This window comes from Nicotiana tomentosiformis, chromosome 1 (genome assembly GCF_000390325.3).
Source record: "Nicotiana tomentosiformis chromosome 1, ASM39032v3, whole genome shotgun sequence".
Taxonomy (NCBI): domain Eukaryota; kingdom Viridiplantae; phylum Streptophyta; class Magnoliopsida; order Solanales; family Solanaceae; genus Nicotiana; species Nicotiana tomentosiformis.
The window spans coordinates 16148664-16220752 of NC_090812.1; the positions used below are offsets into that span (position 1 = coordinate 16148664).

At 37.5% G+C, this 72089-nt stretch overlaps 3 protein-coding genes and 1 non-coding gene across 4 annotated transcripts; 1 reads left to right on the forward strand and 3 right to left on the reverse strand.

Moving 5' to 3' along the window:
• Nucleotides 1-25412: 25412 nt before the first annotated feature.
• Nucleotides 25413-28090, reverse strand: LOC104088187 (probable WRKY transcription factor 9). The gene is made up of 5 exons (XM_009592829.4): nt 27802-28090; nt 27444-27581; nt 26811-27185; nt 26594-26707; nt 25413-26298 (listed from the first exon to the last, which is right to left on the reverse strand). The coding sequence occupies exons 1-5, from the start codon at nt 27985-27987 to the stop codon at nt 25585-25587; spliced, it is 1527 nt and encodes a 508-aa protein (XP_009591124.1). The 5' UTR covers nt 27988-28090; the 3' UTR covers nt 25413-25584.
• Nucleotides 27581-27685, forward strand: LOC117274642 (U6 spliceosomal RNA). Its single transcript, XR_004504783.1, has one exon. It is a non-coding gene; the product is annotated as a U6 spliceosomal RNA (small nuclear RNA).
• Nucleotides 28091-48444: 20354 nt separating the features above from the next.
• Nucleotides 48445-51915, reverse strand: LOC138902415 (uncharacterized). The gene is made up of 7 exons (XM_070190294.1): nt 51718-51915; nt 51562-51642; nt 51011-51445; nt 50569-50871; nt 50256-50408; nt 48824-49330; nt 48445-48711 (listed from the first exon to the last, which is right to left on the reverse strand). Exons 1-7 carry the CDS (start codon nt 51913-51915, stop codon nt 48445-48447), a joined length of 1944 nt encoding a protein of 647 aa, XP_070046395.1.
• A 10991-nt stretch (nt 51916-62906) lies between these two features.
• LOC104106321 (uncharacterized) lies at nt 62907-70778 on the reverse strand. The gene is made up of 6 exons (XM_009614843.4): nt 69503-70778; nt 68668-69416; nt 68499-68588; nt 63892-64596; nt 63499-63589; nt 62907-63143 (listed from the first exon to the last, which is right to left on the reverse strand). Exons 1-6 carry the CDS (start codon nt 69594-69596, stop codon nt 63031-63033), a joined length of 1842 nt encoding a protein of 613 aa, XP_009613138.1. The 5' UTR covers nt 69597-70778; the 3' UTR covers nt 62907-63030.
• Between the last annotated feature and the right edge of the window lie 1311 nt (nt 70779-72089).

Consider the following 72089-nt stretch of genomic DNA (forward strand, 5'->3'; position numbering starts at 1 on the left):
AGCGACAGTATGATGATCCTCATTTACTTGTCCTTAAAGACACGGTGCATGCCAAACAGGTTGATGTGGGGGAAGATGGAGTTCTGCGAATGCAGGGTCGTATTTGTGTGCCTAATGTGGATGGGCTTCGTAAATTAATTTTGGAAGAGGCCCACAGTTCCAGATATTCTATTCATCCAGGTGCCGCCAAAATGTATCAATATTTACGGCAACATTATTGGTGGAGGAGAATGAAGAAGGATATAGTTGTATATGTAGCTCAGTGTCTAAATTTTCAGCAAGTCAAGTACGAGCATCAGAGACCTGGTGGTTTGCTTCAGAAGTTAGAAATTCCTGAGTGGAAGTGGGAACGTATCACTATGGACTTTGTTGTTGGGCTCCCACATACTCAGAGAAAATTTGACGCAGTTTGGGTCATTGTGGATAGGTTGACCAAGTCAGCACATTTCATTCTAGTGGCAGTTACCTATTCTTCAGAGCGGTTAGCTGAAATTTACATTCGTGAGATTGTCCGCTTTCACGGTGTGCCCGTGTCTATTATTTCAGATCGAGGTACGCAGTTTACCTCACACTTCTGGAGATTTGTACAGCATGAATTAGGCACACGGGTTGAGTTGAGCATAATATTTCATCCGCAGACAGACGAACAGTCAGAGCACACCATTCAGATATTGGAAGATATGCTTCGCGCTTGTGTTGTAAACTTTGGAAGTTCTTGGGATCAGTTCTTGCCACTTGCGGAGTTTGCTTATAATAATAGCTACCAGTCGAGCATTCAGATAGCTCCATATGAGGCATTATACGGAAGGCGATATCGATCGCCAGTTGGCTGGTTTGAACCAGAAGAGGCTCGGTTGTTGGGTACCGATTTGGTACAGGATGCCTTGGATAAGGTCAAGGTTATTCAGGTTCGACTTCGCACAGATCAGTCTAGGCAAAAGAGTTATGCCGACCGTAAAGTTCGTGATATTGCATTTATGGTTGGAGAAAGAGTATTGCTCCGGGTTTCACCTATGAAAGGTGTGATGAGGTTTGGAAAGAATGGCACTTCGAAATTCTTGAAAGGGTGGGCGAAGTAGCCTACAAGCTTGCATTACCACCTAGTTTAGCAGCAGTTCATCCGGTGTTCCATGTGTCTATGCTCTGGAAATATCATGGTGATCTGTCCCATGTGTTATATTTCAGCTCAGTCTAATTGGACAAAGATTTGACTTATGAAGTGGAATCGGTAGCTATTCTAGCCCGGCAAGTCCGACAGTTGAGGTCTAAGAGTTATCCTTCAGTTCGGGTATAATGGAGAGGTCAGCCGGTAGAAACATCTATCTGGGAGTCCGAGTCGGACATGAGGAGTAAATATCCACACCTTTTCACCAGCTCGGGTACTTTATCTAATTCCGTTCGAGGACGAACGTTTGTTTTAGAGGTGGAAATGTGATGACCTAAAAGGTCATCTTTAAATTAAATAATTAATTATGTATTTTAAGACCACGAAAAGCACTATTCATCATTTCTGGACTTGCATGCGCAGTCCGTATAATTTTTCGGAAAGTTTTTATATGAAAAATTGATTAAAATGTGAAATAGAGCCTTAAAATTCAACTGAGTTGACTTTGTCAACATTTTGAGCAAACGGACTCAGATCAGTATTTTGACAGTTCCGGTAGGTTCGTATCGTGATTTGGGACTTAGACGTATGCCCTTAATTTAATTTGGAGGTCCCTAGCTTGAATTATCGCCAGTTGACGAAAACTAGAAGCCTAAAGGCTTAAAGATTTCAAAGTTTGACCACAAATTGATTTTTATTGATATCGGGGTTGGATTTGAGTTCTGAAAATTTTCATAGGTCTGTTATGTCATTTTTGACTTGTCTGTCGAATTTGGTGAGAAACGGAGTTGATTTGACGTGATTCGGACGTTCGGTTGTGAAAATAGAAGTTTTAAAGTTTTCTTAAAATTTTCATTTGATTTAGTGTCTGATTCGTAGTTCTAGGCATTATTTTGGTTTTTTGTTCGCGCGAGCGAGTTTGCATGAGGTTTTTGGACTTGTGTGCATATTTGGTTTGGAGCCCCGAGGGCTCGGGTGAATTTCGGATAGCCTACGGACCTTAATTCTTTGAAAAATTTGGTTTTTGGGACTTCTGCTGGTTTCTGGTGTCATGTGCTTCGTGAACGCGACGCCTTCATCGCGAACACGAAAAGGAATTTGGGACAAGGGAATTTTCTTCATCGTGAACGCGATAGCTGGGTCGCGAACGCGAAGCAATGGGGGGTAGGCTTGTGATCTAGGGAGGGAGAATTGTTGTTTCTTCTACGCAAACACGAAGGCCCGGGGGAGAAGCCTTCGCGAATGCAAAGGATGACTCGCGAACGCAAAAGCCACTCGGGTTGTTGCTCATTGCGAACACGACAGGCCCTTCACGAACGCGAAAAAGGCCTGACGCCCAGACCTTAAAACAGAACCAAAATGGGATTTTTCCCATTTTTCACAAACCCTCAATTAGAACTCGGTTTAGGGGTGATTTCAAAAAAGTTTTTCATGATTTCGAACTGGGTAAGTGTTGTTTAACATATAGTGATTATATTTCATAAATCTAAGTCTATATTCATCATTTATTTCGGATTTAAATGGGAGAAATTGGAATTTTTGTAAAACTTTTCAAAAACAAAAATTTAAGATTTAAAGGTCCATTTGACATCGGAATTTGATCATTTTTGTATGGTTGGACTCATCTCGGAACGGGTGTTCGGATTTCGTAAGTTTTTTCGAGATTCGAAACGTGGGTCCCACTGATGATTGTTTAGATAAATTTTGAATTTTAATCCGAAAAATTAGTAAGTTCATATGGAATTAATTTCTACGATTTATATTAAGTATATTGAATTGTTTATGACTAGATTTGAGGATTTCGGACACGAATTCGCGAGGCTGAGGTTTCTTGGATTCTTGAATTTGGTTGCAAAGCGAGGTAAGTATCGTGGTTAACCTTGACTTAAGGGAATAGAACCCTTAAATTATTTGTTATGTGAAATGCATGTGAATGATGTATAGGCGGGGTGATGAGTGTCTATACGTCGTCAAATTAATTGTTTGCATAATAATTTGAAAAATCATAAATCATTTTAAATCTTGAATTAATTATTATATTAATTTTTTCTCTCGTGTTCTTTGCTCAATATCATGCCTTGAATCCATGCTATAATTGCTACATGCTTATTTGATGAATGTGACTTGATTGTCATTTGACGTTTAGCATACTAATTATTAAAATGCCTATTACATCCTTAATTTCCACAATTAATTGCTACTTGTCATCACTTATTTCTAATAAATTATAATTATTGTATGCTTGTTGTCTTATAATTTTATATTAATTGTTGCATTTATTGGAGATATTTTTTTTTATAAGAATTGGTAAATGAAAGTGAATATATTGGAGGAACGAGTTTCACGCCGTAACAGAATTGATTGAAGTGAATATATTGGAGGAACGGGTTGCACGTCGCAACAGAATTGATTGAAGTGAATATATTGGAGGAACGGGTTGCACGCCGCAACAGAATTGATTGAAATGAATATATTGGAGGAGTGGGTTACACGCCGCAACAGAATTGATTGAAAATATATGTTGGAATCGGATTGCATGCCGCAACAGAATTGAATATGAATATATTGTGGGATCGGGTTGCACGCCGCAACGAAAACTAATTGAAATAATAATTGGTTATGACTGCCGAGTTGGCTTCAACTATTGAAAAAAGATACTTGTTTTATTTCTATTATTGTTGTTATTATTGTTATTGTGTACAAGTTAATGTATGTGACCTGCCTTAGCCTCGTCACTACTTCGTCGAGGTTTGGCTCGGCACTTACCAGTACATGGGGTCAGTTGTACTGATACTACACTCTGCATTTCTTGTGCAGATTTCGGAGTTGATCCCAGCGGCGTACCATAGACTTGCTCGAATTCAGCTACCAGTGGAGACTTGAGGTATAGCTGCACGACGTCCGTAGCTCTGAAGTCCCCTTCTACTTTATTTTAGTTGTATGCTTTCTTTCAGACATCTTTATTTCGTTCAGACCTTTGTTTGTATTATTCTAGAAGCTCGTGCACTTATGACTCCAAATTCTGGGATGGTATTTAGATATCGCGTCTATTATGGATTATTCACCTTATTTCAGACTTTATTTTCGCATTTGTCTTTTTTGTTATTAATTAATTTAAAATTGTGTTTAAATGGCTAATTATATTCTAACGTTGGCTTGCCTAGCAATTAAAATATTAGGCGCCATCACGGTCCCGAAGGTGGAAATTTTGGGTCGTGACAACCCCAGGCATCGTGGGGCGCTGGCGTGGGCGCTCGTTCGCTATTTTTTTTTTAAAAAACAACCCTTAACCCGAGCATTTAATACATACATTATACACACCCCACACCATTCCCGCCTATGATTTCTATAACTACAAAGAAAACAACAACAAAAAACTAGTCTACTCTGACTAAAAGAAAACAAAAAGCTAAGCTACAAAAGCATTAAAAATTGGGTTGCCTCCCAACAAGCGCCTGATTTAACGTCGCGGCATGACTCAACACGTTTTCAAGCATCGGCTAAGTCCACCGAGGTCTTGTGACATTCAATGTCACCACCCCAATAATGTTTTACTCTCTGCCCATTTATCAAGAAGGTACCACTTGAGCTCGTATCACGCAATTCTACCGCTCCATGAGGCCTCACACTTACCACAACGAAAGGAACTACCCATCAAGACTTAGACTTTCCAGGGAAAAGCTTCAACCTCGAATTAAACAAGAGAACTTCTTGATCTGCCTCAAACTCGCGATGATGGATGTGCTTGTCATGTCACCTTTTAGTCTTCTCTTTATACAATTTGGCATTTTCATATGCGTGCAACCGAAAATCATCAAGCTTGTTGAGTTGTAACAACCTCTTCTCGCCGGCTAAGTCCATATCAATATTTAGCTTTTTAATCACCCAATATTTAGCTTTTTAATCACCCAACAGGCTTTGTGTTCATGCTCGACGGGTAAGTTGCACGCTTTCCCATAAACCAACTTATACAAAGAAGTATCTATGGGGGTCTTATATACAGTTCGATATGCCCATAATGCGTCGTCAAGCTTTCCTGCCCAATCTTTCCTATTTCCACTTACCGTTTTCTCCAGAATCTGTTTCACCTCTCTGTTTGACACTTCCACTTGACCACTCGTTTGGGGGTGATAAGCGGTGGCAACCTTGTGCTTAATTCCATACTTTTCTAAAATATTATTCAACAATTTGTTACAGAAGTGAGTTCCTCTGTCACTTATCAGCAACCTTGGAGTCCCAAAGTGTGTGAAGATGTGCTTCTTTACAAAGTTTACCACTACCTTTGCGTCATTAGTAAGAAGAGCAATGGCCTCCACTCACTTAGACACATAGTCGACCGCCACCAAGATGTACCTGTGACCATTAGAGTATGGGAACGACCCATGAAATCAATCCCCCAAACATCAAAGAGCTCTACTGCTAGAATATTTCGCAAGAGCATCTTGTGCTTCTTCGTGATTGTTCCGGTCCTTTGGCACTTGTCACACTTTTTAACAAAGGCGATTGCATCCTTAAACAATTTTGGCCAATAGAAACCTGATTGCAGCACTTTTTGGGCAGTTCTGTCCCCACCATGGTGACCTCCATATGGAGAAGCATGACAGCCATGAAATATTGCATTCATCTCCTCCTCAGGGACACACCTTCGTACCAACTGATATGCGCACTGCTTATGTAGGAATGGATTATCCCACATGTAGAGTCTCACATCATGTAGAAATCTTCTTCTATTATCGGGTGTTAATTCTGGTGGTATCACCCCACTTGCAATAAAATTCACATAATCTGTATACCATAGGGCTTCATTTGAGGTGATTGCTAATAACTGATCATCAGAAAATGTTTCTTTTACCGACCCCCCTTCAGCTATATGGCTCTGATTTTCTAATCTGGACAAGTGATCAGCCACTTGATTCTCTGTTCCTTTTCGATCTTGGATCTCCAAGCCAAATTCTTGCAATAGGAGGACCCATCGAATTAGCATTGGCTTGGCGTCTCTCTTTTCAAACAAGTACCTTATAGATGAGTGATCTATGTAGACGATGACTTTTGGTTCCCATTAGATAAGATCTGAACTTGTCAAATGCCCACACCACTACAAGCAACTCTTTTTCAGTAACAATGTAGTTCATCTGGGCTGGGTTCAGAGTTTTGCTTGCGTAATAAATGGAGTGAAACTTTATCTCTCATTTGCCCCAGAACAACTCCGATTGCTATGTCACTTGCATCCCACATCAACTCAAATGGTTGCGCCTAATCCGGGGCAATGATAATTGGTGCAGTCACTAATCTTCCCTTTAGCTCCTCAAATGCTTTCAGACAGACATCATCAAACTTGAACAGGATATCTTTCTCAAGAAGCTTGCACAGAGGAGAAGAAATTTTCGAAAAATCTTTAATGAAACGACGATAAAAACCTGCATGGCCCAAGAAACTATGAATGCCCTTAACGGATGTCGGTGGGGGTAATTTTTCAATATCCTCAACCTTTGCTTTGTCCACCTGTAAAAAAAATTTGGACACCTTGTGCCCCAAGACTATACCTTTACGTACCATGAAATGACACTTGTCCCAGTTTAGCACCAAGTTTGTCTCTTCACACCTAGTAAGCACTTTATAAAGATTCATTAAAAAATTATCAAAAGACCACCCAAACACAGAAAAATCATCCATAAACACTTCTATAAATCTTCCAACCATAATAGTAAAAATAGACATTATACACCTTTGAAAAGTCGCAGGTGCATTACAGAGACCAAAGGGCATTCTCTTAAATGCATACGTGCCATAGGGACACGTAAATGTAGTTTTCTCTTGGTCCTCTAGGGATATAACAATCTAATTATACCCCGAATAGCCATCTAGGAAACAATAATATTCCTGTCCAGCTAATCTATCAAGCATTTGATCAATAAAGGGGAGGGGAAAGTGGTCCTTTGGGGTGGCATTGTTTAATTTTCTATAATCTATGCAAATTCTCCACCCAGTAACAGTTCTTGTGGGAATTAGGTTATTATTTTCATTAACTACTACAATCATCCCCCTTTTCTTAGGCACACATTGGACGGGACTTACCCATTTACTATCAGAGATTGGAAATACAATGCCTGTGTCAATCCACTTAATCACTTCTTTTCTTACCACCTCTTTCATGATTGGATTTAGACGGCGTTGTTGCTCTACACTTGGCTTGTGCCCTTCCTCCATAAGGATTTTATGCATGCAAAAAGCTTGACTAATGCCTCTAATGTCAGACATCATCCACCCAATTGCTCGCTTATGCTCACGTAGCATTCTCAACAGCTTTTCTTCCTGTAATTTAGAAAAGTCAGAAGAAACAATAACAGGTAAAGTGTCAGAACCACCCAAATAAGCATATTGAAGGTGAGTAGGCAAGGGTTTAAGTTCCAGTTTTGGAGTTTCTTCAATCGACGGCTTTGGAGGAGGACTACTTGGCCTATTTAGGGGCTCAAATGAGTTTAATCCATGCATGTAAGCACATGATGCATCTAGGATATGCATCATCTCCTCAACCTCGTCATCAATCTCCAAGCTATTGAACAACATGAGTGCTTTCTATAGAGTATCGTCTAGATATACACTCGTGTCAATAAGTTGCTCATCCACATCCACAACAGATATCATAGAGATCTCCTCATAATGGCGGGAAAGTTGGATTGCCTTGTAGACATTAAAAACTGCTTCCTCATTGTCCACTCTCATAATCATTTTTTCATCTCTCACTTTAATAATTGTATCACCTATAGCCAAGAGTGGTCGTCCCAATATGATTGGAACTTGTTCATCAGCCTCATAATCTAGGATAATGAAGTTCGCGGGGAAGATGAATCTCCCGATTTGCAGCAACATATCTTCAATCACTCCTTCATTATAGGCTATAGACCTATCAGCTAGTTGCAACATCACAGTGGTTGGTCTTGGAGCTCCCAGACCCAATTGTTTGAACAAGGACAAGGGCATCAAATTTATGCTCGCCCCCAAATCATAAAGAGCACGACCCATATCGATATTACTAATCCGCACAGGGATGGTGAAACTACCAGGATCCTTAATCTTTTGAGGAAGCTTATTTTGGACCCTTGAAGTGCACTCCTCAGTAAGTGCGACTATCTCGAATTCATTCAATCACCTATTGTGAGCCGCTATATCTTTGATGTACTTAGCATACTTTGGAATTTCGTGAAGTACATCCTCCAATGGAATATTTAATTGAACATGGCTTAACATGGAGAGAAATTTGTTGAACATGCGATCATAATTTTTCTTCTACAATTTTTGGGGGAAGGGCGGTGGCGGCCTTGCAGCATTCACTGGCTCTGAACTTGCGTCATTTTCTTTGACTCATGTGTTGCCTTAGGAATCAACTTCCCCTCAGGTATAGGCTTGTCCTTTCCCTTCTTTGGCACTTCTTTTAATTCTCTCCCGTTTCTGAGTGTAACTGCATTAACTTGAGGGTTCTTCTCTGTATCACTGGGAAGAGCACCTGCTGGCCTAGTATTTGATTTGACGCTAGCTGCCCTATTTGTCTCTCAAGATTTCTGAAATCGGTCTTGAGTTGTTGATTGTCAAGCAACAACTTCTTCAACAAGTCATTCGTACTCTCTTCTATTTGCTGGGGTGGCTTCTAAGGTTGATTAAAATTTTCTTGGGGCCCATAATGATTCTGAGTCGGCTGATTTCCACCACAGGAGAAGTTAGGATGATTCTTCCAATTTGGATTGTAAGCGTTCCCATGTTGTGCATGCTGATTTATCAGACCTCTGTTATGTTGCCCCACATAGTAGATAGATTCCGGATTCATGGGGCACATATCACTCGTGTGACTGTCACCACATAATTCGCAACAAGTCGACATCTGTTGTACATGTTGCATTTGTTGTGTTTGGTTCATTGTCATTCTATTCATTTGATTTGCCAATTTTGCTATATCTGCTCTCATAGCTGAGAAGTCATCAAGCTCAATCACACTGGCTGCTTTCTATTTAATTGCTCTTTTGATTCCCCATCTCCTTGCCAATTATGATCATTAGTAGTGAAGTTGTTTAGCATGAGCTGGATTTCACTATACGGCCTCGCCATGCAACTACCCCCACAACTTGAGTCAAGATTCATCTTTGATGTCTCGTCTAGCCATCAACGAAGCTTATTTATCTTTCCCAAGCTTGACGAAGAGTCTCGCCATCTCGTTGTTGGAACCCAAGAATCTGGTTCCTCAGCGACTTTGTCTTCTTAGTGGGGGAAAAACTTAATTAATAATTTCCTTGCTTGATCATCCAAAGTGTGGATTGAGTTCGCAGGCTCCTTTTGCAACCAGTCCTTAGCTTCCCCCAGCAGTGAAAAGGGAAACAATGTCAGCCTGACATAGCCCTTGGAAATGTTCGGATAATTGTAAGTTTCCATAATTTCTAGGAAGTTCTGAATGTGCCTCTGCGGGTCTTTATGAGATAGACCCACATATTGCCCTGTGGACTGAATCAACTGTACCATGTACTGTTTGAGTTCAAAGTGACCCGTGATATCAGGCTTCACAATAGCCTAAGTCATATTAGCAAGATTGGGCCTTGTAGCTTCTATCACCGGGCGCTCTTCATTACCTGCCATCTCTATTGGCCGTGGTTGAACTACGATGTCTAACTCTCTTTCTATTCTAGTTCTAGCTTCGACTTCCCTCCTCACTCTGTGAAGTGTTCATTCAATTTCAGGATCAAGAGGAAAGAGGTTGTTTGCGTTTCTACTCCTCCGCATTTAAGAGAAGAGCATGCGTTAACACAAACAAGATAAATTGAAAATTAAAACTTGAACAAATAACTAATAAAAGCTTAACTCAGACAAGTAGCTAATTTCTAAGTCTCCAGCAACGGCGCCAAAAGCTTGTTGCGATCAAACACACTCACGTAAGTATACATGGTTGTTAAGTAATAGAATAGTGAGTAGAGTATCGTTCCCACGAAGACTTATGCTTAACTTTTGACTAATTCAAACTCAAACAACTTATCGATTCAAGAAATTTCTCACAAAGTGTGTAAGTGTCTAATTTACTACCTAAGAAACTATGAAGCAATGAAATAACTAAAAATCAACCACAACACTTAAGCAATTTCGGTTAACAATCAGTATGAGAGGATATTCCAGGGTCATAGGCTAGCTAACTATCATGTTGCGTTCTTGGCTTACAATGACTAATTAATTTATCTGGGTTGTTGATTGACAAGGTTGATATTACTCATAAGAATCTGTCGAGTTTTTACTCGCCTATTCAAGCTAACTTAATGCCTATATGCCTATGAAATTAAGATTTACAAGAATGCATTTACACTTCCTGTATTTTAACCAAATAAAATAATTAGGTATATGTTTATCCTAATTGCGAATTCGTTCCCCGATGCCCGGGTTCAAGAACTTGCTCTATTTAATTCTATATGCAATCTAGAATTTCCATTTTCGAGTTCAACTCTAGATTCGTGAATAGTATTTCACTGTTAGCTACTCAACAAAATAATTAAGGACAAAATTAAATAAATACCCCAATATGATAAAATCAAACTCGTCAATTTAAACTTCAAACGCCAACATTCATGTAGCACTCATGACCTCAGAACAATAGGGTTCCTAGCCACTCATGTTCATACAATTATCAAAAATAATATTTTCAAACATAAAATCAATGAATACTAGAAGAAGAATGGAAGAATTGATCAAATCCGTGCTCCCGAGTGTTTTGTACTTTTGTTCTTCTCTCAAAGTCACGCCCTCCCCCTCAAAATAGGTTTAGATTAGCTTTTATATGAGTTGGGGGAGTCTTGGGGTCGAAATAACCGAGTTTTGGTCGAAATAGGACATATTCACGTTTTGAGCGTCCAGGGCAGCGTAGGGCGCTGGCCCTGGCGCTCAACTTTTCAACAGTCTGTTTTGTGCGCCACAGGTAGCTCCCCACGCTGCATGTGGCGCTCAACTGAGCCATTTCGCCTTTTCTTCCCATTTTCGCTCCAATTCGCGCACTTTCGTCCCAAATCACATCCGAATGATTCATACACATAGAAATACCACAAATTAGCACAAATCATTATATTATACATCCGGAATTACGAGACATGAGCATAATGTGAGGCAATATACATCAAAATATGCATATATTAAGCCGAATATCATCTACTATTAGGAAATCATGAGGCTAAAAACGGAGTTAAAGGGGGAAGTACACAAATAGCTATTTTAACGTTGCTATTTAGGGATTAGCCAGTACTTATTTTGTTCTGAAAGCTTGAAATAAAAATCTTAACTTTAGGACTTTATGTCGTGAAAATTTAAACTAGAAAACTAAAATTTAAGATGCACCGGCTAAATTTTAAATAGTAACGCTCTAAAATAGCTTCTTGATGTCATTTCTACAAAACTCAGAGACCAAAAGTCCAAAACCCAACTATTGACTTATAGGGTTCGAGATGAGCTGAATATTGGTTACGGGCCCAATTGGCCCAACATGGAACAGACACGTTACACTTGGCCACAAACCCAACTATATCCTTCTTCATCCTCCTCCACCAGTAGTTCTGCCTCAAGTCCTGGTACATCTTCGCAGCACCCCGATGAATGGAGTACCGCGAGCTATGGGCCTCCTCAAGAATCAACTCCCGAAGCCTATCTACATTGGGCACACAAATCCGGACCTATATCCTCATGATACCGTCATCACCAATAGTCACATCTCTGGCATCACCTCGCCGAACCCTGTCCCGAAGAACTAGAAGATGAGGATCATCATACTGGCGCTCCCTGATACGGTCATAAAGAGAAGACCGAGCAACCACACAAGCTAATGCCCGGCTAGGCTCTGAAATATCCAATCTCACCAACTGGCTCGCTAAGTCCTGAACATCCAAGGTTAGGGGCCTCTCAGCTGCCAGAAGATATGCCAAACTCCCCAAACTCTCTGCCCGGCGACTCAAGGCGTCGGACACTACATTGGCCTTCCCCGGGTGGTACAATATAGTGATATCATAGTCTTTAAGTAGCTCCAACCACCTCCGCTGATGCAAATTAAGGTCCTTCTGCCGCGACAAGTACTGCAAACTCCTGTGGTCAGTGTAAATCTCACAGGGAACACTGTACAAATAATGACGCCAGATCTTCAGGGAATGAAAAATAGCTGCTAACTCGAGATCATGAATCGGATAATTCTTCTCATGCACCTTTAACTGTCTAGATGCGTAGGCAATCACCCTACCATCCTGCATCAATACCGCTCCAAGGCCAATCCTCGAGGCATCACAATAGACAACATAGGACCCCAAACCTACAGGCAATACTAATACTGAGGCTGTAGTCAAAGATGTCTTGAGCTTCTCAAAGCTCTGCTCACACTCCTCGGTCCACCTGAACGGAGCACCCTTATGGGTTAGCCTGGTCATAGGTTCTGCAATGGATGAAAATCCCTCCACAAAGCGACAATAATACCCCGCCAAACCAAGGAAATTACGGATCTCCGTAGCTGATGACGGTCTAGGCCAACTCTGCACTGCCTCCACCTTCTTCGGATCTACCTTGATCCCATCACAAGACACTATATGGCCCAAGAATGCCACTGAATCAAGCCAGAATTCACACTTAGAAAATTTTGCATACAACCTCTTCTCCCTCAAAGTCTGAAGCACAGTCCTCAGGTGTTGCTCATGATCTTCCCGAGACCGGGAATATACCAGGATGTCATCAATAAACACAATGACGAAGGAATCAAGATAAGGCCGGAATACACTGTGCATCAAATGCATAAAGGCTGCCGGGGCATTGGTCAACCCAAATGACATGACAAGAAACTCATAGTGACCATATCTGGTCCTGAAAGCAGTCTTCGGGATATCCGGCTCCCAAATCTTCAACTGATGATAGCCAGAATGCAAGTCAATCTTGGAAAACACCCTGGCACCCTGTAACTGATCAAATAAATCATCAATGTGAGGCAAAGGATACATGTTCTTCACTGTAACCTTGTTTAACTGTCGATAATCAATACACATTCGCATAGAACCATCCTTCTTCTTCACAAATAAGACTGGAGCACCCCAAGGTGATACACTGGGCCTAATGAAGCCTTTATCAAGCAACTCCTGCAACTGCTCCTTCAACTCCTTCAACTCAGGAGGAGCCATACGGTAGGGAGGAATAGAAATAGGCTGAGTACCCGGCAACAAATCAATGCCGAAATCAATATCTCTATCGGGCGACATACCCGGAAGATCAGCTGAAAACACATCTGGAAAGTCCCTCACTACTGGAACTGACTCGACTGTAGGGGTAACAATACTGACATATCTCACATAGGCCAAATACGCATCACACCCCTTCTCAACCATTCGCTGAGCCTTAAGAAATGAAATGACCCTGCGGGGAGTATACTCTAAGGTACCTCTCCACTGTAATCTCGGCAAACCTGGCATAGCCAGCGTCACGGTCTTAGCGTGACAATCAAGAATAGCATAATGGGGCGACAACCAGACATGCCCAAGATAACATCAAAATTTACCATATTGAGTAATAACAAATCGGCTCTGGTCTCAAAACCACTAAGAGTAATCAAACACGACCGATATACGCGATCCACAATGAGAGAATCTCCCACAGGAGTAGATACATAAACAGGGGAACTCAAAGAATCCCGATATATCCCCAAGTGTGGAGCAAAATAAGAAGACACATATGAGTACGTAGAGCCTGGGTCAAATAATACCGATGCATCCCTATGACAGACATAGATGATACCTGTGATGACTGAATCTAAAGCAACAGCCTCTGATCGGGCTGGAAGGGCATAGTACCTGGCCTGGCCTCCCCCTCTAGGGCGACCTCGACCTCCCCGACCTCCACCTCGAGCTGGCTGAGGAGGTAGGGTGGCAGCTGGTGTTGGAAGAATGGCTGGAGGACTTGGTGGAGCACGTGGAGGCTGATAAGTCTGTGGAGGTGCACCCCTCCTAGCTCTGGGGAAATCTCTAACCAGGTGACGAGTGTCACCACACTCAAAACAACCTCTCGGAGGGCGCGACGGCTGAGACTGACTCGTACCTGGCCTGCTAGATTGGCCGATAATAGCACCTCGAGTAGGAGGCATACTGGATACTGGCGGTGCATAATAGGGCTCCTGAGGTCTAGGAGGAGCTGGAACACCACTGGCTACTGGAAGAGCTGAATGAACAGGGCGACTCACAAACCCCCTACCATAATGTGCTGCTGGTGCACGAGCTCCTGAATAATGACCAGTCTCTCGAGACCTCTTGGCCTCTCTCTCCTCTCTGTCCCGGGCAAACATGACCTCCACCCTCCTGGCAATGCTCACTGCCTGCTGATAAGTGATATCTATCTCCAACTCCCTGGCCATACTGGTCCGAATACTGGGGTGGAGTCCCTCAATGAAGCGACAAACCCTCTCTCTAACTATAGCAACCAGAGCTAGTGCATGGCGAGCTAACTCACTGAAACAGACTACATACTCCGACACAGTCATAGCACTCTGACGCAACTGCTCAGACTCTGCGCGCCAAGCATCCATGAGGCTCTAAGGAACATACTCACGCAAGAACATCTCTGAAAACTGAGTCCAAGTGAGTGAGGCTGCCTCATCCGGACTACTCAGCTCATAGGCATGCCACCACTGATATGCTGCTCCCCTCAGCTGGAAAGCGATGAAAGAAACCCCACTCGTCTCCACAATGCCCATATTGCGGAGAATACGATGACACTCCTCAAGAAAATCTAGAGCGTCATCTGAAGCTAGTCTGCTGAAAGTAGGTGGGTGGTACTTCTTGTACCTCTCAAGTCTGAGCTGCTCTGCCTCAGAAGCAGCTACCCTGATCTCATGCTGAACCGGAGCCACTAGGGGCATAGGAATATACTGTGGGGCCTGATCAACCTGGACTCTTTGCTCAGGAGTGCGGGCTGCGGGAGTCTGTGCCTCTCCCCTAGCCTGAGATGTAGCGGGAGCTATCGGAAATAGTCCAGCCTGAGCCAGAGTGCTGAACATGCCCAAGAACTGAGCTAAAGTCTCCTGGAGGGCTGGAGTAGCAATAGGGATCTCCGGCACTGGCCCTCCAGCTGCAGCTGTTGGGGGCTCCTCTAATGCAGCTCTCGCAGGTGCTCGGGCTGCACCACATGGTCATCCTCTATCCCGACCCCAGCCTCTGACAGCTCTGATAGGGGGCTCGGGTGCCTGATCGTCGGTCCTCCCGGTACGGGTCCTCACCATATGTGAGAAAGAATATAATAGAATCTTAGAATTTTTGATGTCAATAACTCGCACGACAAGGAAATCAAAGAAATATGATTGTTCTTAACAGTTACATAGCCTCCCGAAGATAAGTACGGATGTCTCCGCACCGATCCGCGAGACTCTAATAAACCGGCTTGTGACTCGCGACTCCTATGAACCTAGTGCTCTGATACCAACTTGTCACGACCCAAATTAACCCTCTGTAAGGTGTCGTGATGGTACCTAGTCTTTACGACTAGGTAAGCCAAATATTGCAAAAAATATAAAGAAAACACAATATTTTAAAGATAAACAACATATTATAAATATCCAACAGTAGTACCACTCGGCATATATAAAAATATTTTCCAAGACCTGGAATATCACTAAGTCACAAGCTACTATAATCTATGTAGCTCTATACAAAAGTCTGAAGATAATAAGGAAAATCTCTAGACGAGGGAGTAGAAGGGGACTCTGAAGATCTGCGGACGCAAGCAGAAGTACCTTGAAGTCTCCTAGAATCAGCAGCACGCACTAACCCCAAGGCTGATAGCTCGTACCTGGATATGCACACGAATACATGTGCAGGAAGGGCATGAGTACACCACAATGGTACCCAGTAAGTTCCAAGCCTAACCTCGGCCGAGTAGTGACGAGGTCAGTCAAGGCCCTACCAGAGTAAATATAATAAATTAAACAGTAAAAGATATAAGTGAAATTTACGATAACATAGTTAAAGAAATTCTCGAAAATTTAACAGTTAAGGTTGCCCTCGGCTCAAAACAAGGTAAACACAGTGGGAAATCTTTCGGGATACCGTCCCGTAGTTCTGAATGAATATACAGTACAGGGAAATCTCCCGGAATACGTCCGTAGTCCCAAAGTAAATATACAGTGCTGGGGGATCTCCCGGAATACGTCCGTAGTCCCAAAGTAAATATGAAGTACATGGGGATCTTCCGGAATACGTCCGTAGTCCCAAAGTAAATATGCAGTGCTGGGGGATCTCCCGGAATACGTCTGTAGTCCCAAAGTAAATATGCAGGGCTGGGGGATCTCTCGTAATACGTCTGTAGTCCCAAAATAAATATGCAACGCAAGATGAAATGGCAGGTATGGCATCGAGTTATACAGTTTATACTGAACACACATAAGGGAATAGGGATTTAACTAAGCATCGCGCACAGAATATCAAATAGGCAGTTAAAACACATAAGCATGCTTTTCTAGTCTAAACTAAACAATTAAGCATATTAGTGCAATTTAATAAGAGAAGCAATTTATGATTTAAAAAGGATAAACAGGATTTTTGCAATAACCGCATGTGTACGTACTCGTCACCTCACGTATATGGCGCCCACAAACCAAATAATATCAAGACATCCTAAGGGGAAAGTCCCTAACACAAGGTTAGGCAAGCCACTTACCTCGAACCGCTCAAATCACCTCGATAACATGTTCTTGCCACGGGTATCCGACTCCAAATGGCCCGAATCTATTCAAATAAATTGCATAATGTAAATATAACTACAAGTAACTAATTTAGCTAATTAATTCGAAGCTAAAGCGTGAAATTAGGAAAAATGCCCAAAAAGTCACCCCGGGTAAAAGTCGCAAAATACGAACACCCATTCATTCACGAGTTTACTCGTACCAAAATTGCTCAAATCCGATACCAAAATCTCGATCAAAACCCCAAAATTCGGCCTAAGAAGTTTTCTCAATTTTTCACCCCAAATCTGAAATTTAACGATGAATTCAAGCATAGATTAGTGGAATATAACCATAAAGGAGTTAAGAATCGTTACCCAATCGATATCTCTGAAAATTCCTCAATCCCTCATCCAAAATCCGAGTTCCCAACTTAAAGTTTTGATAAAAATGGCATAACCTCCATTTTTTGGAACTTTAATACTGCCCAGACGCGTCCTTCTTCGCGAACGCGGCCACACCCTCGCATTCGCGAAGTACAATTTACTTCGGCCCAAAATCCTCCATCGCGAACGCGATACACATGTAGCGAACGTGAAGACCACTCAGCTTGACCCTTCGCGAATGCGGAATCTGTATTGCGAACACGAAGCACGAAATCTCGCCTGCCTCTACTTCTTCTTCGTGAACGCGAGGACTATGTCGCTAATGCGCAGCTTCAAGGTTCCACACCTTCGCGAACGCGAGAGCTACATCGTAGACGCAAAGAGTAATTCAGCTGCCCTTCCTAGATACCTTACACGAACGCGAGGACTCCCTTGCGAACGCGATGAAGAAAATGCATGCAACAGAACACCAGAAATCTGCTATCTTCCAAAGTCCAAAAGTGACCCGTTAAGCATCCGAAACTCACCCGAGGCCCCCGGGACCTCAACCAAACATACCAACAAGTCCTAAAATACCATACGAACTTAGTCGAGCTCTCAAATCACATCAAGAAAAGCTAAAATCACAAATCACCTTCCAATTCAAACTTAAAGAACTTGAAACTTTAAAATTCTACAACTGATGCCGAAACCCATCAAACCACGTCCGATTGACCCCAAAGTTTGCACACAAGTCATATTCAATATTATGGACCTATTCCAACTTCTGGAATTGGATTCCAACCCCAATATCAAAATTTCCATTACCGGCCCAAAACTCCAAAAATTCTACTTTCGCCATTTCAAGCCTAAATGAGCTACGGACCTCCAAAACACAATCCGGACATGCTCCTAAATCCAAAATCACCTAGCGGAGCTGACAGAATTCCATTCCGAAGTTGTCTTCATACAGTTCCAACTATGATCCAAATCCTAAGGCTTAAACTCTCATTTATGGACTAAGTATCCAAAAACACTCAGAAACTCAAAACCAATCATCCTAGTAAGTCACAATAGCATAAATAGATTTGGGAAAAGTAGTTAATAGGGGATCGGGGCTATTACTCTCAAAATGACCGGTCGGGTCGTTACAGTCAGGTAAGGTAATTTTTTTATATTATTTTCGTTTGATTTGTTTGTAATTTGTTTAGATAACCCAACCCAATTACCCATATACATACACAAAATCACCCATACCCAAACCCCCAACCAAATTAAATTAACTCTAACCCAAACTCTTTTCTCTCTCCTAGTAATGCCCAACCCCCCCCCCTCTCCTATCTGATCTCTCTTTTTTTATCTCAAATTCTCAAATTTTTGTTGCTCACTTTCATCTCAAGAATCAAAGGTATGTTCTTCTTGTTATCCTTTTCCTTGTATTTTGAAATTTTTTAGTGTAATTCTAGTCATCCTTCTCCAACAACCCCCAATCCCCTAGGTCTCTTTAACATGTTTTGTTGTTATGGTGGGTGACCCTAGTGTGTACGAAATTGGGTGCAAAAATTGGTTGTGAAGTTATATTTGAAGTAGTAAACTACAATTCCCTCTACTTCATTTAAATGTGGGAGGGACACCTTGCTCCACCATTGTTTAAATAAGAGAAGAAAAATTAATGCCCACAAGGTGTTTGCTAAAATGCCTAAAAGAGTGAATTGAACACCAGTGAATTCTAAGTAGCTGAATGTAGTTATATATGATGTTGGGTGAAATGTGGGGTGTTTGGAGGTATTTTGTCTTGTTGTAAACTCTTGTAAGTAATAGTTAATGTACTATATTCGTGTAGTAAATTAGACTCTAGCATTGCTTGCTTGCACTACGATTAAGTTATGGCCCTGTTCGACTACTTGAATTGTGGCATGGGGAAGTCTTGAGTACCTATCGCCTTGTGATGAAATATTGGTTCACTTTGAACCACTATCGTGAGTAGAATATACATAGCCTTCAGTTTTAAGTGTGGGATCATCTTTGCCTCTCACGATGGCCTTGGTCGAATTTCTTGATTCATTCTCACCTTTGTGTTTGTCGTGTGTAGGTTGCTATGGCTCGTGACAGTGCCGCCAAAGGAAAACTAAGCAAGCAAGGTGAAGGTTCTTCCCGGCAGGCTAAGGGAAAGCAGGTTGCTAGCGGGTCGACGAGGCCACCACGGCCTCGGGTGTATCTAGTTCGAGAAGACGCCATCAAATGACATGATAACTTTGTGCCATATGGGAAATATGTCTCCAAAATGGGGATTAATGTGAAGGCCCTAGAAAAGAACTTCCCAGAGGTGCTTACCCGGTTGGTAGAAATCGGTTGGTAGAAATAAAGATGGAGAAACTCATAGAATGCCCGAGCCCTGCGAATCTGAGCATGTTACACGAGCTATATGCCAATTGGAATATGAACTTGTTCCAATCATGTGTCCGAGGGAAGGATATACCACTATATAGGAGATCCTTGTGTGCATTTTTGGGAGTTGATAGCCCCAATCCACAGAGGATATAAAAGTTCGTCAAAAGTCCACGCTACCGGGCAATACGTTACACACTTTGTGGCGTTGATTCTAATGCAAAGTGAACACGGACTAAGGGAAATGCCCACCTTGAGATGCTCCGTTTTTTACTTCAACAAGACGGCTAAGGTATGGCAAAACTTCGTGCATGCTATATTGATGCCCGTCGAGCATAACAGTGAATGCACTCGAGCTCGAGTGTGTGTGATCTACTTTCTGATAACCGGGTAACCCATAAATGTGGGTGACCTCATACTTGGGGAGATGGCCCACACCCGCTTTGGGGGAAGGATCAAAAGGTTCTTCTTTGGAAACCTCCTGAAGCAGTACATGCTATCCCGTGCGGTACCAGAGTACCCTAGATATGATGAGGTAGTGGAGACACCCAAGGCATGGCTAGACATCACATCCTCGCTGGAGTCCACGTCCAAGCTAAGCCAGGTTGCAAGGAATGAGAGGGACGAAAATTTTAACATGTATCTTTATAGTTCCCTCAATGTGATAATGAGCAGGTTAGAGGTGTCGGATGATCTCTCCAGTTCTTCCAAGAAGATGTTGGGTATAGCACTGGGCAGTCCCATCCATTCGTCTGAGGATGAGAACACTTACAAGGGATCTAATGATGAGGATGCAGATGATGATGAAGTTACGGGGCCCATGGCTTTGGTGCCCTTAGGAGATGATGATGAGCTCAGAGCCGCGACTGGTGGGCATCTTGAGGAGGTGGACTTCGACTAGCAGGGAGTTCTTTCTTTCCACCTTACCTTGTTTTGAATTTGTTATACATCAAGGACTATGCACTATTTAAGTGTGGGGTGGGGGAATACTTCCTGACTTGTAACTGTATAAATTCTTTTTTGTTATTTTTTTGTTTTCTATTTTTTTATCTTAGTTTAGAACTAACATAGTCTAATTAGCTAGTAAAAAAAATAAAAAATTATAAAAAGCGCGTTCTTTTCCCTACGATGGATCTGTTGGATAATTTTCTTGAGGGATTAAAGTCCGATTAAAAATACCAAAAAGATTTTCTTTCGTTCTTTTTAGGATAGCTAGGTAGTATCCCTTGGTTTTTCTTTGGACGCCGGTTCTTTTCCAAGGATGTATCTTGAACCGAATTTTTTTTAGGAGTAGTATAGGGAGAAAACTGAGGTGCTCTAAGGTACCTGTTGACATGTTTGGTGTTGGCACATTAAGCCATGACATGCGATCTAACTTCCTGAATATTTGATTTGAATTGTAATGCCCAAGTAAATTAAGTTGCCTACTCTTTGACGCCTTGTTCTCAGTTGGTTGACTTGTATGCTACCTAGTGTATTATTGCTTAAAAATTTTCAACTCGCTATGCTTGCTTGACTTGAGAGTCGAACCGAACCATCTTGATTGAGTCAAGTGCTATGTGCATGTAAGGATTGATGATATTTTGTGCTATCTCGTGTAGTCTAGAACTTGCCTAGTGTGTTAATCGAAATCGTTAAGTTATGCTAGTCTAGGAGATGACGTAGGAGTTTCTTGCTTGACTATAGAGGTGCTTGTCACCCACAAATAAAATTTTCCGTTGCTAGCCCCTTTGAGCCTATAGACCTTTTCTCTGGCACCCACACTACAAGTTGTATTCCTATTTTATTCTTAATTTGAGATTGTTGAACCTTTATCTCCTAAGTCACTTAGTCGCTAAAAGAAGTAAGGTGAAAGATTAGGGAGTGACTTTCGAGTGGAACCATGGAAGGGCCCTTAAGGTGCACTAAAATTGTGAAAGAAAAAAGTCACTACCCGATGAACCTTAATATATGGAGAAAAGAAAGGAAAAAAAAGAAAAAAATTAGTTCAAATAATGTAGAAAGACATACACCTCCTAATCCTTCTAATTCGTGCTAGTGGAACCATAGAGAGGTGCTTAATTGAAAAGAGGGCTATGTTATATATGGTGTATGACAGGTGAATTGGTTGAAAAAAAGATGTGCTCGATGTTTGAGTGTGGTGTATTAAAGTACTTAGGAGGGTTAGTCACTATTTCTAAATGTATCTTACCTGTCCCTTAGCCTACATTGCAACCTTACAGTCCTAATTGATCCTAGATTTGGCTAGCTTAGATTAGTAGAGATATACACTACGGGAAAGCTTATGGTACGACCACGAGATGCACATGAATTCATTGTGAGAGTGAGTGAATTTTGTTCAATTGTGTAATGTCCTCAATTTATGTTCAATGGCATATTTGAACGTATGAGGTACTTTTATATTCACTCTTTTGCTTGTGGTGAGGGCACTTGATCTCATGACGGATTGGTAATGTTGTACACTTCTTTTGTTGGGTGAGTGCATGAGTTGAGGATGCTTAGTGGTAACGAGTCATCTCTTGAGGTACGGTGGTTGTGGAGATGTGGCATGAGTTGGTTGAATAGCATTGTGTATACTTGGGCTAGTTTAAAAACAGGAAGAATGTGAAATTCGTGTGTTCATGCTTAATTGGCGGTATCAACCATAGTCAAAAGGTAGAGTGTTTGATTGAATTAATTGTGAATTGCTCTTTCATAGTGATAGGTACGTTTTGGGGTGTTAATGTAGTTCCATTGCTCGATGACGAGCAAGAGTCTAAATATGGGGTGTTGATATTCGACTTAATGTATGCATATTTTGATGTATATTGCCTCATATTATGCTCATGTCTCGTAATTACGGATGTATACTATAATGATTTGTGCTAATTTATAGTATTTCTATGTGTATAAATTATTCAGATGCGATTTGGGACGAAAGTGCGTGAATTAGATTGAAAATGGAAAGAAAAGGTGAAATGGCCCAGTTGAGTGCCACAGGCAGTGTGGGGCGCTACCTGTGGCGCACAAAACAGGCTGTTGAAAAGTTGAGCGCCAGGGCCAGCGCCCCACGCTACCCTGGACGCTCAAAACGTGAACATGTCCTATTTCGACTAGGACTCGGTTATTTCGGCCCCAAGACGCCCCTAGCTCAAATAAAAGATAACCTAAACCTATTTTGAGGGGGAGGACATGACTTTGAGAGAAGAACAAAAGTACGAAACACTCGGGAGTACAAATTTGATCAATTCTTCCATTCTTCTTCTAGTATTCATTGATTTTATATTTGAAAACATTATTTTTTATGATTGTATGAACATGAGTGGCTAAGAATCCTATTATTCTAGGGTCATGGGTGCTACATGAATGTTGACGTTTGAAGTTAAAATTGACGAATTTGATTTTATCATATTGGGTTGTTTATTTAATTCTGTCCTTAATTATTTTGCTGAGTAGCTAACATTGAAATACTATTCACGAATCTAGAGTTGAACTCGAATGTGGGAATTCTAGATTGCATATAGAATTAAATAGAGCAAGTTCTTGAACCCGGGCATCGGAGAACGGATTCGCAATTAGGATAGACATATACCTAATTGCCCTGCTTGGTTAAAATACAGGAAGTGTAAATGCATTCTTGTTAATCTTAATTCCATAGACATATAGGCATTAAGTTAGCTTGAATAGGGGAGTAAGAACTCGACAGATTCTTATGAGTAATATCAACCCTGTCAATCAGCAATCCAGATAAATTAATTAGTCATTGTAAGCCAAGAACGCAACATGATTGTTAGCTAGCCAATGACCCTGGAGTATCCTCTCCTACTGATTGTTAACCAAAATTGCTGAAGTGTTGTGGTTGATTTCTAGTCATTTCATTGCTTGATAGTTTCTTAGGTAGTAAATTAGACACTTACACACTTTGTGAGAAATTTTATGAATCGATAAGTTGTTTGAGTTTGAATCAGTCAAAAGTTAAGCATAAATCTTTGTGGGAACGATACTCTATTCACTAATCTATTACTTGACGATCACGTATACTTGCGTGGGTGTGTTTGGTTGCAACAGTAACAGTAGAGAACGGAACTTTGTGAAAGAATAGTAATTAAAGAGCTTATCTTTAGTTGAAAAATAAAATATTGATTAATTTTATTTGTTCAAACACTTGTTAATTTGACTTAAACGTATTTTATAAATTCAAATTTACCATGGTTTCGAGAACAGAAATAATATTTTGGGAACTAATAATCGCTATTCTAGATAGAACTTACTTTTATATTTCTACTGCTTCACTTTCAAAACGTAAATGAATTAAAATTAGTTTCAACTGATACAAGTAAAGCTTGATCACTTTCATCTCAAAAATTCTTAATTGTATCACGTAAGATAGAGTGATTAGAATACTCGATACAAGAGAAACTTGACATGTCTTAGGAAAATCTTAGTAGTCTAGTTGATTGGTTACTTGAAATTTTATCTTATTAATAAGGGGTTGATTCCCCATTTTATAATTCCTATTTCCTAGTATCCAAATAAATTAATAATTACATCTAGCTGCATATGATGTTATCGTGCAAGTCGGACCATTCGCTAGAAATCATCCCAAGTTTACTTTAAAGATAGGCTATAGTTGATAAATCCAAGAGGTCAACAAGAAAAAAAGAAAAAGAAAAAAGCACTCATAATTCAACTTTATTTTTTCCAATTATACGGCTAGAATTAGGATTTCCTAGTGATTAGCATTCACTTAATTTGTGGTATAGCCCATCAACGGTATTAAGATGGATATTAAATCACCAACTAATTTAAGTATGAGAATAGTTTTTTGTTTGTTTTTCCCTTTTCATTCGAACTATACTAATTGAACGAGAACCGGAAGCCGAAATAGAATAATATTTAACTTGACATTGTTGAGTTTTTATGTCTAACTAATTCAATTACTTTTTTTTTCCACTGACCTTCAATTACTTATTGTATAGTTAATTATGATGACCTCGGTACCTTTTTTGGATATGGAATGCTTCTGTATATTCAAGTTAATTTCAATAATGCTATATTCTCTTATTACATTTTACAAGTCAAAATCACCTTTTTCAAGAGAACGCCGCCAATAAATCTTTAACCATTTACTCGATATATCAAAAATATATTTCAAAATAATACCACTAGCTCCATTATATTAATATCTTTTCAACTAGGTTAAAATTATATAGGTAGTAATTTCTGCATTCACGAGTGTTTTTCATATGAGCTGATAAGGTTGCATTCATAGCTAAGAAATATAAACAAGTACTATCTTTCATCCGGACATTTATTAGTTAATTATGATTAAGTGATATATTCATTTTAATTTTTAATAACTACTAAAGTTAGAATGCTTAATTTGGTGTAAATAACGGGTGCAAATAAATTTTCAGCATAACTATAAGGACAATGTAACAAATTACAGCCGGTAAAATGCAGTAAAGAAAACGTTTTAATCAATTACATGCATGTATAGTTCGGTTTCTTGATTTCTTAAATAATAATACTAGTAAAGACAATTTCGAGACTTATTTTCGTGGACGATTAATTAATTAGTATGTCTTGTGTTATACTAACACAAATGCCAAACAAACCTTTTAAAGATCCAACTCCTTCAGTTTTGCATCAGTCAATGCTTCACATGGAAACCCTCCATCAAGGTGACTTACAAAAAGAAAGCAAAATGATACTTATTTGATTAAACAAAAAAGTCAAAAATAAATGTCACTGGACCTGGACAAACTTAATTACGTGACAATTGAATATTAACATTAACTAAGTATTTGATTTTAAAAAAATAAATGAAAAACGTACTACTCTCGCTCAAGACCAAACACAAATGTAACTTTTGCACAGTATGTAAAAAAACACTAAAATTTTGACAAATATTATATCTGAACTATAATTATAAAGTTACAATAAGTTCAATGCAAACGTAAAATCCATCAAGTTTAAATCTTAAATTCGCCAAAAACCTAAGAAGTACACATTCAATCTTTTATCTGTGGTCAACAATCTGTGTGCTGTGATTTTCATTGGGAATGCCTAACAGAGCCACCATTACTGTCGCCACGATCTCCCAAAGATGAAGGCATAGCAGTACTAATTGGGTGGTTTTGGTCTTTATTAATGAGTGAAGAAATAGCGGCGGCAACAGCAACCCTAAACTTAGGATCAGAAGCAATGACACTCATATTTTCAGCCAATATAGGATTACTACTACTATTTTGATGATGATGATCGCCTAGTAATTTAGGACCAGTAAAAAGGTTGTTCACAATTGTACTACTGTTCCCGTCATAATTATTGCTTGGTAATTTAGCCATCCAAGAATATTGGCCCAATTGATTTGTTGTTGCTGTTGCTGATGAGTTTGAAGAAGAACTTACAAAGGGAAATTGATGATGATGGTCATTAGAAATATTCTTGGTGAGATCAAGAACTATGTTTGGATCACTAGAATTAAGGATGTTGTTTCTTAAATTGGAAAAATAAGGTGAAGGAGAGGAAGAAGAGTTTGGAATGTGATGACTATAATTAGGAGCATGATTATGGTAATTAGGGAAATTAACTGCTTGGTTAATATTTCCATTAAGAAGAGGGTTAATACTTGAATCCACCAACATGAAGGAAGCTGCTGCTGATGTTGTTGATGCCATTGCTGTTGCACCCACTGGGAGAGGATGATTATGTGTTCCTTCATATGTTGTTATCAATATTGACATGTCCTCTAAACATCTTTGCACCTGATAACAGATTCTAATATTAGATATATATACATATGATACATAGTAATTAAAACAGTGTCTGAAATTCCAATAATTTCTCTCTACATCTTATATATACTGACTTTTCTATTATCATCTCACCTAAAGGATAACTAAAAGTAATTGTCCATAATAAGTGAAATATAATTAGAACTCTAAGTAATTAATATACACAACCTATTACAACCGATTAAATTACAATTAATAATAGTGACAAGCTTCTTTATACTGTCAGTCTATATAAGTTAAATTTAAAAAGAATTGGCATCCGTACCTGCTTTCTCACCGGACATCCGGGCGCCACCGTGCAACGATAGTATGCTCTGGGACAAGGATTTCCTTTAGCAATTTTTTGACCATATTTCCTCCATTGGCATCCATCATTCATCTAAAAATATGAATTTAATTAGTTATTTTTGCATGTCTTTTTTCATTACAACAAGAAAAAAAATAACGAATATTTAAATTATGTTAGTATATGTTGAACTCACAGTAGCTGATTCACATCTTGCCCGGACTGAAACCCTAGCTTTTCTGTTTGGTGGAGAAGCAGTAGTCACATGGCTTGTTAATCCTCCCTGAAAATTGCCTTTATTTTGTATCTGAGTAGTAATTGCAGCATTATCTTCTTTAATTTTCTCCTTTCTTTCTTCTTCTGTACTTTCCACCAATCTGCTTGCAGTAGTACTGCTGTTACTACTAACCAGTGTCAATGACAACCCTAATTGATCACCATCCATAATATCATCTAGTTCTTGTGATGTTTGTGATAGAGTTCTATTCTTAATATCCAAGATTTTTGGACTCCTCGTCAGCCCTTCTGTAATATCATCATTTCCACTCAGTGAAAGAAAGTTCCTGTGATCCTATACATATATAACCAAAATATAAAAACAAAAAAGACAATAGTAACTAGCATCATATAGAATTAGATTATAATTAGATATCAAGCTTAATTTAGCTAAGACTATTTGGCATGGATTTTATGCACTGGCTTATAAAGAATTTTTAAAGTTGACCTAGTTCTCCATATCAAGTCTGATATGATAAATAGCCAAAAAAATTTATTCTATCGATGGATGTAACTTAAACTCTATGGCATGATTGATGCAAAAGTTGTGTACCTTCTCGTGATTATTTTGATGAATAGTGGTGAATTTTGCTTGTAGATCATAGTAATCTTTCATAGTTTGCTCCACTGCCTTCCTCAAAAACTTGTTCTCCTCTTTCATCTTGTTCATCTCCATCTGTAACATCGATAACTGACACAAGAAAAGAACCTTATACATTAGTAACGATACATAGAAGATTAGCATGGCCTCTGCACAAGAATGACACGCACAAATCAGAAATTGTCCAATTTTTTTTATATATTAGTCCTCAAGAGCTATCAAGAAACTACAACTTCATGCAGAAAAATGTGTGAATTCACAAAGAAACTAACTTAAAGAGAATATTGCAAGTAATTGATGAAATACGTACCTCTTCTGTTTTTGAGCTTCCTGATGTCTCAGCTTTTGACAATTCTTGGTCTTTTCCTTGTGTTTTGGCATTCACTTCTGATGATTGATTTTCTTCATTTAATGGCTCTATTTCTTCTTCTCGAGAATCAAGCTTTAAGCTGAGATCAATTTCCATCTCATCACCTTCAGATTTGTTGTTTTCCATTTTGGAACAAAAAAACAAGAAAACTTTGGCTAGCTGTTTGATCTCTCTCTCTCTCTCTCTCTTTAACTTAGATTTTATCTAATTTGTACTGCTTTTGAGGCACCAAAGTCAATTCCCTCATCTCAAAGAAGTATAGTATTGGACATCTAATTAAGGACGCATCTAAGTTTTGACTTTAATTGCAGTTTTTAAATTAGACTCATCAATACAAGCTAATTAAGTAGCAACAAATTAAAAAGAATAATACTAGTAAGACTAATAAAGTATTAGGAACTGGCAGTAGTCTGGCATTCTTGAGCATCCTCTTCTCAATATATTACAGTGTCAATTACTTGAGAACCCTCAACAGTTTCCCACATTCTCTTATTAAACCTTCGATAGCCTATATATAGGCATTATCCCACTATATAAATTAGACTTGCGACTCTATGTAAATATCAGACCCTACTTGTGGGACTACACTGAGTTTGTTGTTATTGACTCTATGTAAATAGTAGCATGCTTCAACACTTATTTCTACGTAAAATTTCTGAGTCCATTGCCAAATTGATGTAAACAATTTGGGAACATGAAGATATAAAGACAAGTTATATCCATTAACAATATAAATAATGTTTGCACCATCAGTTTAATTTGGTATGTTACAACAGGTTTTCACTCTATTCTCGGAGTTACCATATACTATTCTTTTCTTCACATATGGCTAAATTTAAACTAACTCACCCCAAAATAATGTGGCTAATAGTGCCCCTTTACTCAGTAGACTGGTGAAATTTTTTCGGACAAAATTGAATTTCTATACATAATCCCCAATACTTTTTCGAATCAGTTTTACTCCAAATTGGAAATCGTTTAACTTTTGGTCTATAAACGATTTCTTGACAACAAGGATAAACCAAAAATCTAATACAGAGAGCAAAATGCTTAGTTGATTATGAATTGAAAGTGGTTAGTTAAAAATAGAAAAGTTAACACTGACATCATCTTCTTAAGGAATGTGAGCCCTGTACGAAATCCATATAATAAGTAGACGAGCCTTGGGATCAGATCTTGAAATTGTCAACTGTAAGACCTCTCTTTCCTCTCTCTATCATTTGAACTTCCTTTTTAATTCATTTCTCTTAACCATCTCCATATGTTAAAAGGCAAGAAAATATTGTGTTTTTTGTACTTTTATAATTTTATAATGTGGGTTTCAAATGCTTCTTAAATTAAACTACCTTATAATGCATTGTTTTTTCACGCCACTGCTTGAATAAGAAATCTTAATTTTGGCCATATTCAACTTTCAATGAACTAACTATAAGAAAGGGTAAAGACAGAAATGGGGGAATTTTGGTGATGCATCAGAAAAAATAAAATATACTGAGTACTATGTTACAAGTCCAGTATTAGAGTTTTGAAAAGTAACCTAAAGTATATTTAAATTATTTTTTCTCGTAGTCAATGACAATTTGGGCGTAAGACTTTCTCAAAGTTGGTATAAGACTATTTGAGATCGTTTAAAAGTCTCTTCTAATATTTTGAAGGATTAGAAAGGGGAAAAAATACAAAATTTTATAATCTCATAGTATACTATTAGATCTTAGGAAATTTTTTTAACTACACCGCACAAAGACATAAAAATAACAAAATATTCAAGATCACATGAAGTAAATTCAATATCAAAATATCCATTTATTATTGAGCGATGAACACTTACTTTTAACCATTAGAGTTTCTTTTTTATTTTTTATATAGGAAAATGGAAAAAAGAAAATGACAATGGCATAGCCGGGGAGACAAGTTTCAAGCTGTCAAATGTAAATAGGCAAAACAGCAATGGTTAAAAAGACCTGTGTCAAAGACATGCTCAAGAAAGAAGGAAAAAAAAAGAGTTGAATTATTTAATTTAAGCATTGGGATCTGTAATGCCGTAGGTTAAGGTAATACTATATATTATAAGGTATTTTTTTTGTTTCTCGAGCGAATACAATGGAGAAAAAGAAATTCATTCCAGCAGCTCCAACGCATCTCATCTAAAGTCTCCATTTCAAGGGACAATCAATATGACAAGTCTCATGTAGTGGCCATCTTCTTCTTTTTTCAAATTAAGGGGGGGAAAAAAAGAAAAGAAAAAAGAAGGCGGCCAATTGACACGATTAATTTAGTTAAATATTGTTTATTTAAATAAATAATTATTAGTTGAATCAAGTACTGAGAAAGTGTTTTTCTCCATATTCGCAAGTAACATCCCACGCTTGTTGTCGACCATTTCCTTATATTATAGATAAGCAAACGATTAGTGAAGCACTATTATATTGGTATTTCTTGCTTCTATGAAGGAAAAATTAGTCAATGGTGAACTACCTTTTCAGTCAATTTAGAATGATATTAATTTTATGTAAATTCAATAATAAAATAGCAGGTTCCCCTCAATTAGTCTTTGAAGTTTCTTGTTTCACTTTCACACGCATATTGTTCTTTTTGGGAAATCTTACTTGTATACACCCTATTTATTATAAACCAAAATCATTTTAAAATATTATTTTTTATAGTTATCTTTTATATTTTATAGCAAAATAAGTATTTTATGGTATATACTACCATTGAAACATGAAATAAGGCATGTAATACACTATTTTTACCTATTTTTAAGGAATTGTCGTTACTCTATTCATCAATACATGACGCGAATACATGTGAATACATGCGCGTACACCTAGACTGCCCTGATTTTAGGCGCTTTTTACTGTTGTATTCATGAATATATGGCGCGAATACATGCGCATACAACTGGACTGCCCTGATTTAGGCGCTTTTTGCTGTTGTATTCATGAATACAGCAGCGCGAATACATGTGAATACATTACCGTAATAACTGAATAGTAGTTATATGAAGTAATTATGTATATGGTAGTTATAGGAAGTTAATAGCCACTAAACAATAGTGGTTTCTGAAAATTCCTCTTCTTTTTATTATCTTTGCTCCTATATGTTATTTCGTTAATTGATGCTTTTATGTAGTAAATCGACAAGAGGGGTTGCTCATGGATATGAAATAAGGCATGTAATACGCTATTTTTACCTATTTTTAAGGAATTGTCGTTACTCTATTCATCAATACATGGCGCGAATACATGTGAATACATGCGCGTACACCTGGACTGCCCTGATTTTAGGCGCTTTTTACTGTTGTATTCATGAATATATGGCGCGAATACATGCGCGTACAACTGGACTGCCCTGATTTAGGCGCTTTTTGCTGTTGTATTCATGAATACAGCAGCGCGAATACATGTGAATACATTACCGTAACAACTGAATAGTAGTTATATGAAGTAATTATGTATATGGTAGTTATAGGAAGTTAATAGCCACTAAACAATAGTGGTTTCTGAAAATTCCTCTTCTTTTTATTATCTTTGCTCCTATATGTTATTTCGTTAATTGATGCTTTTATGTAGTAAATCGACAAGAGGGGTTGCTCATGGACATGAAATAAGGCATGTAATACGCTATTTTTACCTATTTTTAAGGAATTGTCGTTACTCTATTCATCAATACATGGCGCGAATACATGTGAATACATGCGCGTACACCTGGACTGCCCTGATTTTAGGCGCTTTTTACTGTTGTATTCATGAATATATGGCGCGAATACATGCGCGTACAACTGGACTGTCCTGATTTAGGTGCTTTTTGCTGTTGTATTCATGAATACAGCAGCGCGAATACATGTGAATACATTACCGTAACAACTGAATAGTAGTTATATGAAGTAATTATGTATATGGTAGTTATAGGAAGTTAATAGCCACTAAACAATAGTGGTTTCTGAAAATTCCTCTTCTTTTTATTATCTTTGCTCCTATATGTTATTTCGTTAATTGATGCTTTTATGTAGTAAATCGACAAGAGGAGTTGCTCATGGTCAACACCCTCTCCCCCCTCCCTCCCCCCCCTCCCCCCCCTACAACTCCAGAGTCAGTGGGTTTAAGTCGCCAAAGGAGCAATAGCTCCAACAAAGGGGAATCAAAGGGCAGGGAAATTTTAAAAAAAAGTAGTAAATCATATGAATATATTTGTGTGTGTATATATGTTCAGGTATATGTATGAATGTACTTAGTCTTTTAATTACAATATTATTGTATCAAAGAAATCAACTTAACTAGACCTAAGTTTTATTTTGCCCATATATACCGAAATAATTATTCAGTAGAAACAAGAAAAGGAGGGAAATAGGCTACTGATGATGTGATTAATTATCACTGATCGCTCACTCTCAAGATTAATTACCATTTTGTCAAGAAGCTAACAGTATTTTAGCCCAACTCCACCTCCCCAGCCCAAGACGGAGCCAGAATTTTAATCTTATGAGTTCTAGATTTAATATTGTCAACTTCAAATGATAATGATAGATTTAATGAATTTATTAATATAAATATAATATTCGAATAAAAGCTATTAGGTTTGGCTAAAGCTGTAACTCGACTTTTGCCTCTGACCTTCCCAACACCAAAGAGAAAAAAATAAAAAAAATAAAAGGACTTTTTGGGAAGACTTTTTATGTAGGGGTGGACTTAAAGGAAGAGCAAGCGTCGCCGCAGCAAATTCTCCTGCACGTTCCCTTCTTTAAAACAAACATACTACGAATACATACGAAAGCTAAATGAATAATAACAAGTAGTTAAGAGATTAGATCACTCCATGACTTGCATGAATTAATCCCTAAAAGATTTACTCTAATGTAATAAAGTATAAAACAAAGTTTGCCTTATTCTCTTGCCCTCTTGACCTAGGTCTGATATTTAGTGTAATTTTTATACTTTTCTTGATCAATGAGTTTCCAACCTACCCCTTCAATAACCAACCCTAAATGAAGCTTCAATTCCCTAAAGTAATAAATTCAAGATCCACTATGATTTACGAGCCTCTAAACTACATCTAGTGTTTAACCCTATATGTAATTTTAATAAATATCCAAAAGAAAGTTTTAAAAAAAAAAATATTACGAGTGGTAGTGATCAAATATTTACTTTTAAATGTTATTGACACATAATACTATACAGTCTGTGGTTCTGGGTTTATGCGTAATATCTTACATATGCATAAATACTCACGTGTGGCAAACATTTCCCTTTAATTACTCCTTTTTCCTCTCTTACCTACCTCTCCCACACTATTTATGTGACCAAACCTACTCCAAAAATATTCACACTAATTTAAAAAAAGGATAGATTATACTGTAATTTCTTTCTTTAGGAACCTATTCGTGAGGAGTGGTTGTTTTTATCACCATTGCCAAAATGATTTTTGTGACCATAGTTATATAACACAAGAGATCAATAAATAAAATACAAGACTTGTCTAGTTCTATAAGTCTTTTAACTAGTCTCCATTATAAAATAAAGACTGTAAAGTAAAGACAAGTATAGAGAAAAACTGATATATTATTCAACTTCAAACTGATGTACATAATAAACTGAAAACTCCACTACTTATAGAAGAAAGGAAGCAGTTGCGAGACTTTTCTTGAGTTGCTTGTAAGATGTTTGCATGAGCTGCTTGCAACTTGCCTGCTTAATAAGAAGTTGTTGCAGATCATTTCATTGAGTTGCTTGCAACCTCTTGCATCAGCTGCTTGTAGATAAACTTCAATAGAGTACCAAACGGATAATCTTCCTGAAAAAGATTATCTATAGCGGAGTAATAAATAGACATCCACATTATACTTATTTTCATAACACTTCCCCTTTGATGTTCATTAAAAGATATTGTGCCTCGTCAAAACTTTACTAGAAAACATCCAGTGAAAAATATCCTAGTGAAGGAAAAAAAGTACACATATTTAGTAATACGCAATTCTAGCTGCCTCATTAAAAACCTTACAAGAAAAACCCCATGCGAAAAACCTTAGTAAGGAAAAAAGAGTACAACACGTATTTCACTCTCCCTAATGAAAATCTTGTTTCAAATATTTGAGTCTCCGCATTCCAATTTTGTATACCATCTTCTCAAAAGTTGATGTTGGCAAAGATTTAGTGAACAAATCTGTTAGATTGTTACTTGAACGTATTTGTTGCACATCGATGTCTCCATTTTTCTGAAAATCATGTGTGTAAAATAATTTTGGTAAAATGTGCTTCGTTCTATCTCCTTTTATAAATCCTCCTTTTAATTGGGCTATGCATGCAACATTGTCTTCGCATTAAATTGTGGATCTTTTATCACATTCCAAACCGTATTTGTCTTGAATAAAATGAATCATTGATCTCAACCATACACATTCCCTACTTGCTTCATGAATAGCTATTATCTCAGCATGATTTGAAGAAGTAGCAACAATAGATTGCTTTGTGGAGTGCAATGATATGACAGTACCTCCACATGTAAACACGTACCTGGTTTGAGATCGAGCTTTATGGGGATAAGATAAATAACCTCCATATGCACAACCAACAAGATCTGCACTACCTTTGTTAGCATAAAACAAACCCATATCAAGAGTTCCCTTTAAATATTGCAAAATAAACTTAATCTCATTCAAATGTCTCTGTGTAGGAGAAGAGCTATATCTTGCTAGTAAATTAACAGAAAATGCTATGTTAGGCCTTGTAGCATTAGCAAGATACATAAGTGCCCCAATTGCACTGAGATGGGGTGTTTCAGGACCAAGGAGTTCCTCATCCTCTTCTGGAGGTCGGAACGGGTCCTTATTCACTTCAAGTAATCGAACAACCATTGGTGTACTCAATAGGTGAGCTTTGTCCAGGTAAAAGCATTTTAAGACCCTTTCTGTATAGGCAGATTGATGTATAAAGATCTTGTCTACTAAATGTTCAATTTGTAGACCAAGACAAAGTTTTGTCTTTCTAAGATCTTTCATCTCAAATTCTTTCTTAAGATGTTCAATTGTCTTTGGAGCTCTTCTCGAGTTCCAATAAGATTTATGTCATCAACATAAACAGTAAGTATAACAAATTCTCATGCCATTTTCCCAAGGGCCATTATTAGTGATGGGGGATCGCACTTTTACAACAAAGCTTTTGATACCTTACTTACAAAGTATGGTGTTAATCATAAAGTGTCGCCCCCCAATCATCCTCAAGAAAGTGGGCAAGTTAAAGTTTCAAACTGGGAGATCAAGAGTATTTTGCCAAAGACTGTGAATGCCAACCGGACAGATTGGTCAAAGAAACTTGATGATGCTCTTTGGGCTTATAGGACGGCTTACAAAACACCAATTGGTATGTCTTGGTATCGGTTAGTGTTCGGGAAAGCTTGTCACCTACCGGTGGAACTTGAGCACAAGGCTATGTGGGCATTGAAGAAGCTTTATCTTGAATGGGATGTCACCGCCAACTTAAGGGTGGCACAATTGAATGATCTTGATGAATTCTGGTTCCATGCATATTCAAGTTCGTCCTTGTATAAGGACAAGATAAATAACCTTCATGATAAGTACATCCAGAACAAGGAGTTCAAAGAAGGCGATCTTGTGCAATTGTTCAATTCTCGGTTGCGGATGTTTCCAGGAAAGTTGAAATCCAAGTGGAGTGGTCCATTTGAGGTTGTGCATGTGACACACTTTGGTGCATTAGACTTGAAGAACAAGAATGATGAAGTGTTTAGAGTCAATGGTCACCGGGTGAAATATTATCTTGGAAAAGTTAATGATGGCCACGTTGTGGCGTTAATTCATTTCAAGTGATTGATGGTAACCTGCGTCGTGTCACGATGTTAAATCAGACGCTTCTTAGGAGGCAACCCATGTGTCTTTTTCTTTTTATTTTTTATTAGATAGGCTTTGTTTTGTGCTAACTAGTTTTGAAGTGTATGCAGGAATGGATGTGCATTGCAGGGACTGTGTCAAAAATTTTGGCTAAGTGTTGAAAGAGTGCGGACCGCAAAATTCAAAAGGCAGCAGCAAAAATCACTCTGCGGTCGCACAATTCTGTATGCGGTCGCATAACTGGAAGACCAAAATTGAAAAGTCTCTGAAGTTGGCCTGTCAAAATTCATAGCCAATCTACGACCGCACACAAAATTGTGCGGTCCGCACAAATTCTGCGACCGCACTCACTTTTATGCGGACCGCAGAGTTGCTTCAAGGTCCAGGTAAAGAGTGAGGTCCGCACTCAAAATTGTGCGGCCGCACTCGTCTTAAGTTTGGGGCGACTTGGTCAAACTACAATAGAACCTCAAGACACTATTCACAACTTTACCACTTTGAAGTCTTGAACCCTAAGCAAACACAGTGCACGATCAATTAATTCACAATCTTCTTTCATTTCATCACTGTAGAATCTTACCTGCATCCTTCATAACTGGTATGTTCATTACATCTTTAGATTTTACAATTTCTTTTAGTTTTTGTTCTTTTGTGGTGCGAGCTGTTAGACCTAAAATGTCAATTGTTAGTCATGGGTGCTTAAAATCATGTGGGTAGTTTCATATATGTTCATTAGGGAATGGGTAGACCATTAATCATATTAATTTGTGCATGCCATATCTAAATTGTGAAAAGTTGCATGAAACCTAACTTTACTGCCATAAATGCTCAAATTGTGCGGCCGCACACAAATTTGTGCCGTCTACAGACCACTTGATTAGGGCAAATATTGTGCTTGAAAAGTGCGGACCGCACTTAAAATTGTGCAATCCGCAGAAAAGATTGTGCGGTCGCATAAATATGTATGCGACCGCAGTTTTGAACTTCAGAGAATCAGTATCTCAGAATTGGACTTGTGCGGCCTTGAGAGGTCGAAGAAAAAGGAAATGTGGGAGGATCGGTTCGTTTGCATGACAGCCTTCAACATGTTCCGGGAATTGTGGTCCCAGAGGTCGCTCACACTTGGGCGACAATTTTTAATGAAGGATTTGGATATTCATAATCCAAATGTCCTTACACAATTCCACGAGCGCAAGGGGTGGAAGTGGTTCACCCACAGTGTCATCGATGCAAATGAGCACTTGGTCAGGGAGTTCTACGGCAATGTGGCTCACATCAAGAAGGGGCCGAAAGTGACAAAGGTGAGAAATTTGAAAGTCCGCTTCGACACCTGCTCTTTGAACACTTATGTAGGATTCGAAGACGTGGAGGCAATCCAGTACCTAGAGAAGTTGGCTTTGGGTGACGCAGCTCGCCCGTGGCTAGCCGAGATTTTGGCCGCCCAAGGACCATCACCACCATGTATTACCGCAGGAGTTCTTATCCTCCGGGCCACCCTAAATTTTGAAGCTAAAGGGTGGCAAACCTTTGTGTGTAGTCGGATTAATCCGAGTTTGAATGAGAACAACCTCTCACTTCCCCGGGCAGTTTTGGTGGCTTCTATTATGGTGGGGTACCCGATCAATGTGGGTGCTAGCATGTTAACCAACATGATATTGGTGGTCCGAAAAAGTGAATAGTCCTACCCTTATCCAAACACCCTCACAGAGTATTTCAATGATGCCAAGGTGGAGCCGAGGCCATATGACACAAAAGCAAAGGCCAAGAAGCCTTTCTCATGGTACCACCTGCAGGGTGTTGACAACTCAAAGTCAAGGGTAAGGTCACTACCACCGTTGGTCAATCTGACGAGCCATCGGTGGTGGGTTCTGATGTTGCTGCTGATCCATTTACAACTCCCATGCCTTCCACAGCAGTCGGGCCTTCCACCGGGACATCCACTATGCCACCATCTTCATCTTCTAGGCCATCAGTTGCAGTACCAGTTCCAGCCTCATCCACTTATCCTCTCACTGCACTGCGAGTCTCCCAAACTTTGGCGAGCCTCAACAACTGGATGCAGATATCCACTTCTAAGTTGTCTGACATATCTTGTACTGTTGCATCACAGTCCTCCACCCAAGCAGCACCACAAGTCCCTCCGTCATTGGAGGAAACATTGAAGAAGATTCTAGACAAACAAAAGACTGTTATGGATACTCTGGTGGCTCACGGGGGTGTTATTGAGGAGTTGACCAAGCAGGTGAAGAAGATGAGGAAATCACAGGCTTCAAAGAAAGCAATGGAGAGTTTGAGCATGGGAGGTGAAGAAGATAGTAGCAGCAGGTGATTTTCCCTTTGACCTACTAATGGAGACATCCATCAGTACCAGCTGACCCAGTAGCACCATCAGCAGAGGCACCAGCTGGCCAATCTGACAAGCCAGATCTCACTGCCCCCACTGTTGAGGAGATGCTTCGGATGCTCACCAACCTTGTTGTCCCTCAGCCCGATGATGATAAAATACAGTTGGTGGAAACTGAGGGTGGTGATGCTGCCAGTCACCCTGAGACCACATAGGGATTTTTCTTTACTCTCTATCCTTTTTTGTTATGATTTTGCAAAGCATTGAGGACAATGCTTATTATTATTCTGGGGGTGGTCTATTTTGGTTTATTTTGTATGACTGTGATGACATTTGATTACATTTGAGCCTATAATAACTTTAATACTCTTTTTCTTTTATCTTTATTTTTATTTTCTCCCTCATTATGTATATATTCATCCCGCTTGTATATATTATATTCCTCTCGGTTTGTATATTCATTTGCCTTACTTTCAGTATTTTATTTCATAACTTCTTCATTTTGTTTTCTTAATAGTATAGCTTCTTAGCTACTTTATTAGATTCTTTTTGATTTGTTAGCTTCTTTTTATGTTTTAGTGAACAATAAACCTTTGGTTTTCTTAATGCTACGGTTCTTTCCAAATATGGGTCTTGTGTGAACCTGGTGACTCTTCCCAACGATGGATGGCGTAACAACCTTCTTAAGGGATCGAGTCAGTTTTTTATGATTAGGTAGAAACAAGTAGTATTAATGAATAAAGAAGGGTCAAGCATGCTTCATTTGGTACCAACACACTTAACTACGCACTTATGGTTAAAATAAGTTTTTGTAAAGAAATAGCCATAGTTAGTGACCTTGTGACTCTTGTGTTGACTTAGGCAATTATCAAGTGGTTTAATTGAACCATTAGAGACTTTCAATCTTGAATATGGCTATCGTGGGCCCTCGACTCTATTCTCTTTGACAATCCGATTGTGTGAGAGGTGAGGTATTTTGTTACAAGTCCAAGTACCCGTGTGAGTGGTCTAAAACTTGCCCCGAATGTATTTCTAGGCGAAATTCTAAGTTAGCCTAGCTTGAGAAGTGATTGTAGGCTTTCCTTGACCCGTTTTGAAACCTTCCATGGCCCACCAATGATATCATTCTTAGTAAACCCTTTTGAGCCTAAAAGCCTTTTTATTCGATAACCACATTACATGCCTTTACCCATTTTATAGTGACTCTCTATTGGCACCCGAACTTTCTTTAGCACTCATGTGATTCAAATGGAAAAAACATAAGTTTGGGGGAGAGACGAGGAGTTTAAAGATGGTCTCAAGGCACAAAAAAAAGAAATAAAAAAGAAGAAAGGCAAAGAAAAATAAAGGAAGAACAAAAGAAAAACACAAAAAGAAAATGAATAGCGTGAAATGGTTGAAAAGATGCAAAAGATAGCAAAAGTTCAAAGCATGGAGATAACAAAGAAGGAAAGTATGAATAGCATGACAAAGAAAGAGTGATGTCAAGTCTCTCTAATCCCCGTAAGGGAAAAGAAAATGACTCAAAGAGTCGGCAAAGTAAGAGCCAAAAAGAGAATATAAAGCGCTAAAGGGACGATGAACCAATTCCATTCTGACATTTCCCTCCTTAGTCCAAAAGCCTTCATTACATGCCGAAAAAGCCCTACGTGATTTCAAGCCGAGCGAACTTACATTAGTGGTGATCTACATGAGGGGCAAGCATATAGTACTTAGAGCCAAGCTTGTGACATTCTTTTGAGAGCGATGGGTGAATCTTTCTCGAGTCATTCAATTGAATTCTTCATTCGTGAGTGAGATGAGCTTACGGATAGTATAGGAGGAGGAGTTTGGGATCCACAGTGACCTGCATGAAAGTGCGAGCTTCCTTAATCAACAAAGTCAACCCTTGATGCTCAAGCGTCACATTAGAGCCATTTGTGCTTTAACATTCAATTCATAGGCTTGTTATTGATTCATGAGCGTGTGGGTAATTGTTGGTCCAAATTGATTTATGTTTGTTTCAACTTAGGCCATCTGAAATAGCCTTTTTCTAGTGGAGGAGGGAAATTGCCTCAATTTTTTGAGTACAAGCAAAAGCTTAAGTTTGGGGGAGTTAATAAGTAGGGATTTTGACCGCTTATTTGCTCTCTTTTACTTACGTTTTAGCTCAAAAATGCTTAAAGGTATTCCCAAGAACTAATGAAATGTGCTTTCTTGCAGGAATATTAGGAAACGAGCCAAAGAAGTGAAAATCAACTCAAAAAGGAGTAAAATTGGACAAGAACCAAATTGGACAAGCGCAAGGGTGCGGCCGCACTCAGAATTGTGCGGACCGCACAATTAGAGGAAGTGCGGCCGCATCTCACTTTTGTGCGACCACAGAAAGTCATACCCACCAGTCAGTCTCAAAGTGCGGACCGCACACAGAATTGTGCGACCGCACAACCTTCGTAGGGGCAATTTTCTCAGATATTTTCAACTGGGTATAAATAGATCTTTTTATCATTTTTAGGTTAAGTTTTGTGCACCTGAACACTGAGAGCCGTTTTTATTTTTTGTATTGAGCAACTTTATACTAGTTTAGCATTTAAACATTAGATTTTCTTTCCTTAATCAATTATTATGCATTTTATCTTAGTTTCTTCTTTAATTTCTTCTTTGTCCATGAGTAGCTAAACCCTTAGCTAGGGTTGTGACCCAACCCTAGTATGGGTACTTAATGAGTGATTGATTTAGGGCATATTTATGATTGGGTATATGAATTTTAGCCTGGTTCTTGCTTGAATCTGAGAATTGATGGTTGCAAACATTAATTCATGCCTAATTGACTTAGTGTATACTTGAGAAAGTGAGACTAAATCTAGGAAAACTTGGCTAACAAGAAGAAAGTGATAACCCAATAAGGGTTGAATCTAGAGATAGTAAGACCCGACTTGAGCATTTATCACTTGTTTCGTGAGATACTCATTTGGACTTGAGAAAGCCGAATTGGGCAAAATCACTCAAACTACCGAGAGCTATAGAGTGAGTAATTACGTATGAATTCTATATTGTATCCCGATCAACCAAACATGCTCTAAAGCTATAAATCCGTTAGGTAACCAACTAGGCGGAAGCCGCAACCCTAGATCTTTTATAACTTGAAAAACAACCAAAACCAAAAATATTGTGTCACGACCCAAAATCCCAATCTGTCGTGATGGCGCCTATCTCGATACTAGGCAAGCCGATAATCTCAATAAACCAAAAGTTCTCTTTAAGGTTGAAAATATAATATTTAAATACAATACAAACACTCCCCAAAACCTGGTATCACTGAGTACATGAGTATCTAATATGAATACAAGTCTGGAAAATATAGTCTATAATTGTCTGAGACCAAATACAGTAAACAAAGAGATAGAGAAGGAGAGACAAGGTCTGCGGAACATGGCAGCTACCTCAAAATCTCCTGAAAATCAACCGCGCGAAAGGATCAACACCCGCTATGTCCGGAAACACCTGGATCTGCACACGAAGTGCAGGGTGTAGTATGAGTACAACCAACTCAGCAACTAACAATAATAAATAAGGAACTGAAGATAGTAACGAGCTACACAATTATGGTTCATTTCCAGTAATTCCAGCAAAGAATAGACATGCTATCAAATCTGGCAATTTAATGTCAAATCAATTTTTTATACAGTTCATATTCATGTAATTCGTATATCAACAATCTTTCAGAGATTTCACAACAATGAAAGATAACAACTAAGTGCAACAACAAATGAAAATCAAGTACAACCTCTTAGGACAATAATCACTCACTGGACTCCCAGCCCTCATCACTCCCTCGGCTCCCAGCCCTCATCACTCACTCTCAATGGGTACCCGCGCTCACTGGGGGTGTACAGACTCCAGAGGGGCTCCTACAGCCCAAGCGCTATAATTTGCACGAACAACTCACATGCTGCAAGGACAACTCACGTGCCATAATATAACTATCTGGATCCGCACGGCCAACTCACGTGTTGCACGGCCAACTCATGTGCTATAGTATAATATAAGGATACACACGGCCAACTCACATGTTATAGTATAATATAAGAATCTGAATGGCCAACTCACGTGTTGCATGGATAACTCACGTGCTATAGTATCAATATCTCACAATCAGGCACTCGGCCTCACTCAGTCATAAATCTCTCCAGTCTCTCGGGCTCTTAATAATCATGAAATCAACCCTAACAATAATGATATGATATATCAATAATAACAACAGAGACTCAGATAAAATGTGCAAGTAAAAACTGAGACTGAGTACATATAGCATTTAGCAGGCAATTCAACAAGTACGCGATCTTTGTGGGTCCCAACAGTACTATCACATAGCCTAAGCATGATTTCTAACATGATTTACATTCAAATTTCTATCAACACATAGAGAGCATATAGCTAACAATAAATTATTCAACTTTACAGTTTTCCGGGACGGACCAAGTCACAATCCTCTCGGTGCACGCCCACACGCCCGTCACCTAGCATGTGCATCACCTCCAAAATAATCACATGATACCAAAATCTGGGGTTTAATACCCTCAGGACCAGATTTAAAACTGTTACTTACCTCAGAGAGTGAAATTCTTTACTCTGCTATGCCTTTGCCTCACAAATCGGCCTCTGAATGCCTCGAATCTAGTCATAAATAATTCATTTCAGTCAATAAAATTTATTGGAATTAACTTCATAAGAAATTGCTAATTTTCCATAAAAAATAGAATTTTAGCTCAAACAATCGCCTGTGTGGACCACGTCTCGAAACTCGACAAAAGTTATAAAATCCGAAAGCCCATTCAACCACGAGTCTAACCATACCAATTTTATCAAAATCCGACCCCAACTCGACCCTCAAATCTTCAATTTAAACTAAAAGGATTTTCAAACTTTTCCAACTTAATTCGCCAATTAAATGATAAAAATAATCATAGATTCGGGTAATTTAACCAATATTGAGTTAAGAACACTTACCCCGTTATTTTTCTTGAAAAACTCCCGAAAATCGCCTCTTCCCGAGCTCAAATCCGTCAAAAACTGATTTCAGAACTTAAACTCTCTCTCCAGACCTATCTTCTTCGCGAACGCGACAGGTCCCTCGCGTTCGCGAAGCACAAGTCGACTGCCCACAAATTTAACCCTTCGCGAACGCGACCGTGACCTCGCGAACACGTAGAACAAGGACTCGGGGGTCCCCAATAGCCTCACTCCTCTTCACAAACGCGACACCTCTCACTCGTTCGCGATGCACACACAGACCATACCTTCGCGTTCGCGTTCGCGTCCTCCCCTTCGCGGACGCGAAGAACAAAACCTCATACTCAGAAAATACTCTTCGCGAATGCGAGGGCCCACTCGCGAACGCGAAAGAGAAAATCAGAAAAATGCAGTAGCAGATATCAGCAATCTCACCAAGGCCAAAAATGATCTGTTAACCATCCAAAACTTACCCGAGCCCCTCGAGACCTCAACCAAATATACCAACAAGTCCTAAAACATCATACGGACTTAGTCGAACCCTCAAATCACCTCAAACAACGCTAAAACCATGAATTACACCCCAATTCAAGCCTAATGAACTTTAAAATTTTTAATTTCTACAAACGACTCCGGAACCTACCAAATCACGTCCGATTTACCTCAAATTTTGCGCACAAGTCATAAATGACATAACGGAGGCACTCAAATTTTCAGAATTGGGTTTCGACCCCGTTATCAAAAAGTCAACCCCCGGTCAAACTTCCCAAAAATTTAACTTTTGGCATTTCAAGCCTAATTCCACTACGGACCTCTAAATAATATTTCAGACATGTTCCTAAGCCCAAAATTACCATACGGAGCTATTAGAATCATCAAAATTTAAATTCGAGGTCGTTTACACATAGGTCCATATCCGGTCCACTTTTCTAACTTAAATTTTTAATTATAAGACTAAGTGTCTCATTTCACTCCGAATTCCTTCCGGACCCGAACCCACTAACCCGGTAAGTCATAAAACAACTATAAAGCAGTATTGTCTGAAATAGTTGACACATGCTTAATTAAACGGATAACAAAATATCAGATATTTCAGACAATATCTAAAAATATCAGATATTTCAGACAATATCTGAAAATCAAACTATGACAACCATATCTGAAAATAAAGAATAGATATGATCTTGTCATAGTCTTTATCGAACTTCTTGTGTCAAAATCATATCTATTCTCTAAATTAATTAAGCAGTATTGTCATCGAAAACCTATTTGTTTTTTGTTTTTTCCTAACGTCACTGAAAACCTAATATGCGGTTGGTTTTTAGAATACCAATTCAACATACATAATCCAATTACTTCTAATTAATTAAGTATTTCCCATGTAAACTGTTGCATCGCCCTAGCGAATTACCTTAATCTAATATGAAAAATAAAATTATCTAGTAGCCATTTGTTTTATAAAATAATGAACCTTTAGTCATCTCTGACCCTCACCATATATAATTCCAAATGACTTGATCTCCCCTTTTTCTCGCTATAAAGTTGGTTAGGATGACGCCAACCAGAATTGAACATGATGCTAATTTGGTTTCTATCATTCACTTTTCTGCTTTCGCAAAAATTTGGAATCCCTAAATATCTTACGTACATATCTTACCCATAGTTTTTTAGCCATGAGTTAGAAATTTTAGCTTTAGCCTTTTGATTAGCTTAACAACAAGTGATTAAAAATATTTTTTTATTTTATTCAAACACTATAAAATAGCTACTTAAAAGCACTTAAAATACGTCAATCCAAACGGGTGCATAATATCATTTCTTTCTTACCTATAGTTTGATGTAGACTAATGGCTATTGCTCAAGTGCAAATTTAATTAATCTTAAAAATTAAACTCATTAAGTTTAAATTGTAGATTTGTCTCTCAAATTTGTAGGTTTGGATGCTTTGCTTGCTTTCTTTGATCAATTGGAAAATTAGTACTTAAAATATAATGATCAATGGAATGAGATCGAGGACCAATCTGGATCTCGGAAATAGTGAGAATAAAATTTAGTCATGTAAACTAATTCCGTCTCATATTATCTGTCATGATTATCTTGTACGCGCTCCTTAAGAAAAACTAATTAGGATGAGATTTTCACTACTTTACCCTTATTCATGTCTTAATATTTAATCTTTATTCATTGGCAATTGAACAAAGTTAGGTGTTTGTAGTCTTCAAGGATAATTATTACTCCCTCCGTTTACTTTTACTTGTCCATTATTGATTTTGCACGTCCCTTAAGAAATAATAAATAAAGTGTATAATTTATCATGATACCCATATTAATTGGTGTATAGCCTTAATGGATTTGAAAAATAATTTGGAATGAGTAATTAATGCTAAGGGCAAAACAAAAAAAAAATATTTTTCTCTTGATATGCGAAAGTAGACAAGTAAAAGTAAAAATTTATTTTTAGAATAGTGGACAAGTAAAAAATGAACGGATGGAGTACTAAGGGTAAAAAAAGGAAAAAAATAATCAATTTTGTCTTGAATTTCTAAAATGATAAATAATTTGAGACAACTAATTTTAGTAACCACGTCTGATAATATGAAATGGAGAGATGAGTTGAATTGAGATTCTTTAGTTTCCTCTTAATTATTAACTGAATACCTCTTCCTCCTAGCTAGTTTCTTTAGAGTTTAGACCCTTCTCATCAGTTCGCGGTGGCCAAAAAACCATGATTTAAATTGCATTGTTATGAATATTAAATTAAATCCAATCGTAACCTTTATATATTAATGTTCAATTAGATCTCACAACCTTATTTTTGAACTTTTTTTAATAAGTTCTTCAAAAAGAACACCCCCCCCCCCCCCCAATTAAACACTATAATAAAAGAAGCCATCTTTTAGAGCTCTATAAGACTACATATAAACATGTTGTGGTAACAGGTGGTCCAATATGTGTATATATTTACACTAGGTAGACCCAAATTAATTATTTAGTATAGCATAACTTAGCATGAGGCGAGGCTACTTTCACGAGGAAAAATTAACTTTGATCACTATTTTCGGCTGTTATGATGTAAACATGTGAAAGTTTTATTTTAATCTATGGACGAACTAAATGGTGTTGATTTCTTATGTGTAGTACAAAGTTGGCAAAATAATATGCAGTGCCATAAAAAAGTTAGTTATTTGTAGGTATTACACACATAACTAGCCTTAGAATTGCGACGGTAGGTTTTTACTTGGTTTACTTCAGTCGAAGCATGATGGACCAGTTATTTAAATAAACATATAATCCCTCCGTTAACTTTTACTTAGTCCACTATGGATTTTGCACACCCCTTAAAAAATAATAAATGAAGTGCACAATTTATCATGATGCCCATATTAATTGATGCATATTTTTAATAGATTTGAGAAAATGATTTGAAATGAGTAATTAATATTGTGGGTATAACAAGAAAAAAGAAATTGTCTTCTCTTAATATGTTAAAAGTGATAAGTAAAAATTAAAATATATTTTTAGAATATTGGTCAAGTAAAAGTGAACGGAAGGAGTATATACCTCTTTAATTAATCAATCTCCTCTAGATCGCTACAATTAGTTTACTATAATTAATATTGAGCAGTAAAACAGCCAAATACTAATTAGTTTTTCCAGCTTTAAGTTTTTAATTTTTTTTAAAGGTCTATTATATTGCAAACTGATACAACGGATAATTAGTATAATCAGGGAAAGACAATGCAACTAGTCTCTCTTTTTTTAGTTTTCATTCGGTGTCATATAGTTATTTCAGGGTCAGACTAATCCGAATTCGCACTGAGAAGTTGACGAGATAGAAGAATAAATTCAGAGAATTTTTCTTTTCTATATTGATTGTGTGTCTTTCACTGTACAAGGAATGTGTATAAATAAAAAGAGAAAAGAATTTGTGCATAACTAAATATCAAATGTATCTTTATTGTATTGGCTATTCTATAACAAACAAAGAATAATATTTACAATTGTTATCTTTCTTTTATTCCCTTATATTGGGCTTTATAATGGGCAGACGGATAAAAGGCCCAAAAGAGTGATATGAGCTGAGTTGAGAAGGCCCAAGTCGATGAAACCATCCCATATATAGGAACAATCTAGAACATGCATGTGCCAAACATGTGCAATCAAAACAATACAAAAATATTTGGTCTTTACAGACAAATTAATTTGACCAAACCCTAGATTCAACTCAAATCCTCTTCTCTGTCAAACACCATCGAATAATCAGAAATTCCTTCGTCTCCAACACCCTTCCTCAAGTTGGAGGGGGATGCAAGAATACCCAACTTGCCCAAAAGTCTATGGTGAAGCGGCCCTGTGAGGGATTTTGTGAAGAGATCTGCCAACTGAGAAGAGGAGCAAACAAAGGATAGAGAGATCAGACCTGCAAGAAACTGCTGACAAATAAAATGACAGTCGATCTCCATATGTTTCGTTCTCTCATGAAACACGGGGTTCTTCGCGATGTGGATTGCAGCTTGGCTATCGGAGTACAAAGGAACGGGGAGATAAATTGGAATGGCAAGGTCATCCAAAATAAGCACAAGCCATGTGTGCTCTGCAACTACACGCCTCATTGAGCGATACTCAGCTTCAGCAAAGCTTAGGGCGATGGAAGTTTGTTTCTTTGACTTCGAGGAGACGGGAGAACCTCCAAGTGAAATGTAAAATCTACTATCGGATTTACGCGATTCAGGACAAGTACCCCAATCGGAATCACAAAAAGCGAGTAGCTGAAAAGAGGGTGACGAAGACATAAATAACCTAAGACTAGGGTCCTTGAGCAAATTTCGAAGTACAAGAAGGGTTGCATGCATATGAGGCTGCCGGGGATCCTGCATATATTGCTGAGGTTCTGCACTATAAAGGAGAGATCTGGCCTTGTATGGGTTAAGTAATTTAGCTTACCCAATAAATGGTGATACAAGGTTGGATCTTGAATAGGATCACCAGTTTTGGCCAAGAGTCTGATAGTTGGATCAGGTGGGCAGGAAATAGGGATTTTGTTCAATACATCAAATTCAGTGAGGAGATCCAATACAAATTTACGCTGGGACAAAATCAGACCTTCAGATTTTCGGAGTACTTCCATGCCTAAAAAATAATGTAAGGTCCCTAAATCCTTGATTTTGAACTCTTGGTTTAAAAATAACTTTAAAGCATGTAGTTCTTCAGTATTATTACCTGTTAGTAGAATATCGTCCACGTAGACTGCAACTATGGATATTGAGGAATCCATCTTCTTAAAAAATAGGGAGTAGTCATTTAAGGAATGTGAATAACTCTTAAAATTTAGAGTTGATGTTAACTTAGCATACCATTGACGGGAAGCTTGGCGTAACCCGTAAAGTGACTTCTTTAAACGATAAATTTAAGTAGGAGAAGAATGTGAAAAAACAGCAGGGAACTTCATATAAACCACTTCATTAACATCACCATGTAAAAATGCGTTATTAATATCTAATTGGTAGATCATGCATCCCCTTTTCACAGATATAGCAAGAATACATCTAATTGTAGTCATTTTCACCACTGGGAAAAAGGTTTCAGTAAAATTCACTCCTTCCCTTTGAATATCTCCTCTTACTACTAGCCGAGCCTTTAGTCTTTCTACGCTACCATCAGAATGGTGTTTAACCTTATACACCCACTTGCAAGGTAGTGCTTTTCTACCAGGGGTAGTTCCACTACTTCCCAGGTTTGATTTTGTTCAAGAACTTCAATTTCCTTTGCCATGGCTTCCTGCCAACCTGGGTGATATCTTCTTCACTGTAGCTGGTAGGCTCTTGAATACTAGACAGGGGATTTGGTAAATTCTGATTAGAAATAGAAAGACCAGAGAAAGAAAAATTAGGTGGTGTAACAGGGGAAAGGAAACAAGTAGTGCTCACATCTATAAGTTGAATAGCATTGCATATGCAATCTTTGAGATAAACTGGAGGATTATGAGGTCTAGATGATTTTATGATCAAATTGTCTATCATAGGTTCAGATGTAGAAGGTGAGGTAATAGGAACAAAAGAAGGTGAGGCAGTTGGAACAGAAGAATGCTGAATATGGGAAGATGTGAGTGAGAGAGTAGGAATAGGAGAAAAAGGGGTGGTAGAAGAAGAGATAGGGTCAGAGTTGGATGTAGGAGAGATGGGGTGTGCACTATCATTAGTAGATGGTGTGGGTTGTACTTCTAAGATTGAGTCAAACATAGTAGTGGTGGAATTAGGTATGGATGACAGAGGCAGAAAAGAATCAGGAGAATGCTGAGGTAGTTTAGAAGAGAAAGGAAAAACTTCCTCATGAAAAACAACATCGCTGGATATAAAAGTCTTCAAAGTCTTGAGATCTAGGATTTTGTAATCTCTTTTACCATGTGGATAACCCAGAAATACACATGGGATTGTCCTGGGTTGAAACTTTGTTCTATGTATGGAAAGGGTAGAGACAAATATAGACATCCAAAATATTTTAACTTTATGTAATCAGGTTTAGAATGAAAAAGAACCTCATAAGATATTTTAAAATGAAGAACCCTTGAGAGAAACCTATTAATGAGATATGTTGTTGTTAAAAGACAATCACCCCAGTAAGAAATAGGTAAAATTAGACTGAAAAAGTAGGGCTCTAGAGGTTTCCAACAAATGCTTGTTTTTTCTCTCCACAACTCCATTTTTGTTGTGAGAAAGCAGTACATGTAGTCTGATGTATAATCCCTTGGGAAAGAAATATTCTAACTGGGCAGTCCCACTCCCTAACTCAAAAGCATTATCTGATCTAATGGTCTTAACTTTTGTATGAAACTGTCTTTCTACCATAGCCAAGAATGATTTTAAGACTGAAAAAGTATTTGATTTGTTGATGAGTAAGTAGGTTCATGTACCTCTACTATAGTCATCCATAATAGCTAGAAAATACTTAAAAGCCATCATAAGTAGGTTTATTATAAGGGACCCATGTATCAGTATGAATTAATTGAAAAATATTCTTTATGGTTATGCTGATTGTGGGAAATGAAAGTCTAGATTGCCTTGCCATAATAACACAAGGAGAAGAAGAATTGGATGAAACAGAAACAAGAATAGTAGAAATGTTTCTCATATTACTGAAAGGCATATGGCCTAATCTATAGTGTCATAGCTTATCATTAACATTGGAAAGAGAACTAAAACAGGAATGTAAAATAGGTACATATTGTCCTAGATTAAGCTTCTTGCTAGAAAGAATACTATTGCTAGACTTGGATGAAATTATAGGAATGGCCGTTGTTGGCCTTGATTGAAGGATGTAGAGTCCTATCTTCTCCTTATAACCAATCTCCAAAGGGCTCTTCAGTGAAGGGCCCTGCAGAAAATATGAAGATGAAGTACAAAAAAATGGGTGTTTTAACTGTTACACAACTTGTGAACAGATAAAAGATTATATTTAATAGAAGGGATATACATGATATTTTGTAGTATTAGATTAGAAAACAGAGTGACTGAACCATAATGAGTTACAGAACTTTTTGAGAATTTGGTAAGTTAACAATTCTAGGCTTGATTAAAGGTTTAAGGACACAGAAAAATTTCCTGTTGTAGGACATATATTCTGAGGCTTCACTATCTAATATCCAAGACTGACTACTGATTTCAATGAAACAAGCAGGAGAATTAAAGAAGGAAGGTATACCAGCACAATTAGCATTTGCAAAAGCATCAGATGAAGTCCCTGTCACTTGTTGTCCAAACTTAACTTGCTGAAGAAGCTGAAGTAGTTGAGCTACATTCTCTTGGGTGAGTGATTTTGTCTCTAAAACACTGATTGCCTGCTCATTTTCATCAACTGCATTAAGAGTATTATTTGTTTGTATTGGTCCTTGGAACTTCTTCTGTCTTGTGGACTTAAAGTCTGTTGGAAAACCATGGATCCTGTAACACTTGTCTATATGTGTCCTGGCTTCTTACAGTAGGCACAAATGGTTGAACTCTTCTTAGAATCAATTGCACCCTTTTGACCTTTGTGTTTATTGTGTCTCTTCCCCTCCCTCCTCCCCCCCCCCCCCTTCCTGGCTGATTAGCAACAATAAAAGAAGTAGAGTCTCCTGGATAAGCAGGGGAAGCATGAATTTCTCTCTGCTTTTCATCTTGGATCACTAAGAAGTATGCATGTCCAATAGTAGGTAGAGGAGAAGATAACAGAATGTTACTTCTCACACCTATGAAGCACTTATTTAACCTCATAAGAAATTCCAGCAGTCTTTCATCTTGATGAGCTTTGTGGTTCTTTATCTTAGCTCCATAATCACAATCACATACACAAGCAGAAAAGGTGTTAAGAGCATCAAGCTCTTCCCATAAGATCTTCATCATAGTGAAATAAGTTGTAACACTAGAGTTTCCCTGCACGACAGCACTTAGTTCTTTTTGAAACTAGAAGAGTTTAGCACCATTTATGTGACCAAATCTGTCTTCTAGGTCAGCCCAAAGGTCTTTTGCACTTTGTGAATACAACACACTTTCTGATATTTCTTTGGAGAATGAGTTGAGAAACCAATAAAGGACCATATTATTGCAGCGTGTCCAAGCTCTTTGCAGCCCTGAAACAGCAGCAGGAACAACTAGGGATCTATCAATGAACATAGCTTGTTCTTAGTAGACAGAGCTATCACTACTGCTCTTCTCCATCCTCCATAACCTCTGCCATCAAACACAGAGGAAACGAGGTTTATGCCAGGATAATCTGAAGGATGGAGGTAATAAGGACGTACTGAATCAACAACACCAGAAATAGCAGTTCTTGCTACTATAGAAACTCCAGCCGCATGTGTGGAAGAACCTAATACATCGTTGGGCTGACTTTCAGTTGCCATTATAGTGAGAAAGAAAGAAAAGGAAAATGATGTAGTTTGAATCTATAGCAGATCAAGTATGCTCTGATACCATGACGAGATAGAAGAATAAATTCAGAGAATTTTCCTTTTCTATATTGATTGTGTGTCTTTCACTGTACAAGGACTGTGTATAAATACAAAGAGAAAAGAATTTGTGCATAACTAAATATCATATGTGTCCTTATTGTATTGGCTATTCTATAACAAACAAAGAATAATATTTATAGTTATCTTTCTTTTATTCCCTTATATTGGGCTTCATAATGGGCAGACGGATAAAAGGCCCAAAAGAGTGATATGAGCTGAGTTGAGAAGGCCCAAGTCGATGAAACCATCCCATATATAGGAACAATCTAGAACATGCATGTGCCAAACATGTGCAATCAAAACAATACAAAAATATTTGGTCTTTACAGACAAATTAATTTGACCAAACCCTAGATTCAACTCAAATCCTCTTCTCTGTCAAACACCATCGAATAATCAGAAATTTCTTCGTCTCCAACAGAAGTCTTATTTTAGTAGTAAAGTGTTCTCTACTACAGCCAGACTTCTCTATAACAACATTCATATATAATAATCATTCACGATAAAAGTCAAGTTTTTTTAGGAACTGATTTTTATATTTTGTTGTAATATATCTCATCTATAACAACACTTCACTATAACAACCCAAAAATAGCAGAACAAACAAGTTTGTTATAGAGAGGTTTAATTGTATATGTGACTTTATTCCTTTACTTCAAACTTGAGATATCTAGTTAAAGATATTGCAAACCTTTGATCCGCCTATAAATTATTTTTACTTAATTCATACCTAGTAAAGTAAAAATCATTTATAGCTAGAGGATTGCATCAATAACTCCATTTTTTTTTGTCCCCTCAAATGTGGATAGGGTGGGTTTCCCTTCTAGTATTGTGCATGGGCCCATGTGAATATATACGCCTTAGAACTGCTCCCTCTGTCTCAAATTATCTATCATATTTGTTTACACGACTCCTAAGAAATATTAATTAAAAGGGATTTTTGACTATTTTACGCTTATTTATATCTTAAAATATAATCTATTTTCATTGAATATTTATTCTATTTGTGTATCATATCCATCTTCAAGAACAATTACTACTAAGGGTAAAATGAGAAATAAATAAATAATTTTGTCATGAAATTCTAAAATGACAAATAATTTGAGACAACTAATTTTAAAAACCACGATAGATAATTTGAGACGGAGGGAGTAAAGATAAAAGAATATACTAATTTGGAACGAATAACTATTTCGTAGTTAATATAATTTTATTTAGTGATCAAATACTAAGTTCTTTTTATATACTTCTAGCAACGTATGTTATATGGACGAACAATTAACAAAAAAAAAAAAGATTGTCAAAAAAGATTTCTTCCGACGAAGTATGACTTTTAAGAAATTTATCACTGATAATCATATTTGTTAGAATGCTTCCCTTATAATTTGCTCCTATAGCTAGAGGTATATATGCTTCTTTTTTTTTCCTTCTAATTATAAATTTTTAAACGTAGCTTGTATTTCACTCCAGTACTGATGATAAATTTTTTAAGAGAAGTGAATTGTTTATGCCCATGTGTGTTCTGGTAGTCCCGCCAATATTGCTGTATTTGTAAATAATAATTCTGAAAAATATAAGTTATCGTAATGAAACAGTAATTAATTCGAGCCCACTGAATTCACAGTGTTTCCTTAAGGAATTTAATCCCCTCCTAGTACCCAAGGTTATGGATTATTTCCTCCCAGGATAGAACGAATCACACACTGGTGTAGCGGTACTTCAAACCCCAGTGTTTCAGCGAACACAAAGTTCGGTAGCAAATCACACTTACAGTTGCTTTGTTTGAAGTTAAAACAATGCAGAACAAAGGAGTAGAAACTCAGAAAATCGTATGGAAATGCTGAGAGGAAGGAGTGCAATGTATAGCCAAAGTTGAGCATTTTAAATTTGGTGTTTTTTAATTCTTCAACAGCTGCTGCACATATTTATAGCAGTCAGCTTTGAAGATGAACGACCCTCCACCCTCCATGGTGGAGCATGCACTAGCTTGTTTGTGGAGCAAGCACTTGGCCATGGTGGAAAGGTCAATACACGGATTGGAACATATCCGTTACAAATGCGGATAATCTTACGTTAATATTTACTATTAACAAATAAATTTGGTCCAAAAAATTAATCAATCAATCATTTGACCAAATTCAAATCCGAAGCCGAAGCCGAAGCCGAAGCCGAGCTGAGCGAGCGACGACGAAGGCGGCGCGAGGCTTGCTTTCTTCTTAACTCTTTAAGAGCTACAAGAAGAGCAGTTATATATATACCCACCAAAAATCTTTTCCTCTTCCAATATGGGACAATGTCTCATTGTCAAGAGGGGGAAACTTAAAATTTTACTCAAAAATTTTATTTTCCCTCCATTTTCCATTCACCCTCATTTTAAGACTATTTCATCTTAAATAACAAAAATCTCAACAATCCTCCACATGAATGGGGAATGGCTATATCACGGAAGTATGCATGGAAAACTGTGTGATTTGCAAGCAAGGATTAATCGCATCTGGATAAGTAGGTTTTCCTTTGAACTTTTCGTAGTGAACTTATGTCGGATATACTCGGTCAATCGGAAGATTTGATATCTTTGAACCGTCGATCTTTGGTGTATACCTAGACAAACATAAGTCACACAATCAACCCTTAACCGTCTTTGGTTCTCATTCTTGTGTTCGTTTCAGCCATGAACACCGCCTGGTTTCATAAGTGCGTAGAGAACTAGCCTTACAAAATTCTCCTTGAAGCGGCTAACACTTCACACTTACATAGGTGATTCCTAAACGTATCATCCTATAGATACACTATTTGATATACCCCGTATCAAATTTAGAAATCATTAAAAAGCCTTAATGTTTTATCCTTGGTACTGAACATTGTCTCATCACGAGAACGGACTAAAATTTTATTTGACAATGTTGAACCATCATTAATGACTTTGTTTGATCTCCTTGAACCTAGATCTTGGGATCTCCAGTCTTCTAGGTAGAGTTACCGCCACAATGACTTGTTCTCGGCCATAGCCCCATTCCTCTTGATGATTTCTCAACTACCTCTCTAGTTAGGCCTTTTGTAAGTGGATCCGACACATTATCACTTGACTACATAGTCAATCGTGATAATTCCTCTAGAGAGTAATTGCCTAATGGTTTTATGTCTTCATCGTATATGACGAGATTTACCGTTATACATAACGCTCCCAGCCCTTCCAATTGCCGCTTGACTATCACAATGTATGCATATTGGTGCCAACGGTTTGGGCCAAAATAGAATGTCTTCCAAGAAATTTCGGAGCCATTCAGCTTCTTCACCGGCTTTATCTAAGGCTATGAATTCAGCCTCCATTGTAGAGCGGGCAATACATGTTTGTTTGGATGACTTTCAAGATACCGCTCCTCCACCAATAGTGAATACATATCCACTCATGGACTTAGAATCAGTTGAACCGGTGATCCAATTTGCATCACAGTATCCCTCAATCACCGCAGGGAATTTACTGTAGTGCAAGTCAAAGTTCTGGGTATGTTCTAAATATTCCAAAACTCGTTTCATTGCCATCCAATAAGATTGGCCTGGATTGCTCGTATATTGACTCAGTTTACTTATATCACAAGCTATATCTGGTCGTGTACAATTTATGATATACATTAAGCATTCCAACACGCAAGCATAATCCAATTGTGATATGCTTTGGCATTTATTCTTTGCTAATGCAAGATTCACGTCAATTGGAGTCTTTGTAACTTTAAAGCCCAAGTGCTTGAATTTTTCAAGTACTGTCTTAATATAATGAGATTGTGACAATGCCAGACCTTGAGGAGTCTTATGGATCTTAATTCCCAGAATTAAATCAGCAACTCCCAAGTCTTTCATATCAAACTTGCTATTGAGCATACGCTTAGTAGCATTTATGTTGGCAATGTCATTACTCATTATCAGCATATCATCCACATATAGGCAAACAATGACTATGTGATTTGGAATATTTTTAATGTACACACATTTATCACATTCATTTATCTTAAAACCATTTGACAACATTGTTTGGTCAAATTTCGCATGCCATTGTTTGGGTACTTGTTTTAGTCCGTAAAGAGACTTAACAAGTCTACATACCTTCTTTTCTTTACCTGGAACCACAAACCCTTCAGGTTATTCCATGTAAAATTTTTCCTCCATATCTCCATTTAAGAAGGCCGTCTTAACATCCATTTGATGAATTTCAAGACCATACACTGCAGCTAATGCTACTAACATCCGTATGGACGTAATTCTTGTAACTGGAGAGTATGTATCAAAGTAGTCTAGACCTTCTCGTTGTCTATACCCTTTGACTACGAGTCTTGCCTTGAATTTATCAATAGTGCCATCATCTTTGATTTTTCTCTTAAAAATCCATTTAGAACCCAAAGGTTTATTTCCAGGAGGAAGATCAACCAATTCCCATGTATGGTTGTTCAATATGGATTCTATTTCACTATTGACTGCCTCTTTCCAAAACAATGATTCGGAAGAAGTCATAGCTTCTTTAAATGTTTGAGGCTCATTCTCCAATAAGAAAGTCACAAAATCTAGTCCAAATGAAGTAGACGTTCTTTGACGTTTACTACGTCTTGGATCCTCCTGATTACATGTACTTTCTTTTGTTTCTTCCCGAGGTCGTTTATATCCTTCACCAAATGACTCACATTCCCTTTTATACGGATATATATTTTCAAAGAACTCAGCATTATCTGATTCTATAACCGTATTATTATGAATGTCGGGATTTTCTGATTTATGAACTAGAAATCGATATGCTTTACTATTTGTCGCATATCCTATGAAAACACAATCAATGGTTTTCGGTCCTATCTTTACCCTTTTAGGTTTAGGAACTTGCACTTTTGCCAAACACCCCCACACTTTAAAATAATTCAAGTTGGGCTTCCTTCCTTTTCATTTTTCATATGGAATGGATTGTGTTTTTCTATGGGGCACTCGATTTAATATTCGATTAGTCGTAAGAATGGCTTCCCCCCACAAGTTCTGTGGCAAACCAGAACTTATCAACAACGCGTTCATCATCTCCTTTAATGTGTGATTCTTTCTTTCCGCAATCCCATTAGATTGGGGCGTGTAAGGGGTTGTTGTTTGATGAATAATTCCATATTCTAAACATATTTATTCAAAAGGAGATTCATATTCACCACCCCTATCACTTCTTATTATTTTTACTTTCTTGTTAAGTTGCGTTTCAACTTCATTTTTGTATTGCCTGAATGCATCTATTGCTTCATCTTTACTATTCAGTAAGTAAACATAGCAATATCGAGTACCATCGTCAATAAAAGTTATGAAATACTTCTTTCCACCGCAAGATGGTATTGACTTCATGTCACAAATATCTTTGTGAATTAAGTCTAAAGGATTTGAATTCCTTTCAACTGACTTATAAGGATGTTTAACATACTTAGATTCCACACATGTTTGACATTTTGATTTTTCGCATTCAAACTTAGGCAGTACTTTCAAGTTAATCATTTTCCGCAAGGTTTTATAATTGACATGACCCAAACGTACATGCCATAAATCATTTGACTCAAGTAAGTAAGAAGAAGCTGAAATATTATTATTGTTTTCCACAACCATTACATTCAGATTGAAAAGGCCCTTGGTGAGGTAACCTTTTCCTACAAATATTTCATTCTTACTTATGACAACCTTGTCGGACACAAAAATGTACTTAAAACCGTGCTTAACAATAAGTCCAGTAGAGACTAAATTCTTTCTCATTTCGGGAACATGAAGGACATTGTTCAAAGTCATGACCTTGCCAGAAGTCATTTTCAGAAATATCTTCCCATATCCTTCAACTTTTGCTGTTGAAGCATTTCCCATATAAACTGTCTCTCCGGGTCCAGCAGGAACATAAGTAGCAAAAGCTTCTCTAACTGCACAAACATGGCCAGTGGCTCTAGAATCAAACCACCACTGTTTAGGATTTTCCACCAAGTTACATTCAGAAAGCATGGCACACAAGTTATCAACATCATCATGCTTTACTACCATGTTTGCTTGACCCCTTTTTTTGTCTTTCTTCGGAGCACAACACTCCGTAGATTTGTGTTCGATTTTCTCACAGTTGTAGCAGTTTCCACTGAACCGCTTCTTGCTTGGGTTGTATTTTGGAACAGAAGCCTTCTTCCTCTTTTTGTTATCTTCAACAATATTTGCTCCCATTATTGTTGAATTTCCACGGCTTCTCCTTTCAGCAGCTTTATTGTCCTCTTCGATTCTTAACCGAACAATGAGATCTTCAAGGGACATTTTCTTTTGTTTGTGTTTCAAATAATTTTTGAAGTCCTTCCATAACGGAGGCAACTTCTTAATCATTGTTGCTACTTGGAATGCTTCATTGATGACAAGACCTTCATCAAATAGATCATGAATAATCACTTACAATTCCTGGATTTGGGAAATAACAGACTTGCTATCTACCATTTTACAACAACAACAACAACCCAGTATAATTCTACTAGTGGGGTCTGGGGAGGGTAGTGTGTACGCAGACCTTACCCCTATCATGAGGTAGAGAGGTTGTTTTCAATAGACCCTCGGCATCCTTCCCTCCAAGATTTCCCCACCATGCTCTTGGGGTGACTCGAACTCACAACCTCTTGGTTGGAAGTGGAGGTTGCTTACCATCAGAGCAACCCCTTGCTATCTACCATTTTGTAGTCCAAAACTTTTGCGGCAACGAATTTCTTCATCCCGACATCTTCAGTTTTATATTTTTTTTCAAGCGCATTCCACAATTCTTTTGACGTCTCCACGCCACTGTATACATTATACAGATTATCATCCAGTCCGCTAAGAATATAATTCTTGCATAAAAAATCAGAATGCTTCTACGCTTCAATCACGACAAAGCGTTCATTCTCTGGAGTTTTATCTGGCAGATCAAGGACATCTTCCTTGATGAACTTCTGTAGACATAACGTAGTTAAGTAGAAGAACATCTTCTGATGCCAGCGCTTAATTTTTCGGGTTTTTCTGCTGGTGCCAATGCCGGTGTTCGGCTTGTCGATGCGTTGGCAGTCACCGTCGGAACAGCTTGGTTTTCGCTTTCAATCGTCATTTTTTCTGTAAAAGAATGACACAAACAAACGTTTTCAAACTGGAGTAAAAATCACGTAGATTTTAATCTCCAACAAAACGCCACGAAGGCTTTACTCTCCAAAACGGGAGTACACAAAACCACAAAGGTTTTAGTTTGCAGAATAATAAGAATAACACAAATACAGAAATAAATAATTAAATTCCTTAAGCTTGTTAGTCCCGCCAATATTGCTGTATTTGTAAATAATAATTCTGGAAAATATAAGTTATCGTAATGAAATAGTAATTAATTCGAGCCCACTGAATTCACAGTGTTTCCTTAAGGAATTTAATCCCCTCCTAGTACCCAAGATTATGGATTATTTCCTCCCAGGATAGAACGAATCACACACTGGTGTAGCGGTACTTCAAACCCCAGTGTTTCAGCGAACACAAAATTCGGTAGCAAATCACACTTACAGTTGCTTTGTTTGAAGTTAAAATAATGCAGAACAAAGGAGTAGAAACTCAGAAAATCGTATGGAAATGCTGAGAGGAAGGAGTGCAATGTATAGCCAAAGTTGAGCGTTTTAAGTTTGGTATTTTTTAATTCTTCAACAGCTGCTGCACATATTTATAGCAGTCAGCTTTGAAGATAAACGACCCTCCGCCCTCCATGGTGGAGCATGAGCCGAAGCCGAAGCCGAGCGACGACGATGACGGCGCGAGGCTTGCTTTCTTCTTAACTCTTTAAGAGCTACAAGAAGAACAATTATATATATACCCACCAAAAATCTTTTCCTCTTCCAATATGGGACAATGTTTCATTGTCAAGAGGGGGAAACTTAAAATTTTACTCAAAAATTTCATTTTCCCTCAATTTCTCATTCACCCTCATTTTAAAACTATTTCATCTTAAATAACAAAAACCTCAACATATTCTTCCCTATTTTTTGAACCCAAATCGACCCTATTTGAAAGAAGAAAATGATAAAAGAAAAGGTTTTTGGTGATGACTTTTTATGTAGGCGTGGAGTTTGAGAAAGAGCAAGCGTCGCCGCAGCAAATTCTCACGTATCTCGTTTATAATGATACTTCTCATTAAAGACTAAACAAATTAAAGTATTATAGAAAATAAAAATTATCACAGTTTTTTTTTTAATTATTGGAATCGGAACACTCAACAACATTCATGAATTAAAATTCAACATGTGTTCTCTCTATATCCATATATATACTTAAACAATGAATCTCAAAAAGATATGCTTAATTACTTATAAAACAAAGTTTATCCTATTTTCCCCGTTTACTTTTGACCTAGGTCTGATAAATTATTATTTTTAGATACTCTTTCTTGATCCCCGAGTGTTTTTTTTTCAACCAACCCCAAACGAAGTTTCCCCATATGAGTAATATATTCTAATCCACTTTGATTTATAAACCAGCTCTTAACTATTTGCAGTCCTAGTTTAACCTTTAAACTCATAAACTTATTGAAAAGAAAAAAAAATGTACAAGTAATGAAATTAAAGATTCGCGCTCATCATATGTGCATATGTACAACTTTCACTTTCTTCATTCTTTTACTTTTATTAAAGCTGAGTTTGCCTCCAAAAATTCAGACTCATGACTGAAACCTGTACGTAATTGCTAAACTCTTTAGAGGGCAAAACTTGCTTGTCTAGCTTGACAAGAACAAAACATTAAACTTATGGAGTGTCCTCCTCAAGTCATAATATTACATTAATTTGCCATTTTCCTTCTTATTACTTGCATTCTTTTGTAATTATTTTGGTTTTGTTACTTCAATAATGGTATGAAGAGTAACCATCATTATTCATGAAGTAATACTGGTCCTAATTAACGACATAACTTGGGGCAACACGTGTACCAACTGTGAAGAATAATATTGACGAGCAAGAAAGTTATATATATATATATATATATATATATATATATATATATATATATATATATATATATATGGGGCGTACGCAAGAATTTTTGTAAGCGGTGTTAATATTTATAGAAGTATAAGAATAATAACTTTAATTATCATACTTCTACACAAGAAATATTCTCTTTCAAATATTTGCAAAAAAATGTGCTAAGAAATATTGTCTTTCAAATATTTGCAAAAAAATGTGCTAGTTGAAGTTTGAAACTCTGACATATTAGAGCAAAATAAAGCATATAACTAATGCACCAAGAGACAATTTATGTCAAGTGGTGTCATTTTTTCCTACTTATCCGTTTTCTCACAGTACTAATATATAGTATATTTAGTAAAAAAAATTCGACGAAGCGGTGTCGATATATACACGCGTATTCTTATGCCTTGGATGAAACAGAAATAATGTTTACATAATAAACCTTGATAATCTATATCATGGACATTAATATAGGATAACCCTATTTGAATCTTGTCATAATCTTCGTCAACTTTCTTGTGTCAAAAGAATCTTTATTTTCTAATAGTTAAAAGCCTCTTCTCTAAATAAAAAAAATGAAATTGTCATTGAAAACCTAATATGCGTCGGTGCATAATTTGAATAGTATAATCGGTTACCTCTAAGAATTATTTGAATATTTCACTGTTATTTCTGTCTAATATTACAAAATATATCCTAGTAGCCATTACTTTTACACCAATTTATTTATTTTTTTACTATTTATTCCTTAAAAATATTGAAAATAAAAGTCAACTTCTCTGATACACGCCCTATATGTGTCCAAATGACTTGATCTACCTATTTTCTAGTTAATGTTGGTCACTATGACCACAATCAGAATGAACTTGATGCCAATTTGATATACAATAATATATATGCATATTCTCATTTCTTTCTTGCCTATACATTGACGTATACTAATTTTTGTTTAATTTATATATAATAAGAATGAGAAAAATTAGTATAAAATTGATTGGATCAAGGACCAATCCATTCTTGGAGATAGTGACAATTAAGAGAACTTGGCCCAATTAACTAAATGGTTGACCGGACTTTGGTTTTTAATTTCCTCTAGCTAGACCTTCTCCTCGCCTTTGTTTAAACCTTTGTACCGTTTTGTTAGTCGGAGTCTAATGATCAAGATGTCACAATTCAAACTGTAAATATTACCAACTAAAAATAAATTAATCTTTTGATCATTACCATACAATTGAAAGGTCATCCTCTTTTATTAACTTTATTAGAACATAGAATCTTAAAAGTTATTAAACACCTCCCTCAGAAAGCCATAGAATTAAAAAAAGTAAAACCATGCGGTACACTCTATAAAAAGATGAGTGTGGGGGGAAAGTGGTGGTCTAAAATGCACATAGCTTTACACTAATCCCTATTATCTAGTGCTATTTAATATAATTGAGCATGAGGTCTAGTGCTAATTAATATAATTGAGCATGAGGTGCTGCTACTTCCACAAGGAAAAACTATGGTCACTATTTTCGGCTGTGAATATTTAAGAGTTAAGACTTTGGAAATCTAATCCATTGAGGTACCATTACAAAGTTAACCAAAAATATCCTATTCCATAAATAGTCAAGAATTAGTTGCTTGTACTTGTAGGAATTAGACACATAATTTTAAAATCAGCAGAAGATTGGCGGAATACAGGTTTTTACTCGGTTTACTTCAGTCGTGAAAAATGAAGTTATGGAATACGTTGTTCAGTTAAAACTTTGACTTTGAATGTCTTCATTTTCCCCAGTTATTTACTGCTGTACGTGGAAGGTCTAAATCACCAATCTTTATTTATTGTCAGCTCCAGAAGAGCAAAATAAAAAAGATACAAGTATTAAAGAATAAAGAAGCACAGGGGGAAAACGATAGTTTGTACCGTCAACGGTTTAAAGAACCATTACAAATCCACATATTCAACATACTACATCGACATTACTTATTAAATAACAATAAATATAACCCAGAAACAGGTGCATTCTTAACAAAGTAATTTCTTCTGTCGAGTTAAGCATACTAACATTTTAACACTAACGTAAGGGTCATCCTTGGGGAATTCTTTCCCAACTTTCCTTAAGAGCTCTAAATATAAACCTGGACCATCAAAAGCATATATTAAAAAAATAATAATAAATAAATAAAAAACATATATTATATGAACAGGGTCTCTAAAAGGTCGAAAATCTGTAAAGTATGAAGGTTGCCATAGCCAATCAGAATCCATCCACAGAACTAGACAACCGAGATTATTCCTATTCACTCCCTAAAAAACACAGTAAGCATTGCCTCACTCTCTCTATTCTCATTGCTTCGCTCAATCTCCACCCCAAAATCTATGGAATGACCAAAACAAGGATCAGAACATTTTGCCACCTCTAATAAAGTACTAACAAAATTCAATAGCCATTTTGGTGTTTCATTCAGGTTGAGCAAGATCAAGAAGAAATACCACCAACATCTCCAATTCCAGAGTGGAGAGGCAAAATAAATCCTGATTGCACTCCTTGCATAACTTTAAGTGACAGCTTCGAATTGATGTACTGCACGCACAAAAAAAGACAGCTATTAATGCTAGAAAACGTTTTCAAATGAATAAGCTGGAGCGTGTACTTCTAACCGCATCCAAATGGCGATTCCACAAAGCCTACACCTCCAAACAGAAAGTATGTATGTATGTATGTGTCTGTGTGTATATATATATACACACACACATATACATATATATGCTAATAATACAATAAAAACCCGGTCCATACAAACTATCACAGCATGTTATGACAAAATTTCAACTGTTCCATGCATTCGAGAATATGGTGTGTCAAATAGAAATAAAAATAAATACCTTTGTAACATCTCTGTAGAAGGAACTGATCTCCTCCTCGGTAAGGCCGCCCTCATCAGCATTTTCCTCCCAACCTAGAGAACGCAAAAATGCAGCCTCTTCCTCTTCTGAACACAAGATTGCATCAGCCTTTGAAAAACTCTTGTTGGTACTATTCTTCCCCTCATAAGAGTCATCATTGCATGTATTTTCACCCAATATCTCAGTTGAGTTCTCAATCCTTGATCTCTCCTCAGATAATGCAGCATCTTGATCCTGAGGGATACCAGGCGCAGTCAAAACTTCTGAAATACCAGACTTATCTAAAGGTGGTGATACAGCACATCCTGCACCATTGACAGCTGAACTGCTTGCAATAGATTTCTTTCTCATAAGATTGAAAAAATCATTTCGACTCCGAGCTTGGGATGACAACCTTTTTTCCACCATTAACCCAACAGGCTTGCGTTCAGAGGTAGAGGAAGCAACGTTATTTGTTGGGCCCTGTGTGGAGGCAGATACGGGAACAGCAAGAAGGGTATTTGGCCCTTTGCTGTGAGCATTTGGGCTCAAGTTACTGTTCACACCATAAGAAACACCATTCCTCTCTCTTGTTGGCTTAAAGATGTGAAGCTTGCTTGGGATACTGTGATTGACAGGAGATGATGAGACAGTTTGCTGCAGCTGCTCAACCTTGGTTCTTGGTTTATCGGAAGGATTTGGTACCTGAAATTAAAGATTGCAGGAATGTATGTTATCATGAAAGTAATTCAAGCCTAGCACCATCACTAATCCTCAAAAAAAAGGGATCTTCAAGGAGAAAAGCTAGCGGTAAAAAGATTCAGCTGAAATGATTCGGTAAAGTCTATCTATTAAACGAAAGATCAGACCCTTTAAATGTGATTGTTGCAGTGTACATTTTTTAATTTCTGCAGCTTCAATAAGTATCTCGTATTCTACCAAAACTTCATCAAACTTTATGCATTCTCTAAAATAGGCAACAAATTATTACTTTCTGCCCTCTTTCACTAATTAACTTCTTTCCATAATCTCATGTCTCTAACCTAGTCCACTTATCAATTTCCCTCCAATTAACTCCTTTGGGAAGACATGCAATATGTTACCATAATAATAGTTGTAGCACGTGTCTGTATAGGAGAGCATATCAGAGCCGTTCCCTGTTATTGGAATCTAGATATAATTCTAAATAACACCAATAAAAAAAACGAAATAATACAACAAAAGCTGCTGTCCTGAATCTCTGCCCTTCAGTCCTGGGAGACTTCCTAGCTAGACAGTAAATTCGAGAAATTATTTTAAATTTGTCCACTGACATAGATATGCCAAACAGAAAACTCAATGATGTAGACAACTTCAGATACATGAAAGGAGCAATACTGGAGGAGTAGATAATACTATGAAGAGTGTCAAAAACTTCTTTTAATCCAATTGATAAAAGGCCAACATGGAGAGGGCATTCAACCATTCGATCTGTCTTTTCCCCTCAGTTAGCCACAGTTTTCATTATAAATAATTTTCCTTTGAAATGGTGGCAATTTTTCAACAATTCATCCATGTGACTGTAGGTGCTTCCTTCTTGGTTTTAGTATTTTAATATGTTTTGTATTTTCCATTACAGGCCACAGAAGTTGGAAAACAAATCACCTTGTATGCTTTTCACAAGTGGCCCCTTAAAGCATCACCTACAAAATCAGGATTTGCTATTTCGAGGAAAATAAAAGATCGGTATTGGTAGGAAAAAGGTTTGTCCTCCCCGAGTTAGTAAATTTGTCACGTCTACCTTACATGACCAAACTAGGTGTCAAATTTCACCGACAGGAAGAACCTGTGACATGTACAAGCAATATGAACAAGGAACAGCTCATGAATAATACTACTCACTCCGTTCACTTTTACTTGTCCATTATTGACTTTGCACACCCCTTAATAAATAATAAATAAAGTGCATAATTTACCATGATACCCATATTAATTTGTGTATAGTCTTATAGCCCGTTTGGCCAAGCTGCAAAAATCAGCTTATTTTGAGAAGTGTTTTTTTCTCAAAAGTGCTTTTCTCAAAAGTACTTTGGGTGAGAAACAGTTTGTGTTTGGCTAATTAATCTGAAAAGCACTTTTGAGCAGCAATTGGTGTTTGGCCAAGCTTTAAAAAACTGCTTCTAAGTGTATTTTTCTCAAAAGTGCTTTTCAAAAAAGTGTTTTTGGAGAGAAGCTACTTTTTTCTGCTTCTCCAAACTGCTTCTGCTTCTCCTCAAAAGCACTTTTTTTCCTTTCAAAAGCTTGATCAAACACTTTAACTTTAGAAAAAAAGCGCTTACAAAAAAAAAACGCTTTTGCCTCAAAAGAAGCTTGGCCAAACAGGCTATTAATGGATTTGGAATAAGTAATTAATGTTAAGGGCAAAACAAGAAAAATAAATTATTTTTATATTGATATGCGAAAAGTGATAAGTAAAAATGAAAATTTATTTTTAGAATATTTGACAACTAAAAGTGAACGGAGGGAGTACCTCCTGATTCATGAAGATCAGTCAGGATAATAGTTGGTAAGTTTAATATCATCCTCGAAGGAAAAATGCTTTGTCACAATGATGTAACTCAATCATAATGCAAAAAACCATTCTTGATTTTTGTATTCTTTCCACACCCACCCCCTTCAATCCTCGAATCCCTCACAACTCTAAATCCAACGATTATTGTATGCAATGTTTGATAACAACAATATTTTTCTCGGAATTGACTCGTTATAAGAAATCAGAAATTTAGGAGTAGAAAAGGTTTTGAAAAAATGGAATGGCTATAGTTATATTTCGTGGGCTCATTCACTGTGGTCAATTTCAAGGACTCATTCACAATTCCACTTAACTAAAGAGACATTTTGCTAAAAGATGAACACCTTTTGCATCTTGCTTGGCTATGACCACATACTTTCATGCGCAAATCTGTTGTTAGAATGTAAATCCAAAACCTCCCCCAAGCCCGCCAGTGGTCTGGAGAAAAGATAACCAATAAGGAACACGTATACACTGATGAGGAAAATATGCAGCACCACTAGGCCTGGTTGTTGGTTGAACTCAGTCCAGTCTGTAAATTTCAGGGTTTAAAAGTACAAGACAGCTTCAAATTTCACTTTTATGACAGCAGGAGGGAGGTAAGTTAACTTATAATTAAGATATAGGGCCAAGGCAATTTATACAACAATAAAATAGCTTTTAACAATTGAGCAAAAAAGCATGGAGACACGAAGAATCAAAATCCACAAGCATTGGTCCAGATCAAGGATTAAAAACAAGAACCAGTTCAATTTAAGAATTAAATTGAGCTCAAAAGGATGAAGACGTGAAGGATCCAAATCCACAAGCCATAATTACCGGATTGAGGATAAAAAGGAAGAGCGTTCACCAACTCCCGAAGTTGTGAATCAATGCACGAATCTTTAAAATAGTTATGAAAATCTCACAATTTAATTGTTTTAGGAAATTTTTGAAAAACAGTTCATTAATAACTGAAATAAATGTACGGATAATTCTCCAAGTTTCTAACATCTCAAAACAAACTTAATAGAGTGTTTTTTCTTCCAGTTAAATGTTAAAGAAGAAAGACAAGATGAGACTTTTTTTCTTTCCTCCTCATACTTGAGGAACTATTTCAAGCATCAACTATGTGGAAAGACCAAAGTACACATTTTTAATTGGCAGAAGTATTGACTACAGAGGAAAAGATTGCAAAGCCAATAAGACGGATGTGCCTGATGGTATATATGCTACTTCTGTGTTACTTTCTGACTGAAGGAGAAACTGAATAGATAAGCCAATAATGAGAAATAGCTATTTGAAGTGAATAATCTTAATTATCTGATGGCAAAATGCAGTTCAGAGCAATCGCAAAATAACCAAAAACGGGAGAAAACGAAACAAACGGGTTATGACAGGCTATCAGTTACCCTTAATTTGGATAATTACTCTAAGTTCCTAATACATTCGCTTGTTTCCTAATTGGAACTGAATTGTGAGATTTGAATTGCAAATAATCCAGTTTTAGAAACGATGTTTGTGTGTTTCATGCAAAGCACATGATATCATAAATGAAAAAGAAGTGTGATAAAGAAAAGACCAACTCTGTTTCCCAGGAACATCACACGATGTACTCCCTCTGATTATTATGTATACATTGTCTACTCAATTCTTAATGGTAACTGACATTGAATTGTCCTTGGTAAGGATGCACATAAACCACGTGACAGCCTTCTCATTATGCATAATAAATGCAATTGTATAATTCATCAGGCAAGACAGAGGAAACTACATGAGTATGTAACACAATCATCACCAGCGAAACAGGTGTGAAGCTCAATTTAGTAGAGTCTCCTAAGCGTTACTTGAGGACTCCCAAGGATTCCCCAATTAAAACCTTTTGATAACGATGTTAGTACCATCCAAGGGCAACGCCATTCTGTCAATTAATTGTCCTTCATAATAAAACTTCGGGAAATAGCTTCCATGTATATAATTATTGGAGATAGAAAGTCCAGAAGATGCAAAAGAAGAAATTAAATAAGCAATTGGACACCTAAGCTATCTGAAATATGATGGCTTCAGAAACCCTTACCAAGGACTTAGCTACCAACGGTTTCAATGGTATCAATTGCCTAGATTGCTTCATTGCTAGCTCTTCGAGTCGCTGATTTGCATGGGATAACTGTTATGGTAAACACTAAGTTATGAGCACGAGAAACTTCTAATGTAAGCCACACATATAAACGAAACACAAAACCAACCTGAGAAGTAGTCTGAGCACAAGGAGGACCCTTAGCGACTGTTTCAGCCATATTAAGACCCCTGCTAATAGCCTTGATAGAAATTGGAGAAGAAGGTCCAGAAGAAGCACCTTGTTTCACGGAAGAGATGCCAGGGTTATTGTTTCCAGCCACTGTCATAATGTCTGCCAGAGAAGATGCCGACTTATTGCCAGTAGTGCCTGATGCACCAGTCGGTAAACCCTGAGTCATGGTACCCAAACCAGGAGATCGGACTCTTCCAAACCCAGGTGATGCTTGCCGTTCTTCAGTTGCTAGGGGCTGGATGCCTCTGTCAATTGCATTATCCACACTATTAACTGAAGCAAGCGGGCCATTGTTGTCAGTTGGGTTGATTTTACCAGCAGTGCCCAAATTCTTAGGCCATTTCTCACTAATTCTACCAGAAATCACTGACTGTGAGTGTCTTAACCCCTCCTCCTCAAATATTTCCCAATGATGTTTCCTCAAAGTATCAGGAAGGTCCCTTGACCTATGATTTCCTAAAGTTGATTTCTCGTGATACTTGTTAATGTCTTTATCCATGTTCCTATGACGAGGACTTCTAAAACTACTGTAAGATCTCAAGTTAGGGGAGCTACTACCATTGGAGTTCCATCTGGTATGTGGTGAGATGGCTCGATCTGATGCAGCAGGATGCCTCAATTTGTTATTGCTCATATTCATTGACAGTGATCTATTATTTGCAAGTTTTGATGGAGCAGGATCATCTATAAAGAGTACAGAACAAAGGAAATATTTTTAACTGAAATGAAAGTGCATGTTTTCAGAAAAAGTATTAGAGCATGAAAGTTACCTGAATGCAACGAGGATGATGCAGTCACGGAGCATGTCACATGTCTACCACTCCTTAACCATTGCGGGGCTAATGTAGGCTCACTTCTTTCCATAACACTACTAATGAACGTTATCCAAACAAGAACAAAAGGAAAAACAACTCACTTTCCTTCAGTGCAACTCCTAATATCAATCTCCGCGTGCCAACCTAAATCACTAACATGCCTCCAAGAAGGCCAGTTTCTCTCTTGAAAACATAAGACCAAATGCCCAAGAACTGAACCAAGTTGCATGAACCTCCGCTGTCCATTAGCCCCAGCTTCTCACCAAATTCCCTTTAGAAACAAAACCATTTTCCTATAAGCAATCACACTAAACTAAAGCGTAGCGCCCAACTACCTGAAACAATCTCCTGTAAGGGTGGGTAAGTTTAGTCAATTCTGCCCGAGAAGCCTTCGTTTCAACTACCAATTCGCCTTGCCAAGTTTCTCAATGAATTGGCTTTAGAAACAAAAGTCCTTTGTCTATAGGGTCGATTAAAAATGTTCAGAACCCTATAATTCAAAAAGAGACCAACATTCTATTCACTTCAACTAGGGATTATTCATTCTGTACATTACATACAGTAAACTGCAAACAGCAATCACTCTATTCAACCATAACAATGCCTGCCTTCAATTAAGAACATAACACACTCCCCTCTTCACCTTATCAAAAACCATCAACGAGAAGCCTTTTTAAGTGCTTCCTTCTTCCACTAAAATCGACTATAATACTTTGGTGGAATAGAGTGCTACTCACTAAAGGTAACAATGAGATAGTCAAACCCTAGATTTCAAAATCAGCAAAAAAGACCAATATGGGACACCATTCACAAAAATATAGTCCACAACAAAACTCGGTCCTCCAACTACCCACAAATCAGAACAATAAGCTATCGAAGAACAGTTAATTACCCAAAAAAATTGGATGAAACCCCAATAAAGAATATAATAATCAAAATAACATCATTATGGTACCTAATTCAGTCCCTGTTAGGCCTTTTTTTCTTGTTTATGTCAAAGTGTATTGAGGAAATTCTCAAATAGTAGTAATTAATTAATCCAAAATGAAAAAATTTATACTGACAAGAAGAGATTCATAAGTCTGGAAATTGAAGAGTTGTAGAGAAAGAGAAACACTAGTCGCTTCTTCGATTGATGAGGCGTGTAGAGGAAGAAATTTATTTTGTAGCCTATGTGTGTAACCGTATGAAATATTAGGAGATCAGAAATAGAGATATTAAAGGGAAGTAAATACTTGTACTCCGTTTTCTGCGTGTAAGTTTGAAAGACTAGAAAAAGTGTGGTCACCAAGCATTCCCCTTTTTTCTTTTTAACCAAAAATTTTTGGAGAAGTTTATTTTTAAAAACTGTAAACTAAAAATTTCGGAAAACGAAAAATAACAAGGAGAACGATAAATTCGGTGTAATTTTACGAGTGAAGTATGGAAAGAATAATATGTGCACAACGTTATTACTACTTTATGGATATAAATAACATATTTTTCATAGACTCCGACTTAGACCAACATAATTACAAATCAAAAAAGTGTTTGAATAATTTAGTTTTTAATAAATTCTTCGGAAAAAACTTTTCCAGGTAATGCACACTCCATAAAAGATGAGTCTTGGTTTTGAACTCTGAGATCGAAAGACTTCCATGGGTATTTTTCTTGATTGTTCTCCTAGTAATCTTTTCTGCTTGAATATGAATTAGTCGAAAAAACGGGGGAAAAAAGTGATTTTTTTCTTTTTTTTCTCACCTATGTATTTTTCCTTGCCGTTGAAAATTACAACTTCACTCCCAACTGTCCAAGTATCCAACTATGACTTTGTTGTTACTTGGTCTTTCTTGTTTCTTTTATTTGTTGTTATCTTTGAAAAAATCTTGTTCAGAGGTCATTTATTATTTTCTTTATTTGATAGGATTGACAGTAAAATAATGCACACGAAAAGATAATGTAACAAGATTAATTTGGTCACATCCTAATTAACTTGAAAGTTGAAACGAACACGCTATGTAACAACCCAACTTTATTAAAGAAAGAAACAAAAGAAGAAGAAAACAGGGAGCTCACCTAGTCACTACCGTAACATTTATTTACATTGATTATTGTGGCATACGTAAATAAATTAAATGTCAAGATTGCTTCACTTAATTTCCAATGTAACGCTAATATCACAAACCACATGCTCTCTCTTAATTAACTAATTTGATTTTATTGCTATAGCTATATATATGATCCAGATGATATGTAAGACGAACAATTGTTCAACTTTACGGTGTACATTTAAAATGATCCTTTATATATGTCGAACACTAATAGTAGTTCAAGTTCACATAAATGGAGTTACTTTTGCTCTTTTCGAACATAAATGTTTATTTCTGGAGTAAATATTCAAAATGATCCCTTATTTTGGTCGGGTACCTTCAAATATAAGGGACCATTTCGAGTTATTTATCTTATATTTTTTTATATACATTGTAACGACTCGGCCGGTCGTTTTTAGAATGTAAGTCCCGTCCGGCGGCAAAAGGCCCTGAGCAGCTTCGTATTATGTGTA

What these genes read in the sequence shown, in the direction of transcription:
- LOC104088187 (XM_009592829.4), bottom strand. Translation starts at nt 27,987, where the DNA reads ATGGAAAACAACAAATCTGAAGGTGATGAGATGGAAATTGATCTCAGC. An exon ending in GAAGCTCAAAAACAGAAGAG is followed by an intron (nt 27,582 to 27,801) that starts GTACGTATTTCA and finishes TTCTTGTGTCAG; the next exon opens with TTATCGATGTTACAGATGGA. An exon ending in ATCAAAATAATCACGAGAAG is followed by an intron (nt 27,186 to 27,443) that starts GTACACAACTTT and finishes ATATATGTATAG; the next exon opens with GATCACAGGAACTTTCTTTC.
- LOC138902415 (XM_070190294.1), bottom strand. Translation starts at nt 51,915, where the DNA reads ATGGCAACTGAAAGTCAGCCCAACGATGTATTAGGTTCTTCCACACAT. An exon ending in TTCAACCATTTGTGCCTACT is followed by an intron (nt 50,872 to 51,010) that starts GTAAGAAGCCAG and finishes GAAAATGAGCAG; the next exon opens with GCAATCAGTGTTTTAGAGAC. An exon ending in GTGAAGAAGATATCACCCAG is followed by an intron (nt 48,712 to 48,823) that starts GTTGGCAGGAAG and finishes TGGGTGTATAAG; the next exon opens with GTTAAACACCATTCTGATGG.
- LOC104106321 (XM_009614843.4), bottom strand. Translation starts at nt 69,596, where the DNA reads ATGGAAAGAAGTGAGCCTACATTAGCCCCGCAATGGTTAAGGAGTGGT. An exon ending in ATCATCCTCGTTGCATTCAG is followed by an intron (nt 69,417 to 69,502) that starts GTAACTTTCATG and finishes TACTCTTTATAG; the next exon opens with ATGATCCTGCTCCATCAAAA. An exon ending in TGGAATTGGAGATGTTGGTG is followed by an intron (nt 63,144 to 63,498) that starts GTATTTCTTCTT and finishes TTGATGGTCCAG; the next exon opens with GTTTATATTTAGAGCTCTTA.